Source organism: Oncorhynchus masou, chromosome 19, assembly GCF_036934945.1.
Source record: "Oncorhynchus masou masou isolate Uvic2021 chromosome 19, UVic_Omas_1.1, whole genome shotgun sequence".
In the NCBI taxonomy this organism is placed as follows: Eukaryota; Metazoa; Chordata; class Actinopteri; order Salmoniformes; family Salmonidae; genus Oncorhynchus; species Oncorhynchus masou.
This window is the reverse complement of record NC_088230.1, coordinates 27,625,130-27,688,935: the sequence shown is the minus strand read 5'-3', so window position 1 is coordinate 27,688,935 and position 63,806 is coordinate 27,625,130. Positions and strand designations below refer to the sequence as shown.

The following is a 63,806-nucleotide window of genomic DNA, read 5'->3' as shown; positions in this document are numbered from 1 at the left end:
GAAGAAAAAGTCCATCAGCTGTTCTACTTCAGACAGCACCGGGCTGATTTCAAGACAGTGCTATTACCACAAAGAGCTACTGATGGAAAACACTTGCCTACTCCAATTTTCCATTTCCATAAACATTCATTTTGTTGGGAATTTGATTGAGTAAGATTTAGCCAATGATCTGAGTGTCTGAGACGGACAAACACTGAGAGGAATGGGGGAATGTGATGCAAATCACTGCAGGCATTTCAGACTCCGTGTTCTCTAACAGGTCATGTATATTTCATCGGGCCAGGCTTGGTTGGTCCAGCTTTATAGATGTTCAAACTAACATTGATAACTTAATCTGTTAGTGACAGATAGTATTAGGTTGTGTTTACACAAATAGCCCAATTCTGATATTATTTTACTAATTGATCTTTTGACCAATCAGATCAACTATTTTGCCAATAATTGGGCAAAAGACCAGAATTGGGATACCTGTGTAAACACAGCCTTAGGGGGCAACAGAGGTTTTCTCACATATATGCTCAAAAAAAATAAACGTGATAATGGGGAATAGTATATATTTAAAAAAAAAGTAGATCCATTATATATTTATCTATATATATCTATTTATATATACAGTGGGGCAAAAAAAGTATTTAGTCAGCCACCAATTGTGCAAGTTCTACCACTTAAAAAGATGAGAGAGGATTTTTTAATGATTTTATTTGCAAATTATGGTGGAAAATAAGTATTTGGTCAATAACAAAAGTTTATCTCAATACTTTGTTATATACCGTTTGTTGGCAATGACAGAGGTCAAACGTTTTCTGTAAGTCTTCAAGGTTTTCACACACTGTTGCTTGTATTTTGGCCCATTCCTCCATGCAGATCTCCTCTAGAGCAGTGATGTTTTGGGGCTGTTGCTGGGCAACATGGACTTTCAACTTCCTCCAAAGATTTTCTATGGGGTTGAGATCTGGAGACTGGCTAGGCCACTCCAGGACCTTGAAATACTTCTTACGAAGCCACTGTGTTTGGGATCATTGTCATGCTGAAAGACCCAGCCACTTCAATGCCCTTGCTGATGGAATGAGGTTTTCACTCAAAATCTCACGATACATGGCTCCATTCATTCTTTCCTTTACACGGATCAGTCGGCCTGGTCCCTTTGCAGAAAAACAGCCCCAAAGCATGATGTTTCCACCCCCATGCTTCACAGTAGGTATGGTGTTCTTTGGATGCAACTCAGCATTCTTTGTCCTTCAAACACGACGAGTTGAGTTTTTACAAAAAAATTCTATTTTGGTTTAATCTGACCATATGACATTCTCCCAATCTTCTTCTGGATCATCCAAATGCTCTCTAGCAAACTTCAGACGGGCCTGGACATGTACTGGTTTAAGCAGGGGGACACGTCTGGCACTGCAGGATTTGAGTCCCTGGCGGCGTAGTGTGTTACTGATGGTAGGCTTTGTTACTTTGGTCCCAGCTCTCTGCAGGTCATTCACTAGGTCCCCCCGTGTGGTTCTGGGATTTTTGTTCACCGTTCTTGTGATCTTTTTGACCCCCCACGGGGTGAGATCTTGCGTGGAGCCCCAGATCGAGGGAGATTATCAGTGGTCTTGTTTGTCTTCCATTTCCTAATAATTGCTCCCACAGTTGATTTCTTCAAACCAAGCTGCAGATTCAGATTCAGTCTTCCCAGCCTGGTGCAGGTCTACAATTTTGTTTCTGGTGTCCTTTGGTCTTGGCCATAGCTCTTTGGTCTTGGTCATAGTGGAGTTTGGAGTGTGACTGTTTGAGGTTGTGGAAAGGTGTCTTTTATACTGATAACAAGTTCAAACAGGTGCCATTAATACAGGTAATGAGTGGAGAACAGAGGAGCCTCTTAAAGAAGAAGTTACAGGTCTGTGAGAGCCAGAAATCTTGCTTGTTTGTAGGTGACCAAATACTTATTTTCAGCCACAATTTGCTCATAAATTCATTAAAAATCCTACAATGTGATTTTCTGGATTTTCTTTCTCATTTTGTCTGTCATAGTTGAAGTGTACCTATGATGAACATTACAGGCCTCTCTCATATTTTTAAGTGGGAGAACTTGCACAATTGGTGTCTGACAAAATATTTTTTTGCCCCACTGTGTATATATATATATATATATAAAAATAGATAGATTTTAAAATACACATTTCTTCCCTGGGATAAAACAAAGTCTGGGACCAAAATGCTCTTGAACAGCTTCTACCCCCAAGCCATAAGACTTGACCAGTTAATCAAATGGCTACTTGGAGTATTTGTATTTTGCCCCTTTTTTGTTTTTGCACTGACTCTCTTGCACTGTTTCTATGCACATCCACTGCACTCTACCCACACACTCACAAATACTACATTCACACATACAGTCGTGGCCAAAAGTTTTGAGAATGACACAAATATTAATTTTCACAAAGTTTGCTGCCTCAGTTTGTATGATGGCAATTTGCATATACTCCAGAATGTTATGAAGAGTGATCAGATGAATTGCAAATAATTGCAAAGTCCCTCTTTGCCATGCAAATGAACTGAATCCCCCAAAACTTTTCCACTGCATTTCAGCCCTGCCACAAAAGGACCAGCTGACATCATGTCAGTGATTCTCTCGCTAACACAGGTATGAGTGTTGACGAGGACAAGGCTGGAGATCACTCTGTCATGCTGATTGAGTTCAAATAACAGACTGGAAGCTTCAAACATAGGGTGGTGCTTGGAATCATTGTTCTTCCTCTGTCAATCATGGTTAACTACAAGGAAACACGTGCCGTCATCATTGCTTTGCACAAAAAGGGCTTGACAGGCAAGGATATTGCTGCCAGTAAGATTGCACCTGAATCAACTATCGGATCATCAAGAATTTCAAGGAAAGCGGTTCAATTGTTGTGAAGAAGGCTTCAGGGCGCCCAAGAAAGACCAACAAGCTCCAAGACCGTCTCCTAAGGTTCATTCAGTTGCGGGATCGGGGCACCACCAGGTACAGGGATTGGACTGCTGAGGACTGGGGTCATTTTCTCTGATGAATTACCTTTCTGATTGTTTGGGGCATCTGGAAAAAAGCTTGTCCCGGAGAAGACGATATGAGTGCTACCATCAATCCTGTGTCATGCCAACAGTAAAGTATCATGAGACCATTAATGTGTGGGGTTGCTTCTCAGCCAAGGAAGTGGACTCACTCACAATTTTGCTTCAGTATTCCATAGTAACATCTGACAAAAATATCTAAAGACACTGAAGCAGCAAACTTTGTGAAAATTAATTTTTGTGTCGTTCTCAAAACTTTTGGCCACGACTGTACACACGCTCGCACACACAAAGCACACACGCACACATGCATATTGATACCACACACACACTCACACATAGACACATTTTCAAACTCTTCACATACACTGCTTTATTCTGTTTATCATCTATCCTGATTGCCTAGTCACTTTTACCCCTACCTAAATGTACATATTACCTCAGCTACCTCGTACCCCTGCACATTGAATCGGTACTGGTACTCTGTGTATATAGCCTCGTTACTGGTATTTTATTGTGTTATTTTTTTATTTTTTTATTCATCAAATTTGTCATACTTTTTAACTCTAAATTGTTGGTTAAGGGCTCGTAAGTAAGCACTTCACAGTAAAGTCTACACCTGTTGTATTCGGTGCATGTGACAAATACAATTTCATGTGCGGTGATCAATTTATATCAACAATTTGTTAAAGGCAGTTGTTGCAAGAGAATCATAAAGATGTTTGTACTTTCAACAAAACACTTGATAATGCACTTTACAGAGGGCAGAGATACTTGTACTTCACAGATTACCTTATTATGAGCAAAATATCACACAGTCAAAATACAAAGGCAAAAAGTAACATGTCCATGACGAAGTTCTAGAGAAATTTGATAATTTCCATTAGATAATAACACAGTGGTGTTGCTCTCAGTGACCCAACTGGTTTGGATTGCCATGGAGACCGTTTCCAAACTGATGTCAGACAGAGGGAGAGGGCCCTCCTCTGGATCTTCTCAGTCATTGTAACCAGTGGAATGTCAATCCTATAGTTTAGAACCATGTCCACCTTCGCCTCCTCTGTGATTTGGCCTTTCCCTTCTAATTTCTAGAGACTCAAAACACTTGGAGGAGAGAAGTCCAGGCAGAAATGACTGCGAGCGGCTTTAACTGGTAAGACCTGGAAAAACTTGCCCTCGAACTGAGTGAGATGGAGGACATTTGTCAATGGCCTACGCTCCTTGTAGGAGCTAAGTGTTTAAAGGGCGACTGCACTTTCTGATTTGGCCTCATTTTTAAGATTGCCCATTAAGAAATTATAGTGGCCTTGACTGAAGCCAAACCAGAGTTGTTTTGGAGGTGTGGTTTGTTGCATAGAAATAGAATGACTAGAATGGGCATCCCCATTCAATTCAATGATGGCATAATGGTTGTACAGGCGACCATTGCGAGTGTACCCATAGGAGCAAAGCAGGAAGTAAAACCAGGCAGTTTACCCATCAATCTTGAGCTTAAAAATGTCAATATTTTTTCAAACTGTACACCAGTGTTATTAAAAGTCGGTACAGTGTGATCAGCAAAAAAAAATTTTTTTTTTTGGGGGGGGGGGGCAGGGACAACATAAAGAGTACAGATTATTGTATGGGACAGTATAAACACATTTGTTTTAAAGATAATTAGAAAAATACAATTTTATTGAGTAAATGTATTTATTGGTTTGTTTTAATTTTGACTTGAGATGAAAATGCAATGAATTGAAGGTTGTTGGTTGATGGAAACATTTTGGTGTGGGATTGCATTAAATACTTGGGGTAAAAATGGGGTCCCCAGACATTCTGGCAGAAAAAATGGTTCCCCCGCTGAAAAAGTTTGAGTACAACTGTGTAAAGTACACAAATGTAAAGAGAACTAGATAAACAATTATTCCTCAAATTGTACAAAACAACAGTAGCAATACACTTTTAACTAAATCAACACAAACTATTTTTATGTCTCTGTGTCTGGTATGAAGGAATCTAGATTTAGTTTCATAAGCCAATAGTGTTAGGGCAATGACTGGAAGTATATGGGTATCTGCACAGTAGAGACAAAAAAATGCTATCCACGAGTTCCTCTGACTTTGGGGAAGTAGAAAATCCTTAAGGATCCCTTTAGTCATAAATGAAAGATGAAGATTCAGTTCTCACCATACTATGAGTTATAGGAAAATGAGCACATATAAATATTTTGAATCCACAAAGCATGTAACACTAGATTCAATGAAATGCAATGCAGTGCCCATGCCTGGAATCAGTCGAGTGCAGTGTTTTGCCAATAAGGCTTCACTTTGCCCCCTGAACTCATTCTATATTCATAACAAGAGACATTTGGACAATACACCTCTCAAAGGCTGCTGAATAGGTTTAATACTCATGTAAACAACTCGAAACCAATTACTTAATGAATCGGACCCTCCCAGAGTGAGCAGCCTCACAAAGAACGGTACATGCATTGTATTTGGCATTGAGTCCTCAAATTTAGGCCATGATCTCACAGTTTCAGTCGTGGTAAAAACAACAACAAATAATAATATCCCTGATTCTTAACACGTTGGCAACACAAATACACAGGACTGGCATTTTCAAGCATCTCTCTCAACATGACTTTTGATAACCCATGAACTTGCTAATATAGTATACCGAAGTGATCACACACACATTATACCTTTTTCTTATACAGTACTTGTTATTCAACACAGAGCACACAAACCAAGTCAACGCATAACCAAAGTAGCAAGGACAATTCAGTGAACCTTTTGTATAATCTGTATTTTAAGTGTGGGAAATACAATCCAGTCTGTTCTATGTTATTCCAAGCTGTTTTTCATCCAACTATTAATTGCTTCTTTTGATTAACAGATCTGCGAGCCGGGATGCCTGCCCTTGAAAAGGTCCGTGTGAATTCAGATATTATAATAGATCAGTTTATGTGTCCAAGGTTCCGATGGGGCCTTGAGCCCTGAGCTTCTTTGAGGGTGTCTACACACATCTGTTTCTGCTCATTGTTCCGCCTAGATAAAGAGAACCATAGGCAATGTTTCATTGTGACACACACCAGAACCATGTTTCATTGTGACACGTACCAGAACCATGTTTCATTGTGACACACCAGAACCATGTTTTATTGTGACACACACCAGAACCATGTTTCATTGTGACACACACCCGAACCATGTTTCATTGTGACACGTACCCGAACCATGTTTCATTGTGATACGTACCAGAACCATGTTTCATTGTGACACACACCCGAACCATGTTTCATTGTGACACGTACCCGAACCATGTTTCATTGTGACACGTACCCGAACCATGTTTCATTGTGACACGTACCCGAACCATGTTTCATTGTGACACGTACCCGAACCATGTTTCATTGTGACACACACCCGAACCATGTTTCATTGTGACACGTACCCGAACCATGTTTCATTGTGACACGTACCCGAACCATGTTTCATTGTGACACGTACCAGAACCATGTTTCATTGTGACACACACCAGAACCATGTTTCATTGTGACACACACCCGAACCATGTTTCATTGTGACACACACCCGAACCATGTTTCATTGTGACACGTACCCGAACCATGTTTCATTGTGACACGTACCAGAACCATGTTTCATTGTGACACACACCCGAACCATGTTTCATTGTGACACGTACCCGAACCATGTTTCATTGTGACACGTACCAGAACCATGTTTCATTGTGACACACACCAGAACCATGTTTCATTGTGACACGTACCCAAACCATGTTTCATTGTGACACACACCAGAACCATGTTTCATTGTGACACACACCCGAACCATGTTTCATTGTGACACACACCCGAACCATGTTTCATTGTGACACACACCCGAACCATGTTTCATTGTGACACACACCTGAACCATGTTTCATTGTGACACACACCCGAATCATGTTTCATTGTGACACGTACCAGAACCATGTTTCATTGTGACACGTACCAGAACCATGTTTCATTGTGACACGCACCACAGTTGTAGTCTGCTTTGTTTGAACAACAACTAACACAAAACAACTTTTTTAAATGTTTTCTGTTTCAAAGAACTGGTGAAAGTTAACTTTGATCATTGTCTGTACCTGCACAGTCTTTTTAATACATCACATTCTACTTTTCATTACCATGGCAACAAGATATACAGTACTGTACGGGTTAGACATGCTAAACTGTTGCATATGACATTCTGAAATACAGTGCTTGGATTCCAACATTTCTTGACGTTATCACGTGGAGGGATCAGAAGAAGATCCATAAAAAGAAAGTATGTGTTAATAGAAGAAATTATGCTCTTTTCACAAATGACCCATTCTAGCCAAAGTTACCTGTACTATAGGTCTGTAGGAGGAGAGGACGGTGTAGGTCTGTAGGAGGAGAGGACGGTGTAGGTCTGTTGCAGGAAAGGACGGTGTAGGTCTGTAGCAGGAGAGGACGGTGTAGGTCTGTAGCAGGAGAGGACGGTGTAGGTCTGTAGGAGAAGAGGACGGTGTAGGTCTGTTGCAGGAAAGGACGGTGTAGGTCTGTTGCAGGAAAGGACGGTGTAGGTCTGTTGCAGGAAAGGACGGTGTAGGTCTGTAGCAGGAGAGGACGGTGTAGGTCTGTAGCAGGAGAGGACGGTGTAGGTCTGTTGCAGGAAAGGACGGTGTAGGTCTGTTGCAGGAAAGGACGGTGTAGGTCTGTTGCAGGAAAGGACGGTGTAGGTCTGTAGCAGGAGAGGACGGTGTAGGTCTGTAGCAGGAGAGGACGGTGTAGGTCTGTAGGAGGAGAGGACGGTGTAGGTCTGTAGGAGGAAAGGACGGTGTAGGTCTGTTGCAGGAAAGGACGGTGTAGGTCTGTAGCAGGAGAGGACGGTGTAGGTCTGTAGGAGGAGAGGACGGTGTAGGTCTGTAGGAGGAGAGGACGGTGTAGGTCTGTTGCAGGAAAGGACGGTGTAGGTCTGTAGCAGGAGAGGACGGTGTAGGTCTGTAGCAGGAGAGGACGGTGTAGGTCTGTAGGAGGAGAGGACGGTGTAGGTCTGTTGCAGGAAAGGACGGTGTAGGTCTGTAGCAGGAGAGGACGGTGTAGGTCTGTAGGAGGAGAGGACGGTGTAGGTCTGTAGGAGGAGAGGACGGTGTAGGTCTGTAGGAGGAGAGGACGGTGTAGGTCTGTAGGAGGAAAGGACGGTGTAGGTCTGTTGCAGGAAAGGACGGTGTAGGTCTGTAGCAGGAGAGGACGGTGTAGGTCTGTAAGCACGAGAGGACGGTGTAGGTCTGTAGCAGGAGAGGACGGTGTAGGTCTGTAGCAGGAGAGGACGGTGTAGGTCTGTAGCAGGAGAGGACGGTGTAGGTCTGTAGCAGGAGAGGACGGTGTAGGTCTGTAGCAGGAGAGGACGGTGTAGGTCTGTAGCAGTAGAGGACGGTGTAGGTCTGTAGCAGTAGAGGACGGTGTAGGTCTGTAGCAGGAGAGGACGGTGTAGGTCTGTAGCAGGAGAGGACGGTGTAGGTCTGTAGCAGGAGAGGACGGTGTAGGTCTGTAGCAGGAGAGGACGGTGTAGGTCTGTAGCAGGAGAGGACGGTGTAGGTCTGTAAGGAGGAGAGGACGGTGTAGGTCTGTAGCAGGAGAGGACGGTGTAGGTCTGTAGCAGGAGAGGACGGTGTAGGTCTGTAGCAGGAGAGGACGGTGTAGGTCTGTAGCAGGAGAGGACGGTGTAGGTCTGTAGCAGGAGAGGACGGTGTAGGTCTGTAGCAGGAGAGGACGGTGTAGGTCTGTAAGGAGGAGAGGACGGTGTAGGTCTGTAGCAGGAGAGGACGGTGTAGGTCTGTAGCAGGAGAGGACGGTGTAGGTCTGTAGCAGGAGAGGACGGTGTAGGTCTGTAGCAGGAGAGGACGGTGTAGGTCTGTAGCAGGAGAGGACGGTGTAGGTCTGTAGCAGGAGAGGACGGTGTAGGTCTGTAAGCACGAGAGGACGGTGTAGGTCTGTAGCAGGAGAGGACGGTGTAGGTCTGTAGCAGGAGAGGACGGTGTAGGTCTGTAGCAGGAGAGGACGGTGTAGGTCTGTAGCAGGAGAGGACGGTGTAGGTCTGTAAGCACGAGAGGACGGTGTAGGTCTGTAGCAGGAGAGGACGGTGTAGGTCTGTAGCAGGAGAGGACGGTGTAGGTCTGTAGCAGGAGAGGACGGTGTAGGTCTGTAGCACGAGAGGACGGTGTAGGTCTGTAGCAGGAGAGGACGGTGTAGGTCTGTAGCAGGAGAGGACGGTGTAGGTCTGTAGCAGGAGAGGACGGTGTAGGTCTGTAGCAGGAGAGGACGGTGTAGGTCTGTAGCAGGAGAGGACGGTGTAGGTCTGTAGCAGGAAAGGACGGTGTAGGTCTGTAGCAGTAGAGGACGGTGTAGGTCTGTAGCAGTAGAGGACGGTGTAGGTCTGTAGCAGGAGAGGACGGTGTAGGTCTGTAGCAGGAGAGGACGGTGTAGGTCTGTAGCAGGAGAGGACGGTGTAGGTCTGTAAGGAGGAGAGGACGGTGTAGGTCTGTAGCAGGAGAGGACGGTGTAGGTCTGTAGCAGGAGAGGACGGTGTAGGTCTGTAGCAGGAGAGGACGGTGTAGGTCTGTAGCAGGAGAGGACGGTGTAGGTCTGTAAGGAGGAGAGGACGGTGTAGGTCTGTAGCAGGAGAGGACGGTGTAGGTCTGTAGCAGGAGAGGACGGTGTAGGTCTGTAGCAGGAGAGGACGGTGTAGGTCTGTAGCAGGAGAGGACGGTGTAGGTCTGTAGCAGGAGAGGACGGTGTAGGTCTGTAGCAGGAGAGGACGGTGTAGGTCTGTAGCAGGAAAGGACGGTGTACGTCTGTGGCAGTAGAGGACGGTGTAGGTCTGTAGCAGTAGAGGACGGTGTAGGTCTGTAGCAGGAGAGGACGGTGTAGGTCTGTAGCAGTAGAGGACGGTGTAGGTCTGTAGCAGGAGAGGACGGTGTAGGTCTGTAAGGAGGAGAGGACGGTGTAGGTCTGTAAGGAGGAGAGGACGGTGTAGGTCTGTAGCAGGAGAGGACGGTGTAGGTCTGTAGCAGGAGAGGACGGTGTAGGTCTGTAGCAGGAGAGGACGGTGTAGGTCTGTAGCAGGAGAGGACGGTGTAGGTCTGTAGGAGGAGAGGATGGTGTAGGTCTGTTGCAGGAGGAGCGATGATTACATTTCCGATTCTGAAGAAAATAACATCATTGCAACGGTCTACTTGGAGTTGAACGACTGACTTTTAAAACAGCCAGAGAGGGACTGTACCAAATTAGCCCCTTGGCATCAACATGTAGCAGTTTTGAAGGTGTAGCCAGAGTCTATTATGAAAGAAATTGTGGCATGTCAAGGAAGCCAAAGCTAGCATGCCAGGGTTAAGTTTTAAGTTGATGCAGTAAGTGAAAAGACATAGCTTTTTGTGCAGGTGGTATTAAAAAGTAATTGTGTTTGTATTGCAGCACAAGGTGAATTGACCAATCTTTACATCACAGCTAGCCTTGCCCCTCAGTTCCATTTTCCATTTTCAGCTTTTGATGGAGACTGGAGTTTAACCAAACACAGGATTCCATCCACGAGTTGTTTTGATTGTATATACGGAGTTGTCCAGCGTGTATGTTGCATCTGAATCATATCACTGCTGTTGTCAAATGGCAGTTCTACTTACCAGTGTGACTATGAAGGTTAAAGTGTAGCAACTGTGTGAATGGAATTTACAGTACATAATGTGATTTGTGATGCCATTGTCATTCACCACTGTCTCTTCAACAGGAAACACTCAAGGTGTTAATGTTCATGAATCATGTTTATTTTTCATCTATTTATTTGAAGATTGGGAAGATGTACCCAGTCACTATAACATGAATACAATTTCTGTGCTGGCAAAGCCCTGATGGAAATGAGTGCTTTTGAGTGGCTCCATAGGTTACTGCTGCTGAACCATAACAATTATTTGCTAGAAAATTGCTGCAAATTCCTCTTTTAATATCGGAATAAAAAATGTAAAAAATGTCTCAATACCTTGTCAACTGTACACGATATATTCCCCCATCAATCATCTCTGTCACAACAAAAGGAAGCCCAACTACGTGAAATAATGATCTGCTTTCAATGCTGAGCAGTACAGTTGTGAAAAGGCTCAAGGTTTCTTGTGTTGGTACATTGATTGTACTCCAAAGCGTTGCTTGCTTTTTCTTAGTCAGTTAAAAGGTATTAAATATCTGAAATTGTTTGTTTCATATCCACCACTATCCTGATGATATTAACATGAAGTGACTGGTGGAATTATGGCACTTGTGCTGTATTAAAAGATGCCCATATCTGGTCAAAGTCAATACTACTCCCAAATGCAAAAGTGAAGATTTCCAGTGAGCCACACTTACTCTGCAAAGCAGATCAGGCTCTATCTGAAATTTGCACAGAACTCAATCGGTACATTTTTCTGCATCCACCCAGCCAGCTCTGTTATGCTGGTCCTCTATGGAGACCAGTGAGCAAAGACAAATACTGATTTGACAGAGCAACATCTGTCACAAACATATAGAGATCTCTTTTCAGAGGCACCAAGAGGCAGCTGCTTGTACATAGTATGAGGGGTTACATTCAAGTGAGACTAAATAACTGTTACATTCAACATGTAGTGAGACTAGAAAATTAAGAGTCCTTAAATAACGGTTTCATTGTTGTGCAGAACGAGATCCTCAATCACATGCACCAAACAGCATATATTTCAGTATATTCACGGCATAAATTAGTTACCACTGTAGCTAGCTTTATGAATTCACAACGGACTATTAGGATGGTTATCGACCAAGAGACCCATGATGCGACCCAAAGATGATGACCTCAGGTACTGATAACAAAATGGGAGTTAACAGAGATATCAAAGGGCACCCAGGACATCCATGGTATATATTCAGATATTAAAACATGAAAAAATGGGATCTGTCATGGATATTTTCATCATGCCTAATTGAAAAGGATGGTTTGTAATGTCGCTCTAAAACACTCTCTGTGGGATGTAAAGCAGTTTAATTGGGCTAAATTGATCTGAATTGAAAGCACTCTGTTAAAAGGAAGGGATGCCACTGGCAGTGGGCCTAGTGTGGCCAGTAATCCGAGAGCGCTAGGGCCCTTACCTGCCCATTAGCATGGAAATGCAGAGGATGAGCTTTGAGGATAAAGTGTTTTAATAACAAACATGTTCCCCCGGTTAGCCTTTAACTGGAGTGTGATTCAATTATTTTCAAAGGAGAGTTTGGCATGCATTTGCAGTGCACATCGGTCCCCAGCATATATATGACTGTACAAAACATTAGGAACACCTGCTCTTTCCATGTCATAGACTGACCATGTGAATCCAGGTGAAAGCTATGATCCCTTATTGATGTCACCACTTCAATCAGTGTTAATGAAGGGGAGGAGACCGGTTAAAGAAAGATGTTTAAGCCTTAACACAATTGAGCCCTGGATTGTGTATGTGTGCCATTCAGAGAGGATGAATGGGCAAGACAAGATATGTAAGTGCCTTTGGACGGGGTATGGTAGAAGGTGTCAAGGCGCACTAGTTTGAGTGTGTCAACAACTGCAACGTTGCTGGGTTTTTTACGCTCAACAGTTTCCCGTGTGTATCAAGAATGTTCCACCACCCAAAGGACATCCAGCCAACTTGACACAATTGTGGGAAGCATTAGAGTTAACATTAGGTGTTCCTAATGTTTGGTATACTAATGTTTGGTGTGTGTATATATATATATATATATATATATATATATATACAGTATATAAAACCAGAGCACTACTGTTGTGTTCAAATGGGCACTGGTCAAAAGTAGTGCACTATGAAGGGAAAAGGGCACTGCTCACATCAATCACCAAGGCAGTCAGATAAGTTGATGTATATGTGTGTGAAAAGGCAGACGTGACGGGTCGGGTTGCCCCTCCTGCCCAAACAGCAGTGTTTTATTGGCAGTGCCCAGCACCTCTGAGACAATAGGACCTGTGTGACTGTCTGGAGGGCTGTCTGGAGCACAGAGGATAGTGTCTCACTGTTTGACCTACACGAAGAGGAGCCCTGCTTGTTCCTCTCTCTCTCGTATGCATTGATAGAGGATCTGATGGGCCGTTCCACCAACTGAGTGCGTTTTGAGTAGTGTAACTTGGTAATTTAAAAATATATACATTTCACCTAATTGTGACATTCTGTCATAAAGGACACATGTTCAGTTTAATAAAGAACATGTTTCCCCATCTCAAGGGGTTAAATACAAATATTACTAGAGCAAGTGCCTATTAAGTGCCAAATCAAGTAACAGGGTTAAATCCCCTTGTGATGGGGATGGAAGCTTGTTGTGTGGGGCAGGGAGGGGTAATTGAATGCAAGCTTCAACCCCAAAAAAAGAAACCCTAAAACATTTCTAGCCTGTCTATCAATGGGTAACAGGGTTAACGCATTATGGTCAACCCGCTCAGTTTTCCACCACAAAACACCAGAAAATTGTCAAAAAGTGTTGAACCATCTTACCTGCTTTTACACAATACCATTTTGACTATTAGATGTTCAATGTTTCTTTAAAAAGGAATAGTTCTACAATTTTAAAACGAGAGTTCAGTTCAGATAACAGGGTTGACCTTAAAATGAAGGACAGGTTGTTGTGGTTTTTACATTAAAATGAATCACTAATTACATGAAATAAATAAACATCTTCAGAAATGACTTTGTCAAAGCAACAAATTAATGAAGGCTTTACAATGATGGGGATAACTTCCTAGAAGTTCCCAGGATGCACAGAGGGACATGTCAAAATGCTGACTTCAGCAAGTCTTCATCCATATAAAACTGAATTATTGAATTGTCCATGTGGTCTATATTAAAGGGCACGTCATTTAATATAACAGGACTTTACGTTTCTATCTACAATATCAAAGGAACACAAAAGGCACTCATTTTGTGGAAGACCCTGCTATGATTTTCTCAATATAATCGTGTTGAATTGAATTGTCCTAAACTTCCCTTTTCACCAAATGTGCACTGTACTGTAGTTTCAGTGAACTATCCCTTAAAATGTATATGTTTACAATAAAGTTACCTACTGAGCTTCAATGGGTGATCGATGCTCATGTTTCTCATATCTCACTCTCTCACCTAGTAGATGTTGTCATGCCTTGCAGAGGCTTTAGATATTTACTAATGACTAATGGAAATAGGTTAGTGCTATCTGGGATCATGGGACATCCTACCCTTACTCTACCTGTTCCCTAACCTTAACCATAACCTTTACCTTAACCGTGTTAAATTTCAACTTCAATGGGGTGACGTCAGAGTGGAGATGTCCTAAGGATCCCGTTTAGACTTTTCTAATAGAAATAGATAAAGCAGTTGAGCTCCAGTAATTATGATCAGAGGAGCAGTTCCTATGCTTTGTTCTGTTTTTGGTTCAAATAGGCCTGTTTGCCCATAAACGCATGGGATATATTACATTATGAATTGGGCAGTTTGAGCACTGACTGCTGATTGGCTGACAGCCGTGGTATATCAGACCGTACACCCCGTGTATGAAAAAATATTTATTTTTACTGCTCTAATTATGTTGGTAACCAGTTTATAATAGCAATTTTATATTTTACTAGGGAAGTCGGTTAAGAACAAATTCTTATTTTCAATGACGGCCTAGGAACTGCCTGTTCAGGGGCAAAACGACAGATACCTTGTCAGATACCTTGTACCTTGTCAGCTCGGGGATTTGAACTTGCAACCTTTTGGTTACTAGCCCAACGCTCTAACCATTAGGCTACCCTGCCGCCCCAATAAGGTACCCCTGGGGTTTGTGGTATATGGCCAATATACCACTCCGCGCTGCGTCGTGCGTAAGAACATCCCTTAGCCGTGGTATATTGGCCATATACCACAACTCCTTTTTGCATTATTGCTTAAATACCACACTAGAGCCGAGTGGTCTCGCTGTGACCTTGAGCCTTGTGACTGTTAGAGGAGAGCAAATCCCATGAATGCCATTTATATTTGTGCCTATACAGTGAGAAGTGAAACAAGGTTGAGTAACAACAGTAAGGAATGATGTCATTTAGAGAGGGTGGTGTGTGGGAAATAAACGGCCACTGACAAGGTTGGAGTTTCCGGGAACAAAAGCAGGGACTTCGCTACTCACATATTTGTTTACTCTGACCTTCTACCAGACTAGCCTACTGTTATTGTCAATGTAAGCATATAAGCTATATGCTTAGTATCTGGAAAGTTGCTAAATAATGACAAACACACATTATTTTCAACCACTGTGTTATAACTTTGAAGAACATATGTATAAACCAGTGGAGGCTGCTGAGGGGAGGACGGCTCATAATAATGGCTGGAATGGAGTAAATGGAATGTTATCAAATACATCGAAACCACATGTTTGATGCCATTCCATTGACTCCATTCCAGCCATTTTTATGAGCCGTCCTCCCCTCAGCAGCCGCCACTGGTAAAAAACAATTTGTAAACTAATGGGCAGTTAGCACATTAATTATCATAAATTCATTGTATAATATTTAGTACAGCTTAATGTAATGTGTTATCACCATACTATCATCGTTGCTTTCTGGCTGTTGCTTCCAGAGCACTTTCCCGACCAGTTCCTAACCTTGGTCAAGACTGCCCCCACCTGGTAGAGTGTTGAACCAGCAGAGGCTTGTCACATGCTCTCTGAGCTGAGGGCAGGCAGATTTGATTTGTCAAAGGTCATGAATTTAAATCTCCTATGTGAAGGAGGTGGACATAGTGTTGATGACTTGCTAAAACAGTATCATAATGAATCAGTCAGTATACGGGATTGAGTCAACAGATCTGGGGCTGACCAGCTGTCCTCTCTCAGTCCTTTCTATGAAGTGTTTGTGGATGAGCTTAGGGCCCAAATTGTGAAATCACATAGAAGTGGATTAAAAGCAAAAAAAAAAAAAACTCCACTCGATTGGGGCCACACTCCTAAATTGATAAGGGTCCTCCGGTTCCTGCCTTAGGAATCCACATCAGAATGCATTGTATTCCCCCATACTACGTATAAAGTATTGTATGAATGAAACAGAATAGGGACAGGGTTACTATGATAAAAATAGTAAGCCCTAGTGATCACGATACATGGAGAGAGTTCTTGTGTGTGATCTGCTTGTGCATGTATGTCCTACTTTCTGTCTCATTGTGTGTGTGTGTATCTCTTTCCACCAGTCTCTGTGTAGTGGCGAGATGATCTTTATTCATTACATGCAGGGCTTCCCTTTTGTGTGCATAGCTGTCTTTCTTACAGCGGTCAGCGGGATCCATTTATCCCTCAGATAACACAGCTCTCTCTGTAACAATAACGTCCCTTTTCTGCCCTGTCTGTATGTCCTGGATCTTCAGCCCCTGCTTCAGTTGGGTGGACTTGGTCCAGTCGACTCCGTGCCTTATGTTCTATTTGTGTCCATTCTGTATATGTCTGGGTGTCTTCTATGTTGAAAGTCAACTAACAACGTGCAGGAGGTGTAACATGGCTTTACATGGCTGTGTAGCTCCGGAGACTGGGTACACAGGGTGCTCTTTGAAAAGGGTCTCCTATTCTCTTTTACAGGCATTGAGCTGTGCGTTCTGTGAATGGCACATTTGAACCCGTACTGTGTTCATGGACATATGCTTGAAAGCCTTCCACAAAGACAGCTCAGTATTCCTCTTATCTCCCTATTTTAGCATTGACATTTGAGTGCCTGCTGAATGCATGCTTTAACAAACAGCCCTTATCACCATGACATCTGGGTAAGCACACAATCCCCCAAATAGCCAAACTTCTTTACTTTGGCTTCTTTCTAGGAGACAGGGGTGCTTCCCAGATGACATCCCATTCCCTAGTGCACTACTTTTGACCAGAGTCCTATGAGCCCTGCTCAAAAGTAGTACACTCTATAGGGGATCGAGTCACATTTGGGACGCAACAAGGCAGATGCACCATAACTATTTATGTACCTAATAACTGATTTGTGAACTAGGTTATTCAGCTGAGGCCAAAGCCCCATGCTGTGGCATTCAACAGATCTCCCCATCATTAGGTTCAGAAACTTTGGCTTTGACATGAAAGCTTCATAACAACAGCAGAGCGACAGTTCTGGCCAATCAGTGTCGGCACCCCAGCGGGTGGCCATATTGCCCGCTTAGGGGACTTGTATTGGTACTGCATGGTGGGCATGTTTTGACTGTTGTTCTCTCAGTTAACAACTACATCAGAGACTGCTAAGCAGACGTGGGATAATGACATGGGTTTGGCTGTGTTTATGGGCCCCCTGGCAGGGCGGCAGGGCAGCGAGTGCAGCCAAAGCTACTGACCCTGCTTATGTGGAGCGTCTCATTACGCCGCTAATATGGCTCACAAACAAAGGCTTTAAAAGGGAAAAGTCACTAATGAGAAAACCCCTGCTAAATGGGAGTTCTCTGAACTGCCCTGGCTGCTTTCTGTTACACACACACACACACACACAAAATAAACATTATGCTGACCAACACAACGCAGAATATTTCACTAAGGCCGTCAGTGTTTTCTAAATGCAGCTTTATCTATCCTTTGTAGATAGTGTTGTCTAACGATGAGAAATAACAAACAAAAAGCCCTCAGTTATTGAAGAAAGGGTGATGGTGAAATAACAGTAGGCTGCAGAGAAACCAGGACTCCCACCATCCATCTATCTGCTTTGCTTTATCACGAAATCATGGCCTTCTTTGGGGAATTATACATCTAGGCCTACTGTACAATTAAATATTAACAAGAAACCAGGATAGTTGTTGCCTATTTCAAATGAGGGAGGGGGGAGGCCAACAAATACTGTAAAATAAAATGTCAGTCAGAGATAGATTTAGCAGAGCAGAGGCTTCTGTTATGCCTCCTCCTAGCTGCCAAATGATTCCAGTCCCCTTCACTCACTCCAAGCCCTCAATCCTAATCATCTGCCCACACTACTATGACTGCCAGCCACCGCTGCCTCTCTATACACATGGAACAGGAAAGGAGGATTATTGCACAGATGGCTGTGAATGAATGAGAGATCCTTCAGATGTAATGATGCTGCAATTGTGTATTCAGGAGGGAAAATTCTCCCTTTTTTAAGGAAATCTATCCAGACATAAACCAGGACACAGTGAAGGGGGCATTTCGTTTCTGGTCGACAGGGTATTGAGCGATAGGAACCAATAAACACTGTCCAGTTAATGATGGTGTCAGTGGGGATAATTTATGAGAGAGCAACACAAAAGAATATTGTTCACAAATAACTATTGCTTTCTCCATCCTCATTAAGAGAGACTGAAGGCTACTGTTTAGTGCCTGCAGCAGCAGCAAAGCTATTCTCTGCCCCTTGGATAGAGGCCATTGTGTGTGTGTGTATGGAAACTACAGATGACTGTGTCACGATTCCGGAAGCTATAAAACGGATGGAGGATGATAAGCCTACATCAATCATTAATGAGTATGGAGAGATTGATTCCTTTGGATTTCACAGCACAAAATTGTACTATATTGACATCAGGGCTAATTTGCTAACTGTTTGCTTATTGTATGCACAGTTTATTTTCAAGTGAATAGAATGTAAAATAACTTTTTTGGTAGAACAAAAAGTAAATGAAAATATCATAATTTTTCGACCTCCATATATATTGCATTTTACTCTTTTATTACCATAACAGAGGTAAATATAGAGCTTCATAAATCAAACATGTAGAGTACACACCTTCCTCTTTCATTATCAAGCTTTGTGCCATTTTATGTGCACAATAAACACCATTACATTTTCATCTAATTATTTATTTTTCAAAATTGTCCTTGACCTCACCTGAAATGCATTTGTGAAATAGCTTTTAGTAATTGCATTCTTCCAATGGTTTGGCTTTTTTTACGTGTTTTTTTTTTCTCCAACAAAATTCCAGCATAAATCTAGTCCCATGCAGTTTAATAGGAAATATGTAAATTATATAATAATTCTAACCAATTATCACTGGATAGAGCAGCCACATCAATGAAATTAATTTCCAATTATTTCAGTACACAAATGATATATTTAACAGGTGCAACGGGTCAATGTACATTTCATTAGAGCATTATATATTTGAAGCCAAATAATTTACTGCAGTCATTAAAAAGAGCAGACTCTGCTTTTCAGTGGATTCTCAAAAGCATTTAGTTTAGTACTCTAGCCACCTCGTTGGCTGCCTCTCCGGTCCACTTCTATCTGCTCGTTCTCTTGCTGTGGGGGAATAATAGCTAGCTGCCTCTGCAGATAGAGGCTGTCGTGTGTGTGTGTTAGACTCCAGATATTGTGCGACCTTGAGCACGATCACATCTATCAAGGCAGTGTATGTATCCCAAATGGCACCCTATTCCCAACAAGTTGTACTACTTTTGACCAGGGCCCATGCCCTATATAGGGAATAGGGTGCCATTTCAAAAGCAGCCAGTATGATTCCAGTCTTGTCAAGATGTGCTAAAGCAATTTACAGAGGCACAATACCAGTGGATACTTCATTTTTGGAAAATCGGCTCCACTTCGAACCGTATTCACAAATTGATAATAAAGGTTGCTGCATTACCCTGTGATACATGGTGGCCTTTTACACAACAGCCTTTGGTTTGGTGTGAAATTGAAACTAAATGTGATAATCAGCAGATTTCTGACAAGCTTATTCAAACGCTCTACTACCTTTAACTTACTAACCTACTGTCATCATTATAGAGCAGGAGAGAAATAGTTTGGCAAGTCAAATTTTATTGGTCACTTACACATGGTTAGCAGATGTTAATGCGAGTGTAGCGAAATGCTTGTGCTTCTAGTTCGACCGTGCAGTAATATCTAACAAGTAATCTAACAATTTCACAACAACTACCTTATACACACACAAGTGTAAAGGAATGAATAAGAATTTGTATATATAAATATATGGATGAGCGATGGCCGTGCGGCATAGGCAAGATGCAGTAGATGGTATAGAGTACAGTATATACATATAAGATGAGTATTGTAGGGTATGTAAACATTATATAAAGTGGCATTGTTTAAAGTGACTAGTGATACATTTATTACATCCTATTTTTAATTATTAAAGTGGCTAGAGATTTGAGTCAGTATGTTGGCAGCAGCCACTCAATGTTAGTGATGGCTGTTTAACAGTCTGATGGCCTTGAGATAGAATATGTTTTTCAGTCTCTCGGTTCCAGATTTGATACACCTGTACCGACCTCGCCTTCTGGATGATAACGGGGTGAACAGGCAGTGACTCGGGTGGTTCTTGTCCTTGATGATCTTTTTGGCCTTCCTGTGACATCGGGTGGTGTAGGTGTCCTGGAGGGCAGGTAATTTGCCTCCGGTAGTGCGTTGTGTAGACCTCACTACCCTCTGGAGAGCCTTACGCTTGTGGGCGGAGCAGTTGCCGTACCAGGCGGTGATATAGCCCAACAGGATGCTCTCGATTGTGCATCTGTAAAAGTTTGTGAGTGTTTTCAGTGACAAGCCAAATTTCTTCAGCCTCCTGAGGTTGAAGAGGCATTGTTCCTTCTTCACCACGCTGTCTGTGTGTGGACCATTTCAGTTTGTCCGTGATGTGTACGCCGAGGAACTTAAAATTTTCCACCTTCTCCGCTAATGTCCCGTCGATGTGGATGTGCTCCCTCTGCTGTTTCCTGAAGTCCACGATCATCTCCTTTGTTTCGTTGACGTTGAATGTGAGGTTATTTTCCTGACACCACACTCCGAGGGCCCTCACCTCCTCTCTGTAGGCCATCTCGTCGTTGTTGGTAATCAAGTCTACCACTGTAGTGTTGTCTGTAAATTTGATGATTGAGTTGGAGACGTGCAAGGCCACGCAGTCATGGGTGAACAGGGAGTACAGGAGAGGGCTGAGAACACACCTTTGTGGAGCCTTAGTGTTGAGGATCAGCGGGGTGGAGATGTTGTTTCCTACCCTTTTTATTTTTATTTCACCTTTATTTAACCAGGTAGGCTAGTTGAGAGCAAGTTGTTATTTACAACTGCGACCTGGCCAAGATAAAGCAAAGCAGTGCGACACAAACAACAACACAGAGTTACACATGGAATAAACAAACAAAGTCAATAATACAATAGAGAAAGTCTATATACAGTGTGTGCAAATGAGGTAGAATAAGGGGGGTGAGGCAATAAATAGGCCATAGTGGCAAAAGTATTACAGTACAGCAAATTAAACACTGGGGTGATAGATGTACAGAAGGTGAGTGTGCAAGTAGCGGTACTGGGGTGCAAAGGAGCAAAATAAATAACAATATGGTGATGAGGTAGTTGGATGGGCTATGTACAGGTGCAGTGATCTGTGAGCTGCTTTGACAGCTGGTGCTTAAAGCTAGTGAGGGAGATATGAGTCTCCAGCTTCAGTGATTTTTCCAGTTCGTTCCAGTCATTGGCAGCAGAGAACTGGAAGGAGAGGCGGCCGAAGGAGGAATTGGCTTTGGGGGTGACCAGTGTAATATACCTGCTGGAGCGCGTGCTGCGGGTGGGTGCTGCTATGGTAACCAGTGAGCTGAGATAAGGCGGGGCTTTACCTAGCAACGACTTATAGATGACCTGGAGCCAGTGGGTATGGCGACGGATATGGAGCCAGCCAACGAAGGATCGGTAGGACAGTCAGTTTTACGAGGTGATGTTTGGCAGCATGAGTGAAGGATGCTTTGTTGCGAAATAGGAAGTTGATTCTAGATTTAATTTTGGATTGGAGATGCTTAATGTGAGTCTGGAAGGAGAGTTTCCAGTCTAACCAGACACCTAGGTATTTGTAGTTGTCCACATATTGTTCACAAGTCAGAACCGTCCAGAGTAGTGATGCTGGACGGGTGGGTAGGTGTGGGCAGCGATCGGTTAAAGAGCATGCATTTAGTTTTGCTTGCATTTAAGAGCAGTTGGAGGCCACAGAAGGAGAGTTGTATGGCATTGAAGCTCGTCTGGAGGTTAGTTAACACAGTGTCCAAAGAAGGGCCAGAAGTATACAGAATGGTGTCGTCTGCGTAGAGATGGATCAGAGAATCACCAGCAGCAAGAGCGACATCATTGATGTTTACAGAGAAAAGAGTCGGCCCGAGGATTGAACCCTGTGGCTCCCCCATAGAGACTGCCAGAGGTCCGGACAACAGGCCCTCCGATTTGACACACTGAACTCTGTCAGAGAAGTAGTTGATGAACCAGGTGAGGCAGTCATTTGAGAAACCAAGGTTGTTGAGTCTGCTGATGAGAATGTGGTGATTGACAGAGTCGAAAGCCTTGGCCAGGTCGATGAATACAGCTGCACAGTATTGTCTCTTATTGATGGCAGTTATGATGTCGTTTAGGACCTTGAGCGTGCCTGAGGTGCACCCATGACGAGCTCGGAAACCAGATTGCATAGCGGTACGGTGGGATTCTAAATAGTCAGTGATCTGTTTGTTAACTTGGCTTTTGAAGACCTTAGAAAGGCAGGATAGGATAGATATAGATCTGTAGTAGTTTGGGTCTACAGTGTCTCCCCCTTAGAAGAGGGGGATGACCGCGGCAGCTTTCCAAGAGAGGTTGAACAAGCTAGTAATAGGGGTTGCAACAATTTCGGCAGATAATTTTAGGAAGAGAGGGTCCAGATTGTCTAGCCCTGCTGATCTGTAGGGGTCCAGATTTTGGAGCTCTTTCAGAACATCAGCTTTCTGGATTTGGGTGAAGGAGAAATGAGGAGGCTTGGGCAAGTTGCAATGAGAGGTGCAGGGCTGTTGACTGGGGTAGGGGTAGCCAGGTGGAAAGCATGGCCAGCCGTAGAAAAATGCTTATTGAAATTCTCAATTATCCTGGATTTATCGGTGGTGACAGTGTTTCCTAACCTCAGTGCAGTGGGCACCTGGGCGGAGGTGCCCTTATTCTCCATGGCCTTTACAGTGTCCCAGAACGTTTTGGAGTTAGTGCAACAGGATGCAAATTTCTGTTTGAAAAAGCTATCTTTCCTAACTGCCTGTGTTTATTGGTACCTTACTTCACTGAAAAGTTGCATATCGCCAGGACTATTCGATGCTAATGCAGTACACCACAGGATGTTTTTGTGCTGGTCAAGGGCAGTCAGGTCTGGAGTGAACCAAGGGCTATATATGTTCCTGGTTCTACATTTTTTGAACTGGGCATGCTTATTTAAGATGGCGAGGAAGGCACTTTTAAAGAATATCCAGGCATCCTCTACTGACAGAATAAGGTGAATATCCTTCCAGGATACCCGGGCCAGGTCGATTAGAAAGGCCTGCTCGCTGAAGTGTTTTAGGGAGCGTTTGACAGTGATGAGGGGTGGTCACTTGTCCGCAGACCCATTACGGACGCAAGCAGTGATGCAGTGATCCTGGTCGAAGACAGCAGAGGTGTATTTGGATGGCAGGTTGGTTAGGATGATATCTACCCTCACCACCTGGGGGCGGCCCGTCAAAGTCCAGGACCCAGTTGCACAGGGCGGGGCCGAGACCCAGGGTCTCAAGCTTAATGACGAGTTTGGAGGGTACTATGGTGTTAAATGCTGTATTCGATGAACATCATTCTTACATAGGTATTCTTCTTGTCCATATGGGTTAGGGCAGTGTGCAGTGTGATTGCGATTGCATCGTTTGTGGACCTATTGGGGCGGTAAGCAAATTGGAGTGGGTCTAGTGTGTCAGGTAAGGTGGAGGTGATATGATCCTTGACTAGTCTCTCAAAGCACTTCATGATGACAGAAGTGTGTTATAGTCGTTTAGCTCAGTTACCTTAGCTTTCTTGGGAACAGGAACAATGGTGGCCCTCTTGAAGCATGTGGGAAGAGCAGACTGGGTTAAAGATTGATTGAATATGTCTGTAACACACCAGCCAGCTGGTCTGCGCATGCTCTGAGGACGCGGCAAGGGATGCCGTTTGGGCCGGCAGCCTTGCGAGGGTTAACACATTTAAATGCTTTCCTCATGTTGGCTGCGGTGAAGGAGAGCCCGCAGGTTTTGGTAGCGGGCCGTATCAGTGGCACTGTATTGTCCTCAAAAGTCACGTTCGTTGGAATGAATATCAGACCAAGGTGCAGCGTATGTTGAGATCCACATAATTTTAATAAAGAAAGAGAAACTTATCAATGACAAAGAGAAATAAATAATAAACTAACAACCAACCGTGACTACAGAGATGTTATGTGCACTAACTCAAAACACATACATTCAAACAATATCCCATTAACCCACAGGTGGAAAAATGCAACTTAAGTATGATCCCCAATTAGAGAAAATGATTACCAGCTGCCTCTAATTTGGAATCATACACAAATACCAACATAGAAAATTAAACCTAGAACCCCACATAGAAATAATAACTAGACTAAAAAACCCTAGTCACGCCCTGACCTACTCTACCATAGAAAATACAGGCTTTCTATGGTCAGGACGTGACATCAAAGCGAGCAAAGAGGTTGTTTAATTTGTCTGGGAGCAAGACGTCGGGGGGGCTGGTTTTCTTTTTGTAATCCGTGATTGACTGTAGATCCTGACACAAACGTCTCGTGTCTGAGCCGTTGAATTGCGACTTTACTTTGTCTCTATACTGACGCTTAGCTTGTTTGATTGCCTTGCGGAGGGAATAGCTACACTGTTTGTATTCAGTCATGTTTCCGGTCGCCTTGCCATGATTAAAAGCAGTTTTGCGCGAATGCTGCCATCAATCCACGGTTTCTGGTTGGGGAAGGTTTTAATAATCACCGTGGCTACAACATCACTGATGCACTTGCTAATAAACTCACTCACAGAATCAGCGTATACATCAATGTTGTTGTCTGAGGCTATCCGGAACATATCCCACTCCATGATCGAAGCAAACTTGAAGCGTAGAATCAGATTGGTTGGACCAGCGTTGAACAGACCTGAGCACAGGCGTTTCCTGTTTTAGTTTCTGTCTATAGGCTGGGAGCAACAAAATGGAGTCGTGGTCAGATTTGCCGAAAGGAGGGCGAGGGAGGGCTTTGTATGCGTCGCGGAAGTTAGAGTAGCAATGATCCAGAATGCTGCCAGCCCGGGTCGCGCATCCGATATTCTGATAAAAGTTAGGGAGCCTTGTTTTCAGATTAGCTTTGTTAAAATCCCCAGTTACAATAAATGCATCCTCAGGATATGTGGTTTCCAGTTTACATAGAGTCCAATTAAGTTATTTTAGGGCCTTTGAGGTGTCTGCTTGGCTGGGGGATATACATACACGGCTGTGATTATAATCGAAGAGAATTCTCTTGGTAGATAATGCGGTCAGTTTGATTGTAAGAATTCTAGGTCAGGTGAACAAAAGGACTTGAGTTCCTGTATGTTGTTATGATCACACCACGACTCGTTAATCATAAGGCATACACCCCTGCCCTTCTTCTTACCAGAGAGATGTTTGTTTCTGTCGGTGTGATGCGTGAAGAAACCGGGTAGCTGTACCGACTCTGATAACGTATCCCGAGTGAGCCATGTTTCCTTGAAACAGAGAATGTTACGATCTCTGATGTCTCTCTGGAAGGCAACCCTTGCTCGAATTTTGTCTACCTTGTTGTTAAGAGACTTGACATTGGCAAGTAGTATACTCAGGAGCGGTGAGCGATGTGCCCGTCTACAGAGCCTGACCAGAAGACCGCTCCGTCTGCCCCTTCTGCGGCACCGTTGTTTTGGGTCGCCTCCTGGGATCCGATCCATTGTCCTGGGTGGTGGTCCAAACAGAGGATCCGCTTCGGGAAAGTCGTATTCCTGGTCATAATGTTGGTAAGTTGACGTTGCTCTTATATCCAATAGTTCTTCCCGGCTGTATGTAATAAGACTTAGGATTTCCTGGGGTAAACAGTGTAAGTAATAATACATTAAAAACTAAATGCTGCATAGTTTCCTAAGAACGCGAAGCGAGGCGAACATCTCTGTCGGTGCCATGTTTTCTCATCAAAGCTGGGTTGGCAGGTCATTCACTTAGCTTATGTCACAGTCTGATGTATAGTTTGGGCACCCAAGTGGCGCAGCGGTCTAAGGCATTGCATCTCATTGCTAGAGACGTCACTACAGACCCTCTCGATTCCAGGGCTGTATCACAACCGGCCATGATTGTTAGTCCCGTAGGGCGGCGCACAATTGGCCCAGCGTTGCCCGGGTTAGGGTTTGGCTGGGGTAGGCCATCATTGTAAATAAGAATTTGTTCTTAACTGACTTGCCTAGTTAAATAAAGGTTAAATAAAAAAAAGATTAGCTGGGCATAGACATGAGTATCTCCACCCATCAGGGCTACAGCAGAATAGAGCAGTAGTCATATATGGGGTTATTTAGAGGAGAGTGAGTGAGTGAGTGAGTGAGTGAGTGAGTGAGTTAGATAGATAGATATTTGGGACACAGACAGTGGACTGAGTGAGTTAATGAGTGAGGGTGACAGTAAAAACTGCTAGTGACTAGTTTGTTTGGATGACACTTGTGAAATGTCAGCATAATGTACTGTTCAGCTAAGCCCTGCTAATGGAGGTTAACAACAGAGCAGAGAGAGCTCCATCTATGACCACCCCCAATCACAGCATTTGCTTAATAACAGTTAAACACAGTAGAGAGGGTCAAAACTACAAACACATGATCTCTTTCACTCTCTTTCTGGTCACACTTTATTTTTTTTATTTAGACTTTATTTAGTCCATATGTAAATGCTCTACAGATGGTCACACTATCGACAAACTATCTGTTGATAAGCAACTGCTTACTAAGGTTATGGTTAGGGGTAGGTTTAGAATAAGGATTAGGTTAGGTTAGGATAGGGTTAAGGTTAGGACTAGGGTTAGTAGAAAGTTGGTTGAAATGTTACTGATAGTCTGTAGATGGACTATCGAGACAGACTATCCAGATTGACACTTTATCTGGATAGTCCATCTCTTCTTTCTTTCTTTCTTTCTTTCTTTCTTTCTTTCTTTCTTTCTTTCTTTCTTTCTTTCTTTCTTTCTTTCTTTCTTTCTTTCTTTCTTTCTTTCTTTCTTTCTTTCTTTCTTTCTTTCTTTCTTTCTTTCTTTCTTTCTTTCTGTCTGTCTGTCTGTCTGTCTGTCTGTCTGTCTGTCTGTCTGTCTGTCTGTCTGTCTGTCTGTCTGTCTGTCTGTCTGTCTGTCTGTCTGTGCTTCTTTCTTTCACAATCACTGAGAGAGATCATGATGGACTGGGAGAGCATATCTACAGTCAGATCAATATACTGAAAACATGCAGAGAACTGTGGATCAAACGGTATCTCTTTCAAATCCTGAAGCTTCCGTTTGGAGTCCGTGTGCTTGCCTGCTCATTTTTCACAAAAGAGGACTGTGAGCTGCTTACCAGTTTGTGTAGTTAAAACAGTCCCAGGGGGTACGGGGCCAGACCACCAACACATTCTGCCACCATGCTGTTTAAACAGATCAAAACAAAAGCACAATGATGCTTGCCGCGGGAGCTCTTTAGTTCCCTCAACCCAGTGGCGGTTCGAGCTTGTATGGCTCCCTGGGCGAACTCCGCCTGTAATTTTTATTCAGACATTTGGAACAACACAAATAAATAATCATAACATTTAAAACTATATAAATATAAACATGTTTTCAAAAATAAGACTTATAGATATCAAAAAGAAGTAACAACGACAAATAGAGACAAATTGTAGTGTATAAATACAAATAAAAAAGATAATCTAATTGTTACATTATAACCCTATAGCTAACAAAAAACAAACAAATACATCTAAATTGCACAAATCCTATATCATACAAATACACAACTAGAATAACACACTTATAAAGAAGAGAACCTGATTATTACACTATTGCACTTCAAACAAGAAACACACAAACTAAATTGCACAACTACCATCTAAACCCTGACCTTTCTTGCCTTCCTTGATGCAAAGTCATCAATTACATCATCATAAGAAATCTGCCCAGCAATTGCATGGTTAATACTGATGACAGCAAGACCACTAAGGCATTCCTGTGACATGGTGGACCTCAGGTGGGATTTGATGAGCTTCAGCTTTGAAAAGCTCCTCTCTGCTGAAGCTATGGTCACTGGAAGAGTAAGACAAATTCTGAGGCCCACAAATTTGAATACATTTCTGAGAGCTCCCTTTCATGTATAAATATCAGCAGCTCAAGCAGGGTCCTGGTCTTCGATGGCAAGTCAGGCAAGTTCTTCAGTTCCTGTGCAAGATCTCTGCCATCCAAGTCTGAGTATTCTATATAGTGCAGTGTCACACTAAGGGCCTCACATTGTTCTGTCAGCTCCTCATTTGAGAGACATTGGAAGGTTGACAGCACTCCAAACTTCTCTCCCACATTTCCCAATGTGGAAAATCTTTCCTGAAGAGCTGAGATTGCAGCATCAACAACGACATTGAAAAATGTCACCTCCAGCTTCTTTAGGGCATCACTCAAAGGCTCACCAAATCATTCGTCGGAAAAGTGCCACTTTGTGGACCTCAGACTTTTTTTGTTGTAGAACGGCCTCTACATTCATACCCTCGCAAATATCCTTGGCTGACGTTTGTGCAGCCATAAAGCCTGTCGCGCTGTAGTTGCTGAGACCTCTCTCTGACTTTCTGAGAAGACTAACTGCAACATCCACATGCATACTGGGAGACTGCATCAGCTTGCTCACATGTTGGATCTGGCTCAAGATGTCATAACACACCACTGTACAGATGCTGAAACGGTATGATCCCACCTCCTCTGACAAGGACTGGGCCTCAATCTTTATGACAGGGTCTTTGGTTTAATCCCTCACCTCAATCAGTGCCTCTCTCGCCGCTGCTGCCTGATACCTCAGTGCCTCTCTCACCGCTGCTGTCTGATACCTCAGTGCCTCTCTCCCCGCTGCTGCCTGATACCTCAGTGTCTCTCTCACCGCTGCTGCCTGATACCTCAGTGTCTCTCTCACCGCTGCTGCCTGATACCTCAGTGCCTCTCTCACCGCTGCTGCCTGATACCTCAGTGCCTCTCTCCCCGCTGCTGCCTGATACCTCAGTGCCTCTCTCCCCGCTGCTGCCTGATACCTCAGTGTCTCTCTCACCGCTGCTGCCTGATACCTCAGTGTCTCTCTCCCTGCTGCTGCCTGATACCTTAGTGCCTCTCTCCCCGCTGCTGCCTGATACCTCAGTGCCTCTCTCACCGCTGCTGCCTGATACCTCAGTGTCTCTCTCACCGCTGCTGCCTGATACCTCAGTGTCTCTCTCACCGCTGCTGCCTGATACCTCAGTGCCTCTCTCACCGCTGCTGCCTGATACCTCAGTGCCTCTCTCCCCGCTGCTGCCTGATACCTCAGTGCCTCTCTCCCCGCTGCTGCCTGATACCTCAGTGTCTCTCTCACTGCTGCTGCCTGATACCTCAGTGCCTCTCTCACTGCTGCTGCCTGATACCTCAGTGCCTCTCTCACCGCTGCTGCCTGATACCTCAGTGCCTCTCTCACCGCTGCTGCCTGATACCTCAGTGTCTCTCTCACCGGCGCTGCCTGATACCTCAGTGCCTCTCTCACCGCTGCTGCCTGATACCTCAGTGGCTCGACACTTAACTTTACTCTGCCACCTTGTCTCAGTCCACATCTTCAAAGTGATGTCCACATGTTTTTTCAGGATGGCCTATCGCTGTGTGGAGGCTGAGAACAAGGTGTACAGTTTGTGTAAGATGCCAAATTAACCTGTGGCATTGACAGAACTTTTAGCAGCATCAGCCACAACCAGGTTCAATGTGTGAGCCCCACATGGCACAAATAGAGCTATTGGATTCATTTCCAGGAGTCTGCCTTGGACACCTTTGTTTTTGCCTCTCATGTTGGCCCCATTATCATAAGACTGTCCTCTATAGTCCTCAAAATGCATTTTTAGCTCCTCTAATCTTTTGAGAATCAGGGATGCCAAATGTTGGCCTGTGGACTCCTCTGCCTCCAAAACCCCCAGAAAAGTTTCCTTTATTTGGGGCTCCTCCTTCAGTGACACAATTCTAATCACAACTGACAACTGTTCAGTGTGGCTGACGTCTGAGGTGCAATCTAGAATGATAGAGAAACATTTAGCCAGCTTGATGTCACTCACCATTATTGAAGTGACCTTGCTGCTCAACAAATCAATGAGTTTGTTTTGTATTTGGTGGCCAAGGTAGCCGGAGGTGTGACTCGAGTTCCCTTTTGGACACGGTTCAGGTGCTCTTTCATGACTGGATCAAATTGTGCCATCAGTTCAACCTCTTTGAGGACATTTCCATTTGATGGAGAGTACAGTGTGTCTCCTTAGTGCCAGATTTCTAATTGCCAGAGACTACACAATAGCAATCAGACATGTCAACACCTCTTTCCATCTTCTCCTCTCAGCCTCCATAAGGGCCATCTTATGCTTACCAATTGTTTCCCCTTTTTTGATCCTCATTGCCAGTTCTTTCCATGTTTTCATGCAGTTTTGGTGTTCTGGACTGCTGTCGTGTGAAGTCAGCAAAGAACTTGGATGTTTCCAGTCTGTCAGTCCTGAGTTTACTAAATTCATTTTCTTCTTCGAAAATAGTTTTCAGCACAAGAAGAAGAGGCTGTTGTTTCTTTCAGAATACACCAACCAACTTCTAGGGATTTTTCACCACTCACCAAGGTCTTCCTGAAATACTGGTGGTGGCAACTTCTTCATCACTCTCATTCCTTGGGGAAACAAAGTTAGGTGGTACCTCACTTGGTCCTCTGCAAACAAGTTGTGTCCGAATTCTGTCAGTCAGAACTGAAGGCCAGCCAGCAGGGTCTGTAGACAGGGTCTGTAGACAGTGGTTCATCCTCAGCAGCAGGATTTGGTGGGGATGCTGCTACAGTCATTTCTAATGGAGAGTACATGGGCATTAGTTTACACATGTTATTCACAGCATTTATACTGGTGGAACATCCCACATACATACCCAGTAATAATAAAATCATCATTGTTACCTACAATATGGAAACTTAACTTTGCATATTTTGCATTATTTATTTTGTTTATGTTATGCAGGGATGCACACAGAAACATGTACCCCCCCCCCCACACACACACACACCTGAAGACCTGAAGAAACCTGCTGGGGAGAAGTGGAAGCAAATGGGTCTTCATCCTCAGGCTCAGACAACATTTGTGAAGACACCTGTGTGGCTGAGGAGGTAGATGGCTCATCATCCTGAGGCTCCGAGATCATTTCTGAAGAGGCCTGTGTGGCTGAGGAGGTAGATGGCTCCTCATCCTAGCCAGTGCCAGAGGGTGCTCCAAAATATTTCAAAAGTGTCCCTGAATTTGCATTGAAATACAGTATATGAGTCTGACACCCTAAATACATTTGTTGTTCAATTAAATACACATGTCATTATGCACAATTTATCAAACTTTCAGAATAGGAACCAAATGAACCATACAACCTCCTTGGCTAATTATAGGCATAAGACAAGGCATAACTCAATATATCATAAAAGATACAAAATAATAGCATAATATAGACGTCTTTTAAGTTAGCCTACAGCATTGGAAATTTCCCTTACTGAGCTCAGGACCAAGAAGAATCACAGAAAACCTTTATGATGTCACCTCAATGAAAGTTAACCAAATCAATAATGTGCTCGTTAGGTTATAATCGTTTTGCTGCAGGCTACACACTTTATCATGATGAAACTGTGTGAAATTATATCCAATGTTATGTACGCTAGTTGGACAGAAAACTGAATATTGTCACCCTATGTTACTAGCATACCACCCTGCATACCACTGCTGGCTTGCTTCTGAATCTAAGCAGGGTTGGTCCTGGTCAGTTCCTGGATGGGAGACGAGATGCTGCTGGAAGTGGTGTTGAAGGGCCAGTAGGAGGCACTCTTTCCTCTGGTCTAAAAAAATATCCCAATGCCCCAGGGCAGTGATTGGGGACACTGCCATGTGTTGGGTGCTTTCTTTCGGATGGGATGTTAAACGGGTGTCCTGACTTTCTGAGGTCATTAAAAATCCCATGACACTTATCGTAAGAGTCGGGGTGTTAACCCCAGTGTCCTGGCTAAATTCCCAATCTGGCCCTCAAACCATCATGGTCACCTAATAATCCCCAGTTTACAATTGGCTCATTCATCCCCTCCTCCTCTCCCCAGTAACTATTCTCCAGGTCATTGCTGTAAATGAGAACGTGTTCTCAGTCAACTTACCTGGTGAAATAACGGATAAATTAAAACAATTATAAATGTGTAATACTGTCAACCAAGAGTCAAGACTAAACCAATTTACCTTGGTGGTGTGCAGACTGGTTTTATATTATTCTTAATGATTTCGCACAAACCAGAAAAAAATGAAACAATATGTCTGTGAAACTATATATTCACAGTATTATGAATAAATTGTGGTTTATTTGGTAGCATTTTGTTGTGTGAATGATTTTACTAATTGTATTAGTACTGTACAAAGTTAAAGGTGCGCTATTTGATATATTCTTACACTCCCCCTACCTTGGGCTTCCAATGGGGAGATCTAAGGTAAACCTACCCCCGCCCCATCTCATACTTCTGAGTTGAAGACTTTCCCAGGCAGTAGCCTGTATAGCTCACAAACTTGAATCAGGGCGCCCACTCCGATAAGGTTAATTATGTCACCCATACCTAAAAGATGCTGCCCATGTCACCCATACCTAAATCCCCTGCTGCCTCAACCTCTGACTTGATGTTCTGCTACCCTGCTGGCATCGAGCTGTGTCCCGTTGGTCTAGAACAACCACAGTTATAGTAACCGTCACTAGGCTAAATGCCCTTTTTGGTGAAAATATTCCAGTAGTTTGTGCCGACTCCCAATGGAAGCATAAGTACTAGTTTTACTGACCTTGGATCAGTCTTCTGCATATTGCAGTGAAATATTCCTTAACACTAACATTGTGTTATTTCTGTAAAACTATACAAGAGTGTGAGTTATTTACCTATTAATAAAGAAAATAAACTACTTCATGTGAGAATGTCTCTTGGTGTGGAGGGTAATCCATACCAAATACATGAGTGATGAACCAATGGCACATCTGGTCTGGTGTAAAAATGTGATATTTAGTGACAGGATTAGCATTCCACCCCAGAGTGGTGGTTGCTGGGGGAGAAGGGTGCATGACCACTTTATCATGCCCCCTCAGAGCTGAAAGCACTGGGAGGCCTGTGGTAAGTGATGCTCCGGCTCATTTCAATGGGCACTTAGAGGCTCAGCCTCTCTTACATATACTGGGAAAATGTATCTGTAGTGCTGCCCTGTGACTGAGTGTGTATCTGTGTGTGTCCTCCTCGTCAATGTCAAAAAGCTGTACCTACTGTTGTGCGTTAAGGCACTCTCCTGTCTGTCCTGCACACTTGTAGTTAATTCGGAATATTAACTATGGGTACATACAAAACACACCTTTCTCAGCATAGCATTGTGTAAACTTTGAGTTGTGCAGTTTATTGTACACTGCCTGTCATGCTTTACTGCTCAAAAGCCCATTTTATGAATTGGTTAGTTAGAGTATGTTGAGCTGCTTGCTTATTCCACTTCTACGGTTCTATCCCTCTAATAGTCCGGGTAGCCATTTGATTACCTGTTCAGGAGTCTAAAAACTGCTGAAGCCTTTTTGTCCTAGACTTGGCACTCTGGTACCGCTTGCCGTGCGGTAGTAGAGAGAACAGTCTATGACTTGGGTGGCTGGGGTCTTTTACAATTTTTAGGGCCTTCCTCTGACACCGCCTGGTGTAGAGGTCCTGGATGGCAGGCAGCTTAGCCCCCGTGATGTATTGGGCCGTACACACTACCCTCTGTAGTGCCTTGCGGTCAGAGACAGAGCAGTTGCCGTACCAGGTAGTGATACAACCAGTCAATGCTCTCGATGTTGCAGCTGTAGAACCTTTTGAGGATCTCAGGACCAATGCCAAATATTTTTAGTTTCCTGAGGGGGAATAGGCTTTGTCTTGCCCTCTCCCTGACTGTCTTGGTGTGTTTGGACCATTCTAGTTTGTTGTTGATGTGGACACCTAGGAACTTGAAGCTCTCAACCTGCTCCACTACAGCCCCGTCGATGAGAATGGGGGCATGCTCGGTCCTCCTTTTCCTGTAGTCCACAATCATCTCCTTAGTCTTGGCTATGTTGAGGGATAGGTTGTTATTCTGGAACCACACGTCCAGGTCTCTGACCCACTCCCTATAGGCTGTCTCGTCGTTGTCTGTGATCACTGTTGTGTCGTCTGCAAACTTAATGATGGTGTTGGAGTCGTGCCTGGCCATGCAATCGTGGATGAACAGGGAGTACAGGAGGGGACTGAGCACGCACCCCTGTGGTGCTCCAGTGTTGAGGATCAGCGTGGCAGATGTGTTGCTACCTACCCTCACCACCTGGGGACGGCCCGTCAGGAAGTCCAGGATCCAGTTGCAGAGAGATGTGTTTAGTCCCAAGATCCTTAGCTTAGTGATGAGCTTTGAGGGTACTATGGTGTTGAATGCTGAGCTGTAGTCAATGAATACCACTCTCAAATAAGTGTTCCTTTTGTCCAGGTGGGAAAGGGCAGTGTGGAGTGCAATAGAGATTGCATCATCTGTGGATCTGTTGGTGCGCTATGCAAATTGGAATGGGTCTAGGGTTTCTGGGATAATGGTGTTGATGTGAGCCATTACCAACGTTTCAAAGCACTAACTTTAGAAATATCCACCAAAGAAATTAATAAAGCAATATCTCAACAAAAGGTCAACAAGTCTCCAGGCACTGATGGCTTCCCTTCAGAATGGTTCAAGAGAACAATTAGCACCTCTACTTAAGGCCTGTTTTAACTGGACTCTGAGGGAGGGGGGTCTCCCACCGTCATGGAGAGAGGCCACCATAACAGTAATCCCAAAAAGAGAGTAAAGATAAGAAAGAATGCAGTTCATATAGACCTATCTCAATTCTTAACACAGATTAGAAACTATATGCACCAATAATAGCCAAAAGAATGGAGAACATAATCCCAGAATTGATTGACGGAGATCAAACTGGTTTCATACAAAATAGGCAGACACAGGACAATATAAGGAGAACACTACATGTCATGGACCACATTACTCAGAATAAGACAAGTGCAATATTAATCAGCCTAGATGCAGAAAAAGCATTTGATTCAGTGGGATTGGATTACCTATTCCAAGTTATGGAAAGATTTGGTTTCAACAAAGAAGTGATACACAGCGTCAAAACACTGTATTCATGTCCAACCGCTAGAATAAAGATAAATGGACATTTGACACAAACGATAAAATTAGAGCGAGGGGCAAGACAAGGCTGTAATCTTTCACCCACGCTTTTCTCCTTGCACCTCAAACCATTAGCCCAGGCAATAAGACAGGACCCAACCTTAGAGGGAATAACAATAGACAGTGAACATAATATATGCATGTATGCTGATGATGTTCTGCTATTCCTTAAAGAACCAGGCTCAAGTGTACCTAGATTGATGGATGTTTTACAAACATCTGGAAGATATACAGGGTGTGTGCTTAACGTACACAAGCCCCAAGCCCTAGTATATAATTATACCCCACAGGAAGAGCTGAAGAGTAGGTATAACTTCACTTTATTGCATGAATTACGATCCCATCAACAAGAAAATATATGATGGCCTAGACAGGTGGAATTCACTTTCCTTAGATCTTAGTAGTAGAATTGAAACAATCAAAATTAACATCCTGCCAAGGTTACTGTATTTGTTCCAATCACTGCCCATAGAAATCCCGCCTAAACAGTTTAGGGAATGGAATAAACGGATATCAAGGTTTATCTGGAACAGTAAGAGACCAAGAACTAGATATACAACATTACAGTTACCAAAAACCTGTGGGGGTATGGCCTTACCAAACCTAAAATAGTATTATGTGTCAGCCCAATTGAGACCTCTGGTGTGTTGGTGCAATTCAGAATATGAATCCAAATGGAAAGACATTGAGACTACTTTGACAGAGATACCCATACAGTCAGTTTTGGAAAATAAGGACATGGTAAAATAAATATACAATAGACAAAATCAGTGGATTAATTTCTCTCTGAGCACATGGTTTAGGCTAGTTGTCATGAGCACATGTCTCAGGATGGTAAGTTGGTGGTTGAAGATATCCCTCTGGTGGTGTGGGGGCTGTGCTTTGGCAAAGTGGGTGGGGTTATATCCTTCCTGTTTGGCCCTGTCCGGGGGTGTCCTCGGGTGGGGCCACAGTGTCTCCTGACCCCTCCTGTCTCAGCCTTTAGTATTTATGCTGCAGTAGTTTGTGTCGGGGGGCTAGGGTCAGTTTGTTATATCTGGAGTACTTCTCCTGTCCTATTCAGTGTCCTGTGTGAATTTAAGTGTGCTCTCTCTAATTCTCTCTTTCTTTCTCTCTCTCGGAGGACCTGAGCCCTAGGACCATGCCTCAGGACTACCTGACATGACTCCTTGCTGTCCCCAGTCCACCTGGCCGTGCTGCTGCTCCAGTATCAACTGTTCTGCCTTATTATTATTGGACCATGCTGGTAATTTATGAACACTTGAACATCTTGGCCATGTTCTGTTATAATCTCCACCCGGCACAGCCAGAAGAGGACTGGCCACCCCACATAGCCTGGTTCCTCTCTAGGTTTCTTCCTAGGTTTTGGTCTTTCTAAGGAGTTTTTCCTAGCCACCGTGCTTCTACACCTGCATTGCTTGCTGTTTGGGGTTCAATGCTGGGTTTCTGTACAGCACTTTGAGATATCAGCTGATGTACGAAGGGCTATATAAATAAATTTTATTTTATTTGATTAAGCAAAATAATTTAGACAGAGAGAGATCAAACTACTGAGTTGGCCCGCATACGACCCCAGCTTCATCCCTACAACTCAGGACAGCAGATTTAAACAATGGACGCAGAAAGGCATCACATCATTCAGTACAATTATAAGGAATGGGAACCGAGATAACTTCCAGGACCTTAATAAAAAAACATGGCTTGGATAAACAAGATTTTTACAGATATCTACAAGTTTGACACTATTTCTTAAGGGAGATAAAAGTGACTGACCCTCGAGCACCTCCAAAATTAATCCAAGGATTCACTAACGCATACAACTTGGGGAGTAACAAAAAAACTATTTCATATCTCTACTTGGGTATTCAAAGAAACATTCTACAAACTATATTAAAAAGAAATGGGAGGAGGAACTTAACATTGAAATAACTGATGAAACATGGTTGAACATCTTAGAGACTCAACAAAGCTCCACCAACTCAAGGTCGTGGAGAGAATTCTGTTGGAAGAATGTTATACGTTTCTTCATAACACCTAAACTGAAATCAAAACAGACTGGCTCACTACACCCTTGTTGGAGAGAATGCGGTCTATTGTGGGCGGACCACTCTCATATCTATTGGCCCCGCAATCAAAACTTACTGGGGAGAAATAAGATCTAACATTGGAAAAATAATGGGATTTGACATAGAACAAACATTCATTTATTTGTCCTTGGGTGAAATACCTGATAACTTACACACTAGAGAAAAGTACCTGTTGAAGGTCCTACTGGCAGCCAGTAAAAAGTCTGTCACTAGGAAATGGCTACAAAAAGACCCACCGTGTCACAATGGATAGACATTGTAGAAGAAATACACCACATGCAGTGTATGACCTTTGCTTTAAGAACTCAACAGGAGAGAGGTCAAGAATACTGGGTTTTGTACTTGAAAATGGTCTAATTGAAAGATGTCAATGTAACTAATATGATGATATGATGATGAAGGTATGAAGTGCACTGTAACTGCCAGATCTTTTTTTGTTGTTATTTTATTTTACTTTATTTGTAATTTCTTTGTGTTCCTACAATAAAAAACAAAGTATATTAAAAAAGCAGCGCTAAGGTCTAGGAGCACGAGGACAGATGCAGAGCCTCGGTCTGACGCCATTAAAAGGTAATTTACCAACTTCATAAGTGCAGTCTCAGTGCTATGATGGGGTCTAAAACCAGACTGAAGTGTTTCGTATACATTGTTTGTCTTCAGGAAGGCAGTGAGTTGCTGCGCAACAGCTTTTTCTAAAACATTTGAGAGGAATGGAAGATTTGATATAGGCCAATTTAGTTTTTTATATTTTCTGGGTCAAGGTCTGGCTTTTTCAAGAGAGGCTTTATTACTGCCACTTTTAGTGAGTTTGGTACACATCCGGTGGATAGAGAGACGTGTATTGTGTTCAACAAGCACAGGAAGCAGCTCTTTCAGTAGTTTAGTTGGAATAGGGTCCAGTATGCAGCTTGAAGGCTTAGAAGCCATGATTATTTTCATCAATGTGTCAAGAGATATAGTATTAAAAAACCTCAGTGCCTCCCTTGATCCAGGGCCCTGGCAGAGTTGTGCAGACTCAGGACAACTGAGCTTTGGAGGATTACGCAGATTTAAAGAGGAGTCCGTCATTTGCTTTCTAATGATCATTATCTTTTCCTCATTTCCCTCTCTTGGGGAATGCTTCTTTTTAGTTAGCTTTGCGACAATATAAAAAACACGTTTTGGATTTTTCTTATTTTCCTCAATTAAGTTGGAAAAATAGGATGATCGAGCAGCAGTGAGGGCTCTTCGATACTGCACGGTAGTGTCTTTCCAAGCTTATCGGAAGACTTCCAGTTTGGTGTAGTGCCATTTCCGTTTCAATTTTCTGGAAGCTTGCTTCAGAGCTCAGGTATTTTCTGTATACCAGGGAGCTAGTTTCTTATGACAAATGTGTTTCGTTTTTAGCTGTGCAACTGCATCTAGGGTATTGCGCAAGGTGAAACTGAGTTCCTCAGTTAGGTGGTTAACTGATTTTTGTCCTCTGACGTCCTTGGGTAGGCGGAGGGAGTCTGGAAGGGCATAAACAAATCTTTGGGTTGTCTGAGTTGTCTGAATGTATAGCACAACTTTTGATGCTCCTTGGTTGGGGTCTGAGCAGATTATTTGTTGCGATTGCAAACGTAATAAAATGGTGGTCCGATAGTCCAGGATTATTTACATTTACATTTAAGTCATTTAGCAGACGCTCTTATCACAACATTTATTCCACGGGACAAAACTAGGTCCAGAGTATGACTGTGGCAGTGAGTAAGTCCGGAGAAATGTTGGACAAAACTCACTGAGTCGATGATGGCTCCGAAAGCCTTTTGGAGTGGGTCTGTCGCCTTTTCCATGTGAATATTAAAGTCACCAATGATTTGAATATTATCTGCTATGACTACAAGGTCCGATAGGAATTCAGGGTACTCAATGAGGAACGCTGTAAAAGGCCCAGGAGGCCTGTAAACAGTAGCTGTTAAAAGTGATTGAGCAGGCTGCATAGATTTCATGACTAGAAGCTCAAAAGACGAAAACGTTGTTTTTTTTTGTAAATTGCTATTGTAAATGTTAGCAACACGTCCGCCTTTGTGGGATGCGCGGGGTTTATGGTCACTACTGAAATGGAAGACATACAAGACCACTGATAATCTCCCTCGATCTGGGGCTCCACGCAAGATCTCACCCCGTGGGGTCAAAATGATCACAAGAATGGTGAGCAAAAATCCCAGAACCACACGGGGGGACCTAGTGAATGACCTGCAGAGAACTGGGACCAAAGTAACAAAGCCTACCAGTAACACACTACGCCGCCAGGGACTCAAATCCTGCAGTGCCAGACGTGTCCCCCTGCTTAAGCCAGTACATGTCCAGGCCCGTCTGAAGTTTGCTAGAGAGCATTTGGATGATCCAGAAGAAGATTGGGAGAATGTCATATGGTCAGATGAAACCAAAATATAACTTTTTGGTAAAAACTCAACTCGTTGTGTTTGGAGGGGGCCATGTATCGTGAGAAAACTCAAGAGTATGCTGTTCTGAAATAGACTACGTTTTCTTCATATCATACTTCTTTAGACCTGTCTAAAATAAATAATGGATATATTGGGCTCTATTACATGGATTTACTAGACTTTTTAAAATGTAGATGTTCCAAAGGTCTGCATCTGTCACGATTTCCACCGAAGGTGGCTCCCTGCCTGTTCGGGCGGCACTCGGTGGTCGTAGTCACCGGTCTACTAGCTGCCACCGATCCCCTTTTCCTTTTCTGTTTGTTATGTCTGTATTGAATTCACCTGTTCCTTGTTTGAGATTTGTTTTAGGGCTATTTAAGCCGGTTAGGCCCGCCTGCTTTTGGACGGGCTTGTTTTCTGTTTGTCTGTGAATGGTTGCGTGTAGTATGTTCTCAGACCTTTTTGGTGTCCTGTTTTGGGTCGGTCATATTTTGTTCGCCTGTTGTGTTGACCACTTACCCATTTACCGAAATAAAGTCAGTTTTCTATGAACCCTCTGCTCTCTGCGCCTGACTCCGCACCCACCACTCCTAGCTGTGTGACAACATCAGTGGCTTGTGTGGAAACCAGGAGATGAGACCGTGAGACGACGGTTATTTGGTGACAAGCACCGGCTGACAAAATGTTGTTATCGCCACAGCCCAATTTGCATTTGATGTGAAAACCTTCAGGAAACTCTAGAAGCGGCTATTTGTTATAATGCGGTGAAGTGCTCAGTTGGGAATGCAGTGGCTAGCTCCTATTTGAGTCATCATAAACTCTCTGATCTGAATAACAACTTAATGTAGCACTCAATCAGTAGGCACTTACAACAAATACAGGTACAACTTCAATGCCACACACACCAAGGCAAAGAAGGACAAAGAGAAAGTGCTTATTGTGCATAAAACAGACTGGAAACCACATATTCTAACCACTCTCCCTCTCTCACACACACACACACACACACACACACACACACACACACAATAGAAGACAGCAGCCCCTATATGGTTTGCCCTCTATCAGACCCTACATGGTGCCCAATTAAAGCACATAGAGCTATATGAACTCTGCTCCATCAAAAGGTTGTCACCGCTCCCCATCCCCTCCCACATACAGCCATATATACAGCCCTCAGACAGCCCTGTGCTAGCTTCCTTTCTTCAGCTGGACGGCTGTGGCTGTGTGGAGGTCATTACTAATCCTGGGGGAGTTCTCACATTGTGTCTCAGCAGCCAGTGGGTCAGAGCCATTCAAAAGGCGGGCTTTAGTTAAACATCCATTAGCAGGCCCCACCTATTGGTCAGAGTGACTGAGCGCTCAGGGGTGGGAGGGTTTCTGTTGGAAACGGTTTCTCCCACAGCTGTTCAGTGTTACATCATTAGTCATCTGCTCCATAGAAAGTGTTACCGTACAAAGGCCCTCTATGGAGGCAGTATTTGGGGGGCGTCGGTTCACATTAGCGGAGGGGAGGTGGAAGAAAATAATATCTATTTAATTACTGTGAAATGGCTGTGTTGTCTTATCCTTTTCACCACCTCCCATTGACAAAGGGCCAAACCCAATGTCTACATGTTATTTTGTTTTATTTCACCTTTATTTAACCAGGTAGGCTAGTTGAGAACAAGTTCTCATTTACACTGCGACCTGGCCAAGATAAAGAAAAGCAGTTCGACACATACAACAACACAGAGTTACACATAGAATAAACAAACATACAGTCAATAATACAGTAGAAAAAGTCTATATACAGTATGAGTAAATGAGGAAGGATAAGTGAGGTAAGACAATAAATAGGCCATGGTGGCGAAGTAATTACAATATAGCAATTAAACACTGGAATGGTAGATGTGCAGAAGATGAATGTGCAAGTAGAGATACTGGGGTGCAAAGGAGCAAGATAAATAAATAAATACAGTATGGGGAATGGTGCTGGTAGTGTATGGTAGTGTATGGTGCTTTGGTGACAAAACGGATGGCACTGTGATAGACTGCATCCAGTTTGTTGAGTGGAGTGTTGGAGGCTATTTTATAGATGACATCACCGAAGTCGAGGATCGGTAGGATGGTCAGTTTTACGAGGGTATGTTTGGCAGCATGAGTGAAGGATGCTTTGTTGCGATATAGGAAGCTGATTCTAGATTTCATTTTGGATTGGAGATGCTTAATGTGTCTGGAAGGAGAGTTTCCAGTCTAATGGAGGTGATCTACTTATTCACTGCCATTGCAGTCAAACTGAAATAATTCAATCTCATTTATTCTCTTAAATGTAACAATATGTCCATATCAAACTGCTAGTTGGACATCCTTGACCGTAAAGTCATCTTCTAATCTTCTTCTTCTAGTCTTTTTTAGAGTGGGGTTTGGTGAGCAGCTCAGGGAAGCCTGTGTGATCGTCCATCTCTTTCATACCATCGTCCATCTCTTCATCACCAAGCACATGGATTCTGGTGAAAAGTAGTTCACTATTACAGGAATAGAGTTCCATTTGGGACACAACCATTGTTTTTTAATTTACAACTGACAACGAACAGGTACTTCACCAGAGGCATGACGGCTGCCAGTCAACACTCTGCCAAGTACCTCATTGGTATTCCCCGCAGTGGCATTTGCCAGCCGGAGCATTGCCTTGGTTACACTGCCCATGCAGGTGATGATGAACACCGCTTTGAGGTTTCTCTCCTCCACGAATGCCAGCAGGGAGCCCAGCAGCTCCTGTCCCGGCCCCAAGGGCACAGCGTGGACCCTGAGGGCCGAGCCTGCAGATCCCTGAGAGAGAGAGAGACATGAGAGATGAGAGACAAGAGACTTGAGGGAGACGTGAGAGAGAGAGAGAAAAACGTGAGAGAGCGAGAGAGAAAAACGTGAGAGAGAGACATGAGTGTTTTGGGACTCCGAATCATATACAGTCGTGGCAAAAAAAATTAAGGATGACACAAATATTAATTACCACAAAGTTTGCTGCTTCAGTGTCGTTAGACATTTTTTGTCAGATGTTAGTATGGAATACTGAAGTATAATTATGCAATAATCTGAGACGGCGCTCAGAACGGTAACCAAATTAGCATGTTGGAGTCAACAGAAACCAGAAAAGAAATGATAAATGTTTCCTTACCATTGATGAACTTCATCAGAATGCAGTCCTAGAAATCCCAGGTCCACAATAAATGCTTGATTTGTTCGAAAATTTCTGTTATTTATGTCCAATTAGCTACTTTGGTTAGCGCGTTTCGTAAACAATTCCAAAGTCACAAAGCGCCTCCACTATAACGTGACGAAATGTCCAAAAGTTCCGTAACAGTCAGTAGAAACATGTCAAACAATGTACTGAATCAATCTTTAGAATGTTGTTTACATATATCTTGAATAATGTTCCAACCGGAGAATTACTTTAGAATTACTTTATATGAGCGGTGGAATGCAAGTCCTTCCCCTGTGAACGCGCCTGGTGAAAGCATGGTCCACTCATGGCTGTGGTGACTATTTCCTGTGTCAATCGACCCCCCTTCACATCAGACAAAGTACTATTGACTGTTGACATCTATTGGAAGGTGTAGGAAGTGAAAACCCATCCATATCTCACTGTAATTTCAATGAGACCTTGGTTGAAAATCTGCCACCTCCAGAAAAAAAAACAGGAAGTGGAATTTCTGTTATACTCACAGACATAATTCAAACAGTTTTAGAAACTTCAGAGTATTTTCTATCCAATACTAATAATACTATGAAAATATTAGCAACTATGACTGAGTAGCAGGCCGTTCGATATGGGCATCTTTCATCCAAGCTACTCAATACTGCCCCTGCAGCCATAAGTTAACGAGGGAATCACTGACATGATGTCAGCTGGTCCTTTTGTGGCAGGGCTGAAATGCAGTGGAAATGTTTTTTGGAGATTCAGTCCATTTGCATGGCAAAGAGGGACTTTGCAATTAATTGCAATTCATCTGACCACTCTTCATAACATTCTGGAGTATATGCAAATTGCCATCATACAAACTGAGGCAGCAGACTTTGTGAAAATTAATATTTATGTCATTCTCAAAACTTTTGGCCACGACTGTACAGGGAGGGTTAAGAGAAATGCCTAGAGAAGATACAAAAGTTTAAGACAGAGAGAGGAGTTGCGAGTGGTGTTTTCTTTCAAAACATAACCTATTTTCCAATAATTTGTCCATCTCTTGTTTCACCTCATTGGACTTGTCAATCCCCCTTGTTTTACTTAGAGCACCCCTGACAGTCAAAAGGCCTGTGCTGGCTGGGCCACCTGGAGCCTTGTTTTTTCAGCCCTGTCCTGGACTGGTGGCCAGTTGTACCATTGTAAAGCGCCCAAACTTTATTCACTCCCTCCCAACCCCTAGCAGCCAACGCTTCTCTCCCCTTCTCCCTCTGTGGCCACACTATTGCTCTAGGCCTGGCTTGATTCAAATATGTTTTTCAGAGTCATTGACCCCTAGAAGTCCATGAATTATTCCATTAATTCACATGTTGGGTAAATGGGAACAGAGGGAGAGGAAAGGGGGAAAGGGGGAGGAGGATAGAGGCGTGGTCTGCAGAGGCACACTCACTAGGATGGTGGTCTATTCAGGTGCTTAACAGGATCATAATGGTTAACTAATACGAATCTGACCCCGTAACCTGCAGAAAAGACGTGCCGGTGTATGCAAATTCGTTTTTCACCTGCCGGGGCGGCAGGGTTGGCCTAGTGGTTAGAGTGTTGGACTAGCAACCAGAAGGTTGCAAGCTCAAACCCCCAAGCTGACAAGTTACAAATCTGTCATTCTGCCCCTGAACAGGCAGTTAACCCACAGTTCCTAGGCTGTCATTGAAAATAAGAATTTGTTCTTAACTGACTTGCCTAGTTAAATAAAGGTAAAAAAATCTAATCCACCTCAGTGTATTCACCAACTGATTCCACATCATATCCTCATTCTGCTGGTGTTCAACAAGCCTGACAGAGCAGCTCTGCATTTCTAGAAATAAACCATATCATCAAAATGCTTTTCTTAAAGCTGTCAACAGCTAGCCTCATTCAACCAGCCTCATCTTGCTGGCTGCACATCCTGATACACAAACGGAAAGGAAACGTGAGCATAGCTATCAGTCAGATTTCACCAGGATAATCAACAACAACCCTTTATCTATGATAAATCATACTGTATTATCATAAGCCAAAGAGTTAGTATTGGAAGGTTAGGATCCATCCTGTAAGGGAGCCAGCCTTCAGAATTAGTATGTATGTGGTTCAACTCAGAAATCCACAACCAAGGACCACCTGGCAAGCAGCACATAACAATAAAGGAAAGGGAGGGTATTCTGTCTTTCTCTCTTTCTCCAAATCCTTCCTTCAAACCAGCAGGAGAATTCTGTTTCATCCTTTCTTCACCCAGCAGGAGAGAACATTCCAGAATGCAACATCCATCCAGGGGAGGATGAGGGGAGGAGTCTGACTGGATTAGTGGACAAGAATGAAAGGAAAAACATTAGCTTCATTGATGCCAACGTGAGCATTTGTACCATTTAATGTATTGTAACGACCCTGGGTCGTATTTTGTCCAATCATTACCTAGCCCCTATTCAATCATTACAGGCTATTTATCATATCATATCATAATATTTATCATGGATGGATGAAGTGGGAAAAATCTATACATTGCTACTGGTCTCGACTCTTGGCTCATTGTAGGCCAACCAGTAAATAAATAAACTGTTAGAGTAATATCAGGGATGGTCTAAAATGGATCCAAACCTTCACAAACACAATCAGGGGACTGTTTGAATCAAAACAGTGATTGTAACCCCGGCTTTGAACCCAACAACTTCCAGCCTCGTCAGAGCAGCATTGAGCAGAGCTCAAAACACATCTATCACTGTCTCCTGCTCATCTAACTACCAAAATCCCCTGGCTTGGATCACCACAAACAAACACTTGTACAACCAGTGATGAAGACAACCCAAAATATTTCAGCTGATGAATAAATGTTTTGAGCAGCTTGATTAAGCAAGGCCGAATTGGATTGACAATAATAAATAATAATGCACATTTTATGGGAAGCTATAAATGAGATCATAAGAGAAAATTCCAAAGCTCATATTCTTACAGGCATAATGCAATAATTTAAGGGCAGAGGAGGTTGCACTCATTTTGGAGCTATGTTTTAGGCACATGCAGACCTCTGCTCTGCTGCTCACATTCCCGCTCAGCTGATCTTGGCATTCATTATTACAAATACAACACTCTACTTTTGTTGTATAAAAGCCTGTTAGAATTGAATTTAGAATCCTATAAATGTAATTAGATATACAAGGACATTTTATTGATCTGCCAGTATTTTCATTTAGAGATTCCAGTAAACTCTTTGATGTTTCCTTTCATCTGTCCTGCCAATTATTATTGGATTATTCACCATGGCAACCAATTGTTAGTATGAAACAGAATTTATTTCTCAGTTTGGTTGGCTTTCGTGGAAATCAGACCGTTTTCATTTGCAGGGATGTTTGTGTTTTTACCTAATGTAATCCAGAACAAATACTTATTTCACTTTTATAATATTCCTGTTGCTATTGTTATATGTAAATACAGGACATTTGTAGCTATGTAGAGGCATAACTTCATTCACCAGCTCTCTTACCATTTTGTACAATTATGTGAATAGCCTACCAGTTGGTGCAACTGTAATGTTAATTCAACTGAAAGGAATTATAGTGTGTTATTTTTCTCTTACTTGTAAATTGTGTATAGAGATTGCTGATATTACTGTTTAATGTAATAGAGTTTACTGGATTTACATTGTTGTAGTTTTCTGTAACGGTCGTCGGTGGAAGAAGGTGAGGACCAAAGCGCAGCGTGGTACTGGTTCATCTTATTTATTTTAACTGAACAACATCAAACAAAGAAACAAAGAAAGACACAACCGAAACAGCTCCGTCAGGTGCAAACCACACTAAACAGAAAATATAATCACCCACAACTCAAGGGTGAAAACAGGCTGCCTAAGTATGGTTCTCAATCAGGGACAGCGATTGACAGCTGCCTCTGATTGAGAACCATACCAGGCCAAACACAGAAATACCAAATCATAGAAAAAAGAACATAGACTGCCCACCCAACTCACGCCCTGACCATACTTAAACAAAGACATCACAAAGGCACTAAGGTCAGAACGTGACATTTTCTTATTCTTTTATCCTGTTTCTCTCTGTACACAGACTACATGTATACTCTGTTTCATCATTAATCTCCTAGACTGGGCTTCTGTGTCTGTCATCACTCTTTGCCCAGAGTGCAGTCTGGTATCAGTTTACTCCCACTGGCCTATCCACACATTTGTACGTACCAGACTGTTTTATTTGTAGATGTACAAATATCATATGTGCATGTTGTGTGTATATCTTCATTTATTTTCAAAGATTTTGGGTGATATGTTGACCCCGTGGAGCCTTGAAAAATGATGCAATGCTAGTAGCCGAACTAGAGAGTGGAGCAAAAAAAATAAAATGTTTTTGATGCATGCCAGCAAAACCACTACACACCACAACACAACATTAAACAATACATCAATTGTACTATAACTGTGACAAATGGTGCCCACAAACTGTTAGGGCCTACATAAAGCTGTCGGAACAACAGAGCTTTTTTTTCAGCACCATGGAGGGAATCTTTAACACTGCTACACCTGGCTTTCAGCGAAGCCTTGTCTGGCAGCGAAACAATTCATTCAGCTAAATTTACGGCCTTTTTTAAAAACTTAGCTGATATGGCAAATGTGGTTTCTACTGACATTTGAGATGTACAAACTATGGCATAAGGGAATGATGAGCCGAAAAGAGGCAATCCATAATTTCAATTAAGACATTAATAAGCAGGCTAAGTCTATAACTATTAGTTCAGCCCTTTTGAAATCTGAGCTCTAGCAGAAGGCGAGTTCCCGACTTGGAATTCTGAGTTGGATGACTGTTCCAAACTTATTTTCCCAGTCGGAGCTCGTTTTTTTCAGAGTTCCCAGTTGTCTTGAACTCACTGAAGTCTAAGATTTCCCAGTTCAGAGTTTCCAGCTGTTTTGAACGCAGCAGAAGTCATGCTGGATTGACAGTACGGCCAATGTATTCAACCTTCTCTTGCCCATGGTGTTGCATGTGAATGTTTATCTATTTAAGCTTGAAAAGAGACCCTTAATCCCAGACTTGGACCACACACCCACTCCACTGAATAGCAGGCAAGTGATTGCTTTGCAAAGCTTGCAGATAGCCACTGATTCCTTCCAAACCACTCACTATTGAATTTGCGATTTCCAACTTGTTGTGTAATGTTTATGTCCAATGGCCTATGAACACCGACACATTTTATCTATAATTTCTCTTCATATGACAAGGATTGAAAAGGATTTTCCAGTAGATTGTCGACTTGATTCATGACAGTACAGCTTGTCTAGCTTGCTAGCTAAGATTTTGAAAGTATGATATTGTCATGATCAGTCCAATCAAAGCTACGGTAGATATAACGTGATTTGAAGTCATTTTATCTGTGGCCAATGACCTTAAGCCTTCTTGGATGGCACTTCTAATGTAAATCTATGGCAGCACCCAGCGGGCTTGAATTTTTGAGCTCTCCCTGTAGATTTTGCGGAAACGTAGTGTCCCCATGAGTGACAGGACACTGAGCCAATAACAGCGCAGCTAGAGAACATTACCAACCCCCAAGTATAATTTTCCGCTGACTGACCCACCACCACAGAAAGCACTGAGCTAGGCTGAAACACCTGCATTTTGGAGCTGCCTTACTCAAAAAAGCAAAAAAGACAACATGTTTGTATGCGGATAATTTTTACATTGTTTGCGAACTGATATGTGACATGGATTAATGCCTCTGCCCCACCTGCCCTGAATGTCGGGTCGCCACTGGGACTAGAGAAGGCTATTTTGAAAACCGATGTAAAACAAGCCCTATATTGATTAATGTGGCAAACATTCAGTCAACTCACCATGCTTTCAAAGAGAACTTCAGGTGTGTATTCACGAGGAACCAAACATAACCAAATTGAAGCAAACTGTACGGAACAGAGAGGGCTAGATTAATTTGTCCAATTGAAACTCTAGTTTTAGCAGCTTGTTTGGACTAATGACAATGATTACATGCCAGGTTCGGATTGAAGTGGTCCTTCTTCCTGCCACGTGCTAGAAATCAACAAAACATTTCACCATGTTAATGAAACCATTCAACAAGTTTTTTCCCAGTGGAACACTTTTGGAACAGTGACTAGCTGACACTCGTATGCCTAATAGCCTATATATTCATATATTACATTTGCATTAAAATGGGCATGGGACCGTCAAAGAGGTGGTCATGGGCCCGTCAAAGATGTGGTCATGGGCCCGTCAAAGAGGTGGGCATGGGCCCGTCAAAGAGGTGGGCATGGGCCCGTCAAAGAGGTGATCATGGGCCCGTCAAAGAGGTGGGCATGGGCCCGTCAAAGAGGTGGGCATGGGCCCGTCAAAGAGGTGGTCATGGGCCCGTCAAAGAGGTGGGCATGGGCCCGTCAAAGAGGTGATCATGGGCCCGTCAAAGAGGTGATCATGGGCCCGTCAAAGAGGTGGTCATGGGCCCGTCAAAGAGGTGGGCATGGGACCGTCAAAGAGGTGGTCATGGGCCAGTCAAAGAGGTGGGCATGGGACCGTCAAAGAGGTGGTCATGGGACCGTCAAAGAGGTGGGCATGGGACCGTCAAAGAGGTGGGCATGGGACCGTCAAAGAGGTGGGCATGGGCCCGTCAAAGAGGTGGTCATGGGCCCGTCAAAGAGGTGGTCATGGGCCCGTCAAAGAGGTGGGCATGGGACCGTCAAAGAGGTGGTCATGGGCCCGTCAAAGAGGTGGTCATGGGCCCGTCAAAGAGGTGGGCATGGGCCCGTCAAAGAGGTGGGCATGGGCCCGTCAATGAGGTGATCATGGGCCCGTCAAAGAGGTGGGCATGGGCCCGTCAAAGAGGTGGGCATGGGCCCGTCAAAGAGGTGGGCATGGGACCGTCAAAGAGGTGGTCATGGGCCCGTCAAAGAGGTGGTCATGGGCCCGTCAAAGAGGTGGGCATGGGCCCGTCAAAGAGGTGATCATGGGCCCGTCAAAGAGGTGATCATGGGCCCGTCAAAGAGGTGGTCATGGGCCCGTCAAAGAGGTGGGCATGGGACCGTCAAAGAGGTGGTCATGGGCCAGTCAAAGAGGTGGGCATGGGACCGTCAAAGAGGTGGTCATGGGACCGTCAAAGAGGTGGGCATGGGACCGTCAAAGAGGTGGGCATGGGACCGTCAAAGAGGTGGGCATGGGCCCGTCAAAGAGGTGGGCATGGGACCGTCAAAGAGGTGGTCATGGGCCCGTCAAAGAGGTGGTCATGGGCCCGTCAAAGAGGTGGGCATGGGCCCGTCAAAGAGGTGGGCATGGGCCCGTCAATGAGGTGATCGGGCCCGTCAAAGAGGTGGGCATGGGCCCGTCAAAGAGGTGGGCATGGGCCCGTCAAAGAGGTGGGCATGGGACCGTCAAAGAGGTGGTCATGGGCCCGTCAAAGAGGTGGGCATGGGCCCGTCAAAGAGGTGATCATGGGCCCGTCAAAGAGGTGATCATGGGCCCGTCAAAGAGGTGGTCATGGGCCCGTCAAAGAGGTGGGCATGTGACCGTCAAAGAGGTGGTCATGGGCCAGTCAAAGAGATGGGCATGGGACCGTCAAAGAGGTGGTCATGGGACCGTCAAAGTGGTGGGCATGGGACCGTCAAAGAGGTGGGCATGGGACCGTCAAAGAGGTGGGCATGGGACCGTCAAAGAGGTGGTCATGTGCCCGTCAAAGAGGTGGTCATGGGACCGTCAAAGAGGTGGTCATGTGCCCGTCAAAGAGGTGGGCATGGGCCCGTCAAAGAGGTGGTCATGGGCCCGTCAAAGAGGTGGTCATGTGCCCGTCAAAGAGGTGGTCATGGGCCCGTCTAAGAGGTGGTCATGTGCCCGTCAAAGAGGTGGGCATGGGCCCGTCGAAGAGGTAATCATGGGCCAGCCAAAGAGGTGGTCATGGGACCGCCAAAGAGGTGATCATGGGCCCGTCAAAGAGGTGGTCATGGGACCGCCAAAGAGGTGATCATGGGCCCGTCAAAGAGGTGGGCATGGTCCCATCAAAGAGGTGGTCATGGGCCCGTCAAAGAGGTGGGCATGGGCCCGTCAAAGAGGTGGGCATGGGCCCGTCAAAGAGGTGGTCATGGGCCCGTCAAAGAGGTGGTCATGGGCCCGTCAAAGAGGTGGTCATGGGCCAGTCAAAGAGGTGGGCATGGGACCGTCAAAGAGGTGGGCATGGGACCGTCAAAGAGGTGGGCATGGGACCGTCAAAGAGGTGATCATGGGACCGTCAAAGAGGTGATCATGGGACCGTCAGAGGTGGGCATGGGCCCGTCAAAGAGGTGGTCATGGGACCGCCAAACAGGTGGTCATGGGCCCGTCAAAGAGGTGGTCATGGGACCGCCAAAGAGGTGATCATGGGCCCGTCAAAGAGGTGGGCATGGGACCGTCAAAGAGGTGGGCATGGGACCGTCAAAGAGGTGGGCATGGGCCCGTCAAAGAGGTGGTCATGGGCCCGTCAAAGAGGTGGTCATGGGACCGTCAAAGAGGTGGGCATGGGACCGTCAAAGAGGTGGGCATGGGCCCGTCAAAGAGGTGGTCATGTGCCAGTCAAAGAGGTGGTCATGGGACCGCCAAAGAGGTGGGCATGGGACCGTCAAAGAGGTGGTCATGGGACCGTCAAAGAGGTGGGCATGGGACCGTCAAAGAGGTGGGCATGGGCCCGTCAAAGAGGTGGTCATGTGCCAGTCAAAGAGGTGGTCATGGGACCGCCAAAGAGGTGGGCATGGGACCGTCAAAGAGGTGGTCATGGGCCCGTCAAAGAGGTGGGCATGGGCCAGCCAAAGAGGTGATCATGGGCCAGCCAAAGAGGTGAGCATGGGCCAGCCAAAGAGGTGATCATGGGCCAGCCAAAGAGGTGGGCATGGGCCAGTCAAAGAGGTGGGCATGGGCCAGTCAAAGAGGTGAGGATGGGCCAGTCAAAGAGGTGAGCATGGGCCAGTCAAAGAGGTGAGCATGGGCCAGTCAAAGAGGTGAGCATGGGCCAGTCAAAGAGGTGAGCATGGGCCAGTCAAAGAGGTGAGCATGGGCCAGTCAAAGAGGTGAGCATGGGCCAGTCAAAGAGGTGAGCATGGGCCAGTCAAAGAGGTGAGCATTGGACCGTCAAAGAGGTGAGCATGGGCCAGTCAAAGAGGTGAGCATGGGCCAGTCAAAGAGGTGAGCATGGGCCAGTCAAAGAGGTGAGCATGGGCCAGTCAAAGAGGTGAGCATGGGCCAGTCAAAGAGGTGGGCATCAGAAAGAGGGAGGCAGACGGCATGGAACTGTTGTGTCTAATGATGCCCGGGCCATTATCGTTGACCATGTGGTAAACTGAGGCCTTACCATGGCAGAGGCTGCCAGATTAGTTCACCACAATCTGAAAGATCAACTGTAAATTCGATCATGAGAACATTTCGGCAAGAAAAGCGGTAAGTCTGCAGGATATGCACTATGCTTTACCATTACATGTAATGGCATTGCAATGCATGTAAATTCACAAAACATGCTACAGTATTCTTACAGTATGATCTATTGACAGTATACTCCATTCTACTCTCAGAATTGACAGAAGACCTCATGGTGGTGGCCGTGTGCTGACCGACCAGCAGGAGTGGGCAGTGGTGGAAATGGTGAGGGCCAGGAATGACATACGGCTGTCTGAAATTAAGCAGGCCATTGAGGAGAACAATGACACCTTCACCAATGTGGCATCCATCAGCAATCTCCCACCTTTTGAATAGGCACCAGGTATCTATGAAACACATTTACCTGGTGCTTTTCGAGAGAAACAACTGCTGGCCGATTATGTTCCAGTACAGCACTATATATTGTTATTATTATTACTATTTGATGCACATTCTACTTCACAGTATCATATTGGAACTATACTGTAAAAATAACTAACCAAAATATATTTTTTGATGGTGATGGTACTTGATGCTGCTGTGAACCATGGTGATGAAGCGGGCTTCAACCTGGCCAAAACTCCACGCCGTGGTTGGAACCTCATCAGCCAAAGGGCGACCATCAAAGTGAAGACATACTTTGTGTGTCACAATTGTAGAGGATGTCTTTATTGATCACACCTTCGATTACACATTGGATAGATATTATGGAAATGATAGATTTTCTGTCTATTTTCTTGGCCAGTGTAAGTGTATTGCCTAATGTGAAAAGTGTGTAATCTACAGTAATTTACACTACTGTAGCATATTACTTTCAGCACTTGTAAGAGAGATTTGAAACACATATCTTGCATTGTTTGCTATTGGATTAACTGGTAGTTAAAACAACTAAATTATATCATTATGTTGTGTTTTGGTGATTAAACCAATGTTCTCATTACATGTCACAATAAACATATATTTTGAATCAATGGTTGTGTGAAGAGATGTTTACAATCCCAATGAATGCACAAGGACAGGTTTTGAATGAAAGACTGGCTGTGTTGTGTGACCAGCTTGGAGTTTTGTACTTAGAGTTGTGAAAATGTACCACATGCTTGTGAAAATAGTACCAAAGCGATTTAAAAATAACTGTAATAGCCTACACATAGGTTTTTTTCTTTATGCCGAAAAAAATCTTGCAAACAAATGGAATGTGGCAAAATGCCCCTATTTAATGGCTTTTACTGCCACCTACTGTTGACTGGTTGGTGCGTTTCATACAGACTGATCTAACTGCGCTCAAATATCACGTCCTCCATTCACTATTCTTCATTATAATGTTATTTTAGGCACATGGCCTCAAAATTGCTTGATAATTACTAGGCAGTGTCTTTGTTGCCTCCACACACAGGTCTTCAAGTCTGTAAACGGAATACACCCCTAGTAGGCTGGCTTTCTTACCTAGAAAGGGTATTTATCCAGTGTTTTATTAAACTAGACTACTGTACTTGGTAAATACTTCAATGCAATACTTTTTTTATTGAACTGTCAGGAAATTACCCACTCGAATTGTATGTAAAACTATGTAAAATCAACACCCAAAGCAACTGTCCTGCTGGCTTCATGTCTAACAACACACACATACACACACACACACACACACACACACACACACACACACACACACACACACACACACACACACACACACACACACACACACACACACACACACACACACACACACACACACACACACACACACACACACACACACACACACACACACACACACATGTGCATGACCTCTTAGTGGCTCCAGTCCCCTTCGACGAAACAAAAGGCCTCCATTGACCTCCTCACCCCTGCTATTCTGCTGAAGGACATCAATTGTGAAAACGTGTTGTTCTTCTGACACACGCAAAAAAAATACCTGACAAAATCACTTGACATCTTCTTTGCAGTGACCTCCGTGTGGGCTGTGCTGTGTCCATGGGACGTGAAAACCTGCACTCCAGCTTGCAAAACATGCTGTTTTGTTGGAATGGGGATAAAATTACTTTGAAAGCGGTTTCACTCTAAGTGACACTTGTTTATTGAGCTGAAGTTTGGAGGATTATGATTGATGGTCCTTGGGGCCTATGGAGACTACAGTCAACAACATATGTGGGAACTCCTTCAAGACTGTTGGAAAAGCATTCCAGGTGAAGCTGGTTGAGAGAATGCCAAGACTGTGCAAAGCTGTCATCAAGGTCATCAAATATCAAATATATTTTGATTTCTTTAACATGTTTTTGATTACTACATGACTCCATGTCTGTTATTTCATAGTTTGATGTCTTCACTATTATTCTACAATGTAGAAAATATTAAAAAAGAAAGAAAAACCCTGGAATGAGAAGGTGTGTCCAAACTTTTGTCTGGTACTATACATTATGGTCAATAAATTCTAGATGGTCTGTCTTTATAAGCAGGAGTTGTGGTTCTAGGATTAGGTGGAGTCTGTTAGCATTCTGCATATGTTTATATTGATTTTCAGAGTATCATAAATAATAGCCTCAGTGGTAAAATAATGGATGTACACTAAATTTGATTATTTCATTTGTTGTGCCTTTTAGTGAGATGAATACTTGGCTATGCCTTGACATTGGAGAGGGGACAATTCTCTGATTGATGTAGTCAAAGAAAAACTGGGCCATGCATATTGATGATGGCCCAAATTAATTTTAGCCTGGTCGCAGTTAGGTGCTCTGTCGTTGTTATTATTTGGTCTGTAGATGGTGCTGTGGACCTGTGGTTAAATAAATCAAGCTTTTGGTATGAAAGTGCTAGCTGAGAAAAGACTCATGGCTGTGCTACATCGAGCAAAGGGATTCTCTGTCGCCATTTCAACATGTGTCTTAATATGTTTTATTGAGGAGTGGCAATGTAATGGTTTTCATGCGGTGAAAGAGAGTCGGACCAAAATGCAGCGTGTAGATTGCGATCCATGGTTAATGAACAAAACGTAACACAAATCTAAATACAAACACTACAAAACAAAGAACGTAACAAAAACCGAAACAGCCTATACTAGTGTAAACTAACACAGATACAGGAACAAGGACACTAAGGACAATCACCCACGAAACACACAAAGAATATGGCTGCCTAAATATGGTTCCCAATCAGAGACAACGATAATCACCTGACTCTGATTGAGAACCGCCTCAGGCAGCCATAGACTAACGCTAGACATCCCACAAAACCCCAAGACAAAAACACACCACAATAACCCATGTCACACCCTGGCCTGACCGAATAAATTAAGAATAAACATAATAGATTTCGACCAGGGCGTGACAGAACCCCCTCCCTAAGGTGCGGACTCCCGGACGCACATCAAAACAATAGGGAGGGTCCAGGTGGGCGTCTGTCCATGGTGGCGGCTCCGGCTCCGGCGCGGGACGTGGAACCCACTCTATAAATGTCTTAGTCCCCCCTCCTCGCGTCCTTGGATAGTCCACCTTCTCCGCCGACCATGGCCTAGTAGTCCTCACCCAGAACCCCACTGGACTGAGGGTCAGCTCGGGACAGAGGGGCAGCTCGGGACTGAGGGGCAGCTCGGGACTGAGGGGCAGCTCGGGACAGAGGGGCAGCTCGGGACAGAGGGGCAGCTCGGGACAGGGGCAGCTCAGCACTGAGGGGCAGCTCAGCACTGAGGGAGCTGCCAGCCTGCATGGAGCAGCCAGAACTGCCAGTCTGCATGAAGCAGCCAGAGCTGCCAGTCTGCAAGGAGCCGCCAGTCTGCCCAGCGCCGCCAGTGCCGCCAGTCTGCCCAGTGCCGCCAGTCTGCCCAACGCCGCCAGTTTGCCCAGTGCCACCAGTCTGCCTAGCGCCGTCAGTCTGCCCAGCGCCGCCAGTGCCGCCAGTCTGCCCAGTGCCGCCAGTCTGCCCAGTGCCGCCAGTCTGCCCAGAGCCGCCAGTCAGCCAGGATCTGCCGGAACCGCCAGCCAGCCAGGATCTGACAGAACCGCCAGCCAGCCAGGATCTGCCGGAACCGCCAGCCAGCCAGGATCTGCTCGATTCATCTACCTGCCTGAGCTTCCTCTCAGTGCTGAGCTTCCTCTCAGTGCTGAGCTTCCTCTCAGTCCCGAGCTTCCCCTCAGTCCCGAGCTTCCCCTCAGTCCCGAGCTTCCCCTCAGTCCAGTGGGTTTCTGGGTGAGGACTACTAGGCCATGGTCGGCGGCGAGGGTGGACTATCCAAGGACGCGAGGAGGAGGGACTAAGACGGTGATTGAGTGGGGTCCACGTCCCGCGCCGGAGCCGGAGCCGCCACCATGGACAGACGCCCACCCGGACCCTCCCTATTGTTTTGAGGTGCGTCCGGGAGTCCGCACCTTAGGGGAGGGGGGGGGGGTTCTGTCATGCCCTGGTCGAGGTATTTTGTGTTCATCTTCATTTATTTGGTCAGGCCAGGGTGTGGCATGGGGGTTTTGTATGTGGTGTGTTGGTATTGGGTTTGTAGCTTAGTGGGGTGTTCTAGTTAAGTCTATGGCTGTCTGAAGTGGTTCTCAATCAGAGGCAGGTGTTTATCGTTGTCTCTGATTGGGAACCATATTTAGGCAGCCAAATTCTTTGTGTGTTTCGTGGGTGATTGTCCTTAGTGTGCTTGTTCCTGTCCCTGTGTTAGTTTACACTAGTATAGGCTGTTTCGGTTTTCGTTACGTTCTTTGTTTTGTAGTGTTTGTATTTAGATTCGTGTTACGTTTTGTTCATTAAACAGGGATCGCAATCTACACGCTGCATTTTGGTCCGACTCTCTTTCAGCGCATGAAAACCGTTACAGGCAAACTATTGTGATTGTGAGACAGCCAGCAACTCCAAACCACCTTCTCAAATAGAGAAAAGAAACAAGACAATTTCATTATGTAGAAAAATGTAATAGCTGTGGTGATAGTATGTATAATAGTATAACAGTAATAGCTGTGGTGATAGTAAATATAATAGTATAACAGTAATAGCTGTGGTGATAGTAAGTATAATAGTAGAACAGTAATAGCTGTGGTGATAGTAAGTATACTAGTAGAACAGTAATAGCTGTGGTGATAGTAAGTATAATAGTTTAACAGTAATAGCTGTGGTGATAGTAAGTATAATAGTTTAACAGTAATAGCTGTGGTGATAGTAAGTATAATAGTAGAACAGTAATAGCTGTGGTGATAGTAAGTATAATAGTATAACAGTAATAGCTGTGGTGATAGTAAGTATAATAGTAGAACAGTAATAGCTGTGGTGATAGCAAGTATAATAGTATAACAGTAATAGCTGTGGTGATTGTAAGTATACTAGTATAACAGTAATAGCTGTGGTGATAGTATGTATAATAGTATAACAGTAATAGCTGTGGTGATAGTAAGTATAATAGTATAACAGTAATAGCTGTGGTGATAGTAAGTATACTAGTATAACAGTAATAGCTGTGGTGATAGTAAGTATACTAGTATAACAGTAATAGCTGTGGTGATAGTAAGTATAATAGTATAACAGTAATAGCTGTGGTGATAGTAAGTATACTAGTAGAACAGTAATAGCTGTGGTGATAGTATGTATAATAGTATAACAGTAATAGCTGTGGTGAGAGTATTTCAAAGACATGCCAAAGGATTTTGGCTTCCATCCCAAAGCACAGCAAATAACCTTAGCAACACACTAACAGCTTCAGCATCAGCAGTGCTTTACCCACACCATAAGTGTGCCTCCCAAATGGCACCCTATTCCCCCATATTGCTCTGTTCAAAAGTAGTGCACTATATAGAGAATTGGGAGATATTTAGGACGCAGACCAAGTCTACCCCAAAAATGTCTCCAGTATAAAAGACCTTCCTCATGGGCATTGTCTCTGGTGCCACTTGCTAAAGCTAGCCAACAGAGATTTGGCTCTAACTCATTATTTGTTTGGCCGAGTGCCAGTCCAAACAAGCCTTTTGTAAAGGGATAATGCAATCCTACCCCAAAACAATGACCGGCTTAAAATATGATTGTAATTACCAGATCCTTTTTATCATTATTAGCAATGAATGCACCCAAAGCAGTCTGGCTGGGTGTTAGTATTCATAAAATAAACATCAGCTGCCCACAAACAAACCCCAACAGGTTATTTGTAAATGAAATATTTGCCACCATATTGTGGAAGTGGAAGGAGTAGCAGAGATCTAGAACGTGTCCCTCAACAGTGAATTGTGCCACAAATGATTAATAGCTGTGTAGTTAGTGTAACAGTTCAGCAAGCTCTCTGTAAACCGACGCAGTGAGTTTCCTTTCTGAAGGAAACAGTAGAAATGTATTAACACTCTCAAACCCAGCTTCTAGGGTCAGCTGGCTTTTGTAATCAAAGGCCAACAATTCTGCATTGCCTCTATTACACCCTCTTGACGACTGTACAAACTATTGTTATTTGTTATGTAGCCTAGTTTTCAGGACACTTATTTTTTATGTAATGTACTACATTAGGACACTAGGGCTCATATGAGTGTTTGACAAACAACAAATTACACAAAAAGACTATCAGCTACACAACATTACTTTACTTCTGAGGTCACTTTATCCTCCTCTCCTCTCCTCTCCTCTCCTCTCCTCTCCTCTCCTCTCCTCTCCTCTCCTCTCCTCTCCTCTCCTCTCCTCTCCTCTCCTCTCCTCTCCTCTCCTCTCCTCTCCTCTCCTCTCCTCTCCTCTCCTCTCCTCTCCTCTCCTGATGCAATGCCACAAACCATCCAGCCAGTCAGTGAGATCAAAAGAAGCCATATCCTCATCACAGAACATCAGTATCCTGCTGAATGCCATTCATTCATTCCCTTACGGACAATGATCAAGGCTTTGTCAGAGATTACCATAGTTATGGCATTATAAAAGCACAGTGTTACTGTTTACTGTATTGCTCTATATTGGTCAACTGTCAAAAGGGATCGCCATTTCTATAGGTTGGGAAAAATGACAGGAAACATTAAAGATATTAACACATATGTCAATGTTTTGTCTAGAGCGGTTTAACGTCCATGTGGCAGAGTGATATTTTTACATTGTGTTCCAAATAACACCCTATTTCTTACATAGTGCGCTACTTTTGACCAGAGCCCTATGGAGAATAGGGTGCCATTTGGGACGTAACGTCTCCAAATACAGTTCCCTCTGTGGGTAAGGTGTAGGTTAAATTCTCCTCTCTTTGTGCGTTACAAATGGGACCCTATTCCCTATATAGTGCAGTATTTTTAAATGCATCCTATGTATCTGCCAACACAGAGCAGAGGATCTTTCCACCCAGTCCTTTCAGATGGAGTTTATACATTTAAAGGAAAACTCCACCCATAAACCTTATTTTGGTATTTATTTCATTAGTCCATTGATGATATACTCCCAAAATGTTTTACATGTCAGCAATCAAGTTTTCAAAATATGTAACTTTCAAAATACATAAATACAGCCAATTTGATGCATTTTGCATTTGAAAGGTATATATCTTGAAAACTTGATGGCTGACATGTAAAACATTTGGGGAGTATATCAACAATGGACGAATGCAATAAATTCCTAAATATAGTTTTGATGTGGAATTGTCCTTTAACGAACACAAGTGAAACTTGCCTCCGTTTGCCAGATGCTGCTCTCTTCTTCTTTCTATATATAACTACAGTAAAGAAAGTAGTAAAATACATTAAGTGATTTCTGCTAGTGCCGGGTGTTTACCCAGAGTGTGCATGGAATTGATTGATTTTCCAGGTAGGGAGCAGCATCATTTAGCAGGTATTTACAGAGCAGGGCAGTAAAACTGGTCAGTGTTTAAACAGCCTGATTTGTGCGGGCGGATGGATGGAGACAGGATGGAGGCAGGACGGAGGCAAGACGCAGGCAGGAGCAGATGGGACTAGCACTGTGCTCCAGGGAGGAACAGTACACACTACCTGTGATAAGAGCTGTGCTCAGTTGGAGCCCTGTAGGCTCCCAGGAACACACCCAAAGCAAAGCACAGTACATTTATTCTCAAATAACAATTAGCACTTTTTGAAGTAGCACCTAGATATTTTTCTATTAATTAAACCCTTCGATCTGACTGGGGCCCATTTTCAAGTTTACGGAATAAAACTACATTCCTATGATGGGAAATCATTTAATTCTCTTTCATAGGTAGTCAGTTTGAGGTCTTTGCTTATTGAGTGTTAACACTTGTGCTCCTTCACTTCAAGGGACTTTGAGCAGGGCCGGCTCAAGCCTTTTGGTACGGCAACTGTCGGTATCTGACAGTACAGCGCTAAAGAGGGTAGTGTGTACGGCCCAGTACATCACTGGGTCCAAGCTTCCTGCCATTCAGGACCTCTATACCAGGCTGTGTCAGAGGAAGGCCCAAAAGTCACCCAACTCAGGAAGGCCCAAAGTCACCCAAGTCAGGAAGGCCCAAAGTCACCCAAGTCAGGAAGGCCCAAAGTCACCCAAGTCAGGAAGGCCCAAAGTCACCCAAGTCAGGAAGGCCCAAAGTCACCCAAGTCAGGAAGGCCCAAAAGTCACCCAAGTCAGGAAGGCCCAAAGTCACCCAAGTCAGGAAGGCACAAAAGTCACCCAAGTCAGGAAGGCCCAAAGTCATCCAAGTCAGGAAGGCCCAAAGTCACCCAAGTCAGGAAGGCCCAAAGTCACCCAAGTCAGGAAGGCCCAAAGTCACCCAAGTCAGGAAGGCCCAAAAGTCACCCAAGTCAGGAAGGCCCAAAGTCACCCAAGTCAGGAAGGCACAAAAGTCACCCAAGTCAGGAAGGCCCAAAGTCATCCAAGTCAGGAAGGCCCAAAGTCACCCAAGTCAGGAAGGCCCAAAGTCACCCAAGTCAGGAAGGCCCAAAGTCACCCAAGTCAGGAAGGCCCAAAGTCACCCAAGTCAGGAAGGCCCAAAAGTCACCCAAGTCAGGAAGGCCCAAAAGTCACCCAAGTCATAGACTGTTCTCTCTGCTACAGCACTGCAAGCGGTACCGGAGTGCAAAGTCTAGTTCCAAAAGGTTCCTTAATAGCTTCTACCCCCAAGCCATAAAACTGCTGAACAATTAATCAAATGGCCACCTGGACTATTTACATTGACCCCCATTTGTTTTTACACTGCTGCTGCTCACTGTTTGTTATCCATGCATAGTCACTTTACCCCGACCTACACTATCATTCAAAAGTTTTGGGTCACTCAGAAATGTCCTTGTTTTTTAAAGAAAAGCACATTAAAATAACATCAAATTGATCATAAATACAGTGTAGACATTGTTAATGTTGTAAATGACTATTGTAGCTGGAAACTGCAGATTTTTTTATGGATATCTACATAGGCGTACAGAGGCCCACTATCAGCTAACATCACTCCTGTGTTCCAATGGCAAGTTGTGTTAGCTAATCCAAGTTTATCAATTAAAAAAGGCAAATTGATCATTAGAAAATCCTTTTGCAATTATGTTAGCACAGCTGAAAACGGTTGTTCTGATTAAAGAAGCAATAAAACTGGCCTTCTTTAGACGAGTTGAGTATCTGGAGAATCAGCATTTGTGGGTTCGATTGCAGGCTCCATATGGCCAGAAACAAATAACTTTCTTCTGAAAATCGTCAGTCTATTCTTGTTCAGAGAAATGTAGGCTATTCCATGTGAGAAATTGCCAAGAAACTGAAGATCTTGTACAACGCTTTGTACTACTCCCTTCACAAAACAGTGCAAACGGTCTCTAACCAGAATTGAAAGAGGAGTGGGAGGCCTCGGTACACAACGGAGCAAGAGGACAAGTACATTAGAGTGTCTATTTTGAGAAACAGACGCCTCACAAGTCCTCAACTGGCAACTTCATGAAATAGTACCCACAAAACACCAGTCTCAACATCAACAGTGAAGAGGTGACTCCGGGATGCTGGCCTTCTAGGCAGAGTTCCTATGTCCAGTGTCTGTGTTCTTTTGCCCATCTTAATCTTTTTATTGGCCAGTCTGAGATATGGCTTTTTCTTTGCTACTCTGCCTAGAATGCCAGCATCCCGGAGTCGCCTCTTCACTGTTGACTTTGAGACTGGTGTTTTGTGGGTACAGTTTAATGAAGCTGCCAGTTGAGGACTTGTGAGGCGTCTGTTTCTCAAACTTGACACTCTAATGTACTTGTCCTCTTGCTCAGTTGTGCACCGGGGCCTCCCACTCCTCTTTACCGGTACCGGTACCCCCTGTATATAGCCCCGTTATTGTTGTTTTATTGTGTTGCTTTTTTCTCACTTTAGTTTATTTATTAAATATTTTCTTAACCATCTGCCCCTTTTTTTCAATTATCGCCTGAAATGACATACCCAAATCTAACTGCCTGTAGCTCAGGACCTGAAGCAAAGATATGCATATTCTTGATGCCGTTTGAAAGGAAACACTTTGAAGTTTGTGGAAATGTGAAATTAATGTAGGAGAACATTAGATCTGGTAAAAGATAATACAAAGAGAAAATACTTTTTTTTGTACCATTATCTTTGAAATACAAGAGAAACACCATAGACAAGGAGATGATTGTGGACGACAGGAAAAAGAGGACAGAACACGCCCCCATTCTCATCAATGGGGCTGCAGTGGAGCAGATTGAGAGCTTGTTCTTGAGAGCAACCTCATGCTAGCCGCATTAGCCTACGTTAGCTCAACCGTCCCGCGGGGGACCCAATCTGATTTGATTTGATTTGACCATAAGGCAATCTGATTTAAGAAGTGTAATATAATTTATGGGATATTCTACCCGTCATGATGATTTAGGTGCAACCAATCATAATTTGATCAAATACCTCCAGTCTCTATGGCAGTCAGCCATTAAATACCTTCAGTAAACATGGAAACAAATACCATGATGGATAATTATTCTCTATATCTGTGTTTCCCATAAACTAATGTGAACATGGGAATCCATTTCGCACAGTTCAACACAGGACAAAGACTTGTAAAAGAATGAAGAAACTGACTGCTCAGATTAGTGAAGGAACATGGACCTGATGACATGTATTTAGCTACATGTGGTCCCACAGCATTAGGCTTTAAAGGCAGCTGTGTAAAACCAGGCTGATAATTGGGTTGTAATGAAGTGATGGCACAGAGCAACTTCTAAAATACCAATGTGAAAGGAAGGAGAGCATCCATCCACTCGGATGAAAGCAGCTGCTCTGCTCTCAGCCCATCACATGCACACACACACACACACACACACACACACACACACACACACACACACACACACACACACACACACACACACACACACACACACACGCACTCAGCTCCATAAAGTCCAATCAACAGACTCTGCTCTGAGAGTGGCTAATTACTATGAGCTGTGGAGGAGCATATTTCCCACTCTACCAAACTCTCTGTTCTAGCACTAATGTGCACCAGGTAACTTGTTTTGGCGATGTATTACACAAACACTGTATATAGTGATAAGCAATATAACTCAGCTTGTTAGTGT

The 63,806-nt window shown here is 43.9% G+C and overlaps 1 protein-coding gene across 1 annotated transcript; it reads right to left on the bottom strand.

Moving 5' to 3' along the window:
• Nucleotides 1–7,409: 7,409 nt before the first annotated feature.
• Nucleotides 7,410–42,814, bottom strand: LOC135505642 (adhesive plaque matrix protein-like). Its single transcript, XM_064924691.1, has 6 exons — nt 42,782–42,814; nt 42,415–42,600; nt 9,893–10,156; nt 9,468–9,764; nt 8,554–9,216; nt 7,410–8,354 (listed from the first exon to the last, which is right to left on the bottom strand). The coding sequence occupies exons 1-6, from the start codon at nt 42,812–42,814 to the stop codon at nt 7,410–7,412; spliced, it is 2,388 nt and encodes a 795-aa protein (XP_064780763.1).
• Nucleotides 42,815–63,806: the final 20,992 nt, after the last annotated feature.

What these genes read in the sequence shown, in the direction of transcription:
- LOC135505642 (XM_064924691.1), bottom strand. Translation starts at nt 42,814, where the DNA reads ATGTCTAACGACACTGAAGCAGCAAACTTTGTG. An exon ending in CTGCGGGGAATACCAATGAG is followed by an intron (nt 10,157 to 42,414) that starts GTACTTGGCAGA and finishes CTCCTGCTACAG; the next exon opens with ACCTACACCGTCCTCTCCTG. An exon ending in TCCTGCTACAGACCTACACC is followed by an intron (nt 9,217 to 9,467) that starts GTCCTCTACTGC and finishes CTCCTGCTACAG; the next exon opens with ACCTACACCGTCCTCTCCTG.